This window comes from Diceros bicornis, chromosome 22 (genome assembly GCF_020826845.1).
Source record: "Diceros bicornis minor isolate mBicDic1 chromosome 22, mDicBic1.mat.cur, whole genome shotgun sequence".
Classification (NCBI taxonomy): Eukaryota; Metazoa; Chordata; class Mammalia; order Perissodactyla; family Rhinocerotidae; genus Diceros; species Diceros bicornis.
Window position 1 is genome coordinate 43,256,752 of NC_080761.1, and position 72,089 is coordinate 43,328,840.

The 72,089-nt window shown below is 39.2% G+C and overlaps 4 protein-coding genes and 2 pseudogenes across 4 annotated transcripts; all 6 read right to left on the bottom strand.

Annotated features, from left to right (window-relative positions):
* Nucleotides 1–863: 863 nt before the first annotated feature.
* LOC131420104 (interferon omega-2-like) lies at nucleotides 864–1,546 on the bottom strand (annotated as a pseudogene).
* A 12,217-nt stretch (nucleotides 1,547–13,763) lies between these two features.
* LOC131420110 (interferon alpha-4-like) lies at nucleotides 13,764–14,315 on the bottom strand. The gene has a single exon (XM_058565890.1). It carries the CDS (start codon nucleotides 14,313–14,315, stop codon nucleotides 13,764–13,766), a length of 552 nt encoding a protein of 183 aa, XP_058421873.1.
* An 8,685-nt stretch (nucleotides 14,316–23,000) lies between these two features.
* Nucleotides 23,001–23,670, bottom strand: LOC131420102 (interferon omega-2-like; annotated as a pseudogene).
* A 12,026-nt stretch (nucleotides 23,671–35,696) lies between these two features.
* On the bottom strand, nucleotides 35,697–36,086 carry LOC131420115 (interferon alpha-4-like). The gene has a single exon (XM_058565896.1). The coding sequence runs from the start codon at nucleotides 36,084–36,086 to the stop codon at nucleotides 35,697–35,699; it is 390 nt and encodes a 129-aa protein (XP_058421879.1).
* A 3,660-nt stretch (nucleotides 36,087–39,746) lies between these two features.
* Nucleotides 39,747–40,301, bottom strand: LOC131420109 (interferon beta-like). The gene has a single exon (XM_058565889.1). The coding sequence runs from the start codon at nucleotides 40,299–40,301 to the stop codon at nucleotides 39,747–39,749; it is 555 nt and encodes a 184-aa protein (XP_058421872.1).
* A 29,372-nt stretch (nucleotides 40,302–69,673) lies between these two features.
* Nucleotides 69,674–70,231, bottom strand: LOC131420106 (interferon alpha-2-like). The gene has a single exon (XM_058565886.1). It carries the CDS (start codon nucleotides 70,229–70,231, stop codon nucleotides 69,674–69,676), a length of 558 nt encoding a protein of 185 aa, XP_058421869.1.
* Nucleotides 70,232–72,089: the final 1,858 nt, after the last annotated feature.

Consider the following 72,089-nt stretch of genomic DNA (forward strand, 5'->3'; position numbering starts at 1 on the left):
TCAGGACACACACTCGCAAAATCCTTCTTACAGAAGTTCTCAAAATCCTCGAACTCCCATTTAACTTTTGCTCTCTCCCTGTAGCTTTCCACTCTTGATAGAAACCTAGAAGCTCGAAAGCCCAACAGAACCAGAGCACCTTGTGGATGGGCAGTAGGTGGAGGGCGTGAAGAGGCTGGATAAGGGAGTGAGGGGATTCGGAAAAGCAGGGCCGGGAGAGGGCGGGAGGAAGAGGACAGGTGCCAGGATCAGCCAACAAATACTGCTGTCTTTCCCGCTTCACTCTAGGAGGTGATTCCTTCGCTCAGATATTTACCTCCGCTGCTGTTTGCTGGCTGAACACAAATCACCTCTGACATAAGGATTGACAGTTTTCATGTTTTCCAGGACTCCTCTCAATTCCATGGAATTCCAGCTTTTGACAGACATTTTCTGACAAGTGCTAAAACTGTTCCCTAGGACCTACCTGAGATAGCTTTACATAGAAAAAATAAGGATTTACATTTTCAGAATTAAAAAAAACTCAAGAAGTTTTCTTTGATAAGAATTTAAATAATAAAACAAAATGCAAATTTAGTAAAATGGAAAGATGAACATGTTTTCTAAATTTTAGTGCAATCTAAAGTCAAATATATAAATATGATAAGATCCAAGAATATATAAATAAGTGCAAACAATAAATGTATAAAGCAGGGCAGTGATCTCATATGGAGTGATACCCCAGGACCTGAATATTTTTAACATATTCTTGCTTAATACAACTGACAAAATACTTACTAAATTAAATTCAATAAATTCTATGACTAAAGCAGAAATAACAGCCTTTGAAATGCCAAAGACATGTGCAAGGGTAACATGGCACATTAGTCAAGGAGAATCATTTCAAGGTGACCCCAGGTCTCCATCCTTCATTCTTAACCTTTCTTGCAAGTTTGTTGATGAAGAGAAGGATCTCATGATTTCCACTCTGACAATCTCCCAGGCACAGTCACTGTATTTCTTCTCTTTCAGGGAGAGATGGAGTCCCCAGAAGTACCTCTTTACCACCAGTGTGGGACCCTCAGTTCCCAGTGCAGATTCTTCCTCTCCCGTCTCCTACACCAAACAGGTGTCCAGGTCTTCCAGCTGCTGATGGAGTCCAGAGCAGAGGTTGTCCAGGAGGGTCGTGTTCCAGGCAGCAGAGGAGCGCTCTATGTGGAAGAGGGTGAAGATCTGCTGGAGCATCTCGTGGAGGACAGAGATGGCCTGGGCCTTCTGGAACTGGCTGCCATCCACCATCTCCTGGGAGAATCCAAAGTCTTTTCTGTGCTTCAGACAGAAGATGGAGGAGATTCTCCTCATTTGGCCCAGAAGCACAAAGTTCTTCTTGCTAACCAGGATATGGTTCCAAGGCAGTTCACAGCCCAGAGATCCACCAGGGCCATAGCTGAACACCACCAGCGCCGTCAGTAGAGAGAGCAGGAGGGCCATGGGGAAAACGAGGGTGCTGCTGGCCTGGCTGAGCTGGGCATCTGTGGACCTTGGACCTGAGGTTCCCTGATGACATTCTTTCTAAGCATGGCCATTAAATAGGGAACACCAAAATTTTCATTTTCTAAACATTTCTCTATACTTTTACTTCCTTTATTGTTTTCATTTATGTATTGTCCTTATGGTCTACAAAGATGTCATCAATCCAAACTATTAATTTTGTAATAGAAGTTTAATTTTCCCAGTAAACTTCAGATGTGCCAATCCGAATGGATACTTATCAATCAAATGACAAAGGTCTTTGTTCTAAAGACTGAAGTGTATATAGGTATGTAAACCCTCATACACACACTTTCTTTTTTATATATAAATATTGTTTTTCTATGTCTAGGAACACATTTTTAGCCCTCATCTTAGGCTCCATTTATACCCTCATTACTTTACAGAGATAAGTAAAGTAGAAGGGGAAGAATGAAGGCCAATATTGAATAACACTGAGGCAGGACGATGGCTTCTTTTGCCAGACACTCAAAGAAGAGTCCCTCCTGGGTCAATGGCCTGCCTTCAGCTTTGCAAGACCAGTCATCTGATTTTCTTTCATTTAATCCACATGTGATCAGCTCTGAGGAAAGAAGTAAAAAGTCACACCAACCAGCTCACAGAGACTGGCAACAAGAACCCCAGTTGCTAGAACACTAACCCTCTCTGGCAGGATAGTGGATAGCAGGCCTTGCCTGAGCACACTACCTAACTGATAAATCCACTCAGGCAATGAAGAGATTGCTTTGAGAAATGTAGAATTAAGAGAAAAGGAATTAGGATATTCCAAAAGATTCTGATCTTAATCTGGATAATAATAATTGTGATATTAAAAAATAACTGAATTTTATTGCATGCTTATTATGGACTAGCCACTATGCTAAGTTCTTTAAAATATTAACTCAACCTTCTTAATTTCCCTATTTGGATTACACTTAGTTATAGAACTGGAGAGAAATATAAATCTGGAGGGATGAACTCTTCCAAATGTACTGAAGACCCAAGGAAGACCTTAGGGAGAGTTGATATAATGACTTGTCTGGAAGAGCCCATTAGAGGCAGTGAAAGATAGAAATGGATATGGGATTTATGAAGCAAGGAGAGGCCGTGGCATGAAATCATTGAGTGAGGATGTTACCACACAAAATTGGATTCACTTGCCCGATGTGCATAAACAAGCCAATTGATTACAGCACCATCCTTTGGGAAAAGAGATCAGCCTCGTTCTGTGAGATCAAATTGCAGGGACAACAGGGGGCATGTGCCCTCAGATCTGTCAGCTCGATTCATGATTTTGGGGAAAATTTAAGAGGTTAGGGAGAACAGGCTGGCATGCAGAAATGCTGATGGGACAAGTTTTGATTGGTGGGCTTCAAACATTTATGGTATGGCTTTAAACATTTATGACAGGGTTCTAAACATTTATCATGAGGTTCTAAACTTCTGTGATAGGGTCCTAAACATTTATGATGATGTGGGGAAGGAATGCTAACACTGGATCTTCCTGAATGAGGGACCACTTGCTTCTGATAAGAGTCCAACTCTCAAGTTCTGGTCGTGTCCCAGTCCTTGGGTTCAATGGAAAGGAAGATCTTTGGTTCTATGGTCGTTTCAGGTCAAGATATCTCCTTTTGCACATGCTCTGGCTATGTGACTTTGCATATTTTCTGAAAGGTGATTCTTAATTACTCTGTTGATTGGGTGAGAGATGGGGTCAGTTGACCTGGTCCTGGAGGTCCTGTGGTTACAAATCCCCCCTTTTTGTTGTTCACTCCTTAATCTTGAAGGATATAAGGTGATGACATCTCTAGCTTCTTCTTGCTATAAGGGGCGTATATTTTTCCATCTCATTAAATCAGTCTCTTAGTAGGGCTGTGATGCAGGTGGGCTCCCAAAGTTAGGCCTCTATTGTGTAAGCAAATAACCAGGTATTTCATAAAAAACATTACTAGAGATACAAAAAGAAAAACAAGGTTAATGGTTGGACCAAATTATAGACCAGTCTCTGAGCCCAGGGGGCAGCCAGTCCAAGAATTTCTAGATGTCAGAGGTTTTTTTTTGCAGTTTTGAAGCACCTTTTGCAGTTTGAAATGTCTCTGATTATGTCACCAGGTGTTCAGGTATCTTTCTGAGTGGCTTACACAGCAACAGACATGAGTCTCTCTTATGTTTATATCAAATCGTCCAGCTTCAGTTTGCAGGGCTTCAGGAAAAAGGGAAGTTTCAGTTCTCAATGATTCCAAATGAAAATGATGGATAAATTGAAAACATTAGTTTGGATATCTGTGACCAGATATTTCAGGAGACTGGAAGAATTCAGGATCTGGTCCAGTTTATGGATAGAAAACAAAACCTCAGAGACAATTAACAGAACTAGAATCTAAGTGTACTATAATTTTTATTGAAACATAATTTTTCTCTCTAAAATCACCCTCATTTTTACCAAATATAGCCAAATTAAGATTCATTGTTTTGCAACATTAATTTCAATAAACTTGGCCCAATCATTTACATAAATACAGCAAGAATAGCAATTGATTATATAGGCTTTTTCAACTCTGCTTTGCTAGAACTTTCTACAAGTTATCTCAGATTAAACTTTAAAGACCTCTTCAGGCCAGGAAAGCCAGACCAATAGCTTGTTGTCAGACCCTGGTGCAATACCTATAGATTTGGGTGGATTTCTCTTTTCTCTTAAGGTTCCCCAAAATATCTTGATGTTCCTTATATGTACCAGGGAAGTGACATTCTTTACTCAGCTGGTAAGGTTGCTGAGAATTCTGTAAGCAAGGTACTAGGCCAATATTTCCAGGGGGCTTTATTCTATAAAGTCTACTTTTGTTCCTCAAAAACTGTCTTATCTAAGTCTGCATGTTTCTCTCAAATTTGACATTCCAGTCAAAGCTTTGGTAATAAAACCAATGTTTCCAATTGTGTCCTGTTATAAGGAGAACAGATTCTTATTGAACTTATGCAAGTAACTGTATTGCCATGAAAACAATACTCACTCACCAAGAGTTTCCAAATTTTGGAGGGATCAGGTGGGGATAAAAAAGATAAAGTGTTCAGTTCTGTTTACAAAGGTATAATTTACCAAATTGCTAGAAGTCATAGTTAGCTTAAGAAAAAGAGAAAAAGGTTTCCTTAAATCTGGAAAAAAACAAAACATCAAAAAATCAGCAATATCTCAAATGAAAACTCATAAAAATTATAATCATCCTCATCAGTTCATTCAGTCCTATGTAATTGATTCTTGATCTTAATCTTCTGTTAGCAGTTTCATGAAGTCATCAGTTTCTCCATTAGAGTTCTGTAATTTCTTACCCAGTTTAGTTTTATGATCTGAAAGTTTATCAGAAACTTGTATTCTAGAGTAAGTGTCAGAGTCCTTTCCAGGAATCTCTCTGAAGATGAATCATATTCACAAAAGCATCAGAGAAAAAGAGCAACCATCTGCAAATGATAATAGATTCAAAAGGGCAATTGACAAAGAAACTTGGCTATTTCTGTGACATACAACACTTCAAGATAATAACTAGAATTATGGCTGAAAACCAGGACAGATCAGAATTTTAGGAATGTTATATAATTTTTTAAAACACTTATATCAATAACTTTTACCCACATAGTATCATAGGTCCCTATGAAACAATGCTTAGTTATCTAGTTTACCATCGTGACAATTAAAGATTTTCAGGCCAATACAGAAAATTAAGTAGCTGTAAGAAAAACCTGAGTACCTGTGATTAAAGACCTGATAAAGAGAACACAGGAAATTTATTTTGATAAAACATAAAATCCCTACATTTCTAGTAGTCTACTCAAAGAAAAAAAACCTTTTCATAATCTGTTTATCAAGAGCAGACTAAAAGGTAAAGAAAATTATCTTTTTAAGAGAGAAAGCCAAATTCTAATTTTGCACCAGCTTACTTTTGATATTTAATCTTATTTACTTAATTAAATTCATTTCAGTCTTAACCAACTTGACCATGCACAACTCTTTCCTCGGGGTTCCTCCTCTGCAAACCTTCTATAACTTTCTTTTTTCTACTTTCAGAATTTGTCCCATGTCTTCTTTCTTCCCTCCTAGTACTTTAGGACAAATGTATCTTTCTTAACAAAACAAACAAAAGTGTTTCCATTCTTTATACCTTCTGTACTGAAAACATATATCTTACTTTTCTTGAATACAAAGATATTTTTCTTATTGAAAACTAAGAAGTAAGCAATCATAAACTGTCTTTTACATTAGCATTCTGTGGCTTGGCAAGTTTATAAACACTTTCCATAATTTCTAGAAACATGTTACTTCATTGTACAATCTTTTAATAAGACACAAGACATGTTTACTAATAGACCCAAACATATTTTAGTTTCTCTGTAATAAGAAGCCAAAGTAAGTAAACATATATTTAATAATTAACATCTAATATTTTATCTTATTTGGAAATGATCTAGATAGTTGATGAATTTTTATCATTTAATTTAACCTAGAAAAACTTGAAAGTTTCAAGTTACCAAAGAGATTTTGGAAGCTATTTTAAGTACTCAAGTCATAAACTATAATTATTGCTGAAAGTTTATCTATAAATTAGTATCTCACATCCAGACCATTTGTTTGTAGCAATCATTTTTAGATTACTCACAAAGCTTTATGTGACACTAAAGCAGTTAGTCATCATCTTAAGTTGTTTTAAGTGCATACGTTGTTACACATAATCATTGTTGAAAACTTTTATATTTTTTACATTTATTTAGTTTACCCATTTCCAATAATTATTTAGATTGCCTATAAAGACTTTGACACATCAGACAAAATCTATTATCATTCTAAGCTATTATTTTGCTGACAAATTTGTAACAGGGATAACATGAGCTTATTTGACTAGTAAACCCAGGCTGCATGTCTGCATCATATCCAATGCTGGTAACTCTGAGGACATGCCTATTTTAATCAAACCAACAATGTTAAATAAGTTTTAATTTATCAAAGATTAATTTATATCATGTTAACTTGAAAGACATTTGGGTTAGTTGCTGTTACACTTAGAAATAATTTATATAATCACTTACTTTAAGCCAATTGAATAGAGCTCTTTAGAAATTATACAGTCTAGAAGTAAGATATCATACACACACATTCATACATCTCCATATATACACACACATACACAGAGACTCCACAGCTATTGTTTTAAAATTACTACCATGAATACAAGGCTCCATGGTTGTGAATCCTAATTTTGTTTTAAGCCTTTTTACTAATATTTGTGGAGAAGATTCTCAAAATGCTCTGGCCGTTTTTCTTTCCTTTTTCCTCTTTTTTTCTTCAGTCCTAAGATTCAGTGATGGGCTAGATAGTCCCCGGAGGGTTTGCAAGCTCTTAGAGATAAGGGAAATGGGTGGAATCTGAATTGCCTCTAGAGTTGCATTTCCAGTCTTGCAAGGATTTTTTTTTAAGGACAGTTGCTCTTGATTTCTCAGAAATTGGGTTGTAACTCAAATGACATTATAGGTTGATCTACCTGTCCAACTACATCACAAAGGCACAGGGAAACTATTCAAGTTTTCTCCAAGATGGAGTTTCTGGGGCATATTTTTCTTGTCAGTTTCTAATGTGCCAATATCTATGAGAATTTTGAGAGGAACAGGGGAGGCTTTGGGATTGTAAAAGGACAAGTGAACTTTGAACTGCCTTCTAGAGCCATGCCTCTGGCTCTGCAGGGATTTGCAAGACAAAGGTGATTGTTCCCACTTCCCCAAAGAACTGGAAAGAAGTTGACCCATACTTTCAGCTACATTTTTTCAATTTAAAAGTTTTTCCAATTTAAGGACCCATGCTCTGACCATTGGTGAGTAGGATCTTGTTTGATTTTGTTTTGATTTTTGGCGAGGAAAATTGGCCCTGAGCTAACATCTGTTGCCAGTCTTCCTCTTTTTGCTTGAGGAATATTGCCAATCTTCCTCCATTTTGTATGTGGGATGCCTCCAAAGAATGGCATGATAAGTGCTATGTATTTCTGTGCCCAGGATTGGAAACTGCAAAACTTGGGTCACTGAAATAGAGCAAGCAGACTTAACCACTATGCCACCAGGCAGCCCTGGCAAGTAGGATCTTAATAGCAGCTCAAACCAATAAACATTTATGGCTTAACTGTGGATGCAGGAGTTGTCCCCAAAAGAGAATGCAAAAGAAGCAGCCCTTACAAGATCCAGAAAGTTCACTCCCCAAAATAATCCAAGAAAGCAAAGGCTTGCACTGCACAAGCAGTAGTGCTCCAACAAGCAATGAAAGTTGAGAAGACAAAGGCCCCTGATGGACTGGGACCCCTCATGGCAAACTTCCCTGAGAGCTGATACAGCCCAACAGAGACAGTACATCTCAGAACCTCAGTCTATTTGACTGGCTGCCAAGATGCACACTGGTACTTGCATCCTCCAGATGGTGGAGGCCAAAGAGGTCACAAAGCCACTTCTTAAGACACAGAACAAGACAAAAGAAAAAAAAACCTCATCTTATATGCACATTAACAGCTTTAACTATGCTTTGGGTTTCTTGGAGCCAGACTAATACCTAGGAGAGAGGTGCCGTGGGGTTGGGGATTTGTGTGTGCTTTACAGAGTACCATACTGCACAGACATTTTCTTAAGGTTGGTGGGGGACCTGTCATCATCTTCCCCATTCCGTGACCAACTTATCCTATCACAAGAGTCATCTTGAGGTTGCGAGTGCTCTAATGGCTCTTAACTGCTCAACCTGTGCCCACAAATTTTGTGGCCATTTTTGGTTTCCAAGATGCCCCTTAGCTAGTTTCCACTTTATATGCATACTCCATAAGTGGGCCATATAGCAAAGTTTACTGCAGGCCCACCCAGACAACAGGCTATGGAGATGCCTGTGTCTTGTCCTATAGTTTTTTCCTTTTTATGACAAATGACACAGAGACAGAGACAAGGAAAAATAGTGACCATCTCTGGGAGGAGAAGGATCAATAAACCAATCAGTACTCAGTAGCTCACACTACATACGCATAGCTGAAAGTCACCCAATTCGGGGAGAATGCAGCCTAAGGGGCTACAGGTGGGGATCAAATTAGCATTTCCCATTGTTTCAGAATTTAGGCACTGCTGGTCAAAAGTATATTTATGCTGCAGCTAGAACCAGATCACAAAAATTTTGGGTGTCCCTGAAACCAAGACCCTCACAATGAAGGCCTAGCCGAGGCTTCCTTCTAATGGCCAATGTAATTCCCCTGAGGCTGATGGCAGTTTTGTAGGACCCTTAGCCACAAAAAGGAGTGCATCCCACATTTCTGCCTGACTATCTCTGACCAAAATGGAGTGCAACCGCATTGTCGTCCAACCACAGTTTTGGGACGCCCCCCCCCAAACCTGACTATTATCAAGCCAAGCTTGCAGGACACAAAACAAATTTGGTAAGATTCTGCAGTTCTTTGTAAACATTTATAGCTTCTGGAACCTTTAGGTCAAAAGGTGGAACTCTTGACTCTTGACTCTAAAGATTTCTTTCTTTCTCGGTTCAAAAGCTCAAAAGAACCCCAAAGTAGCCACTGTAATTTTAAATTATCCTGGGTTATCTTGACAGCTGATTATGTTATCCCCATTTTAGGGGGCTTTTCCCAAGGTGGCCACAAAACAAGGTAATTTCTAGAGTTTGTTATGGTTACTGAGAAACTCAGTCCCCAAAAGAGCCAACTCAATTCAGACAAAATTAACACACAATACAATTCTACACATAACACAGACCAGAATACTAGCTAGTTTTCCAGAAGTAGCTCAGAACCAGTGCCAGGAGCTACCCAAAACCAGACTGCCAGAAGCAACTATGAACCAGAGCCAAGACTTCCCTAGATCTAGAAGCAACTTTTATCCTGCCTCTCATTACCTTGTGTGGTTCAGTCCTCAGGTTCAGGTCTCAGCCTGCTAAAATTCCTCAGAATACAAACAAACCTATATTTCCAAGAAATCAAACCAGAGAGGTGAGGTAAGGGACAGTCGCTTTCTTAAAGTTACTCACCCAGAGCTGAGAGACATCTTGATCCGGAAGCTGTTTCTTCTCCCAATGGAGAAAAAAAGTGCCTTGTGGCCTGGAGCTCTGCAGCACAGAAACAGGAATCCAATCAGTCAAGCCTCTAGACAAAATTGTCTAGGTAACCACTTAGGGTTGGTGAAAAGACCCTACCGCCCACTAGGGGTTCCAGAGCCTTGGGCAGGCAGTCACAGGACCTTGTCACTTCATGGTCACCAATTTGTTACCACACAAAATTGGGGTTCACTTGCCTGATGCACATAAACAAGACAATTAGTTACAGCATCAGCCTATGGGAAAAGAGATCAGCTTTATTCTCCAAGATTGACCTTCCGGGAGAACAGGGGATGTGTGCCCTCAGATCTGTCTCCCTGATTCAGGATTTGGGGTGAAATTTAAGAGATTAGGGAGAACAGGCTGGCATTTATGACAGGGTTCTAAACATTTAAGATGAAGTGGGGAAGGAATTTTAACACCAGATCTTCCTGAATGAGGGACACCTTGCTTCTTATAAGAGTCCTGCTTTCAAGTCCTTGGGTTCCATGGGAAAGAGTATCTTTGGTTCTGCGGTCATTTCAGGTCAAGATTTCTTCTTTTGCCCATGCCCTGGTTACATGACTGCATATTTTCCAGAAGGCAATTCTTAGTCACTCTGTTGATAAGAGATGCAGTCAGTTGAACTGGTCCTGGAGGGCCCTAGGTTACAAGGAGAGTGAGATGACAAAGGATCTTGAGTTCCACTTCAAATGCCAAAGGATTGTTGTCTATTGTATTGTAGGACAAAGAGGTATGGTATGAGGCTGTTAAGTTGACTTTAAATTCTAAAGAAAAACAGACAAAATCTCTATTCATTAGTTAGAAGGGAGTAGATATTTCCACCAATCGAAAAAAAAGTCTAAGATTTTATGAGTGATTTCTTCAAGGAAATATAGTAAAATAACTTTGTTAATCCATTAACTGAAGTTTTATCTCAAGTTTTCTTTAGTTTAAGCATAACAACTCAACACGCCTGATTGGGATACCCATTCCTTGCACAACCTGTGATTTCTCTACAGGAGGTAAACTGGAACAAGTACAGAGCTCACCTCACTTGTTTCCGTTTTTCAGGGATTACTGTCATGTCCTATGTTATCCTTTGTCTGAAAAGTATTTTTCCATGTATTTTCTTCTTTTTGTTGTTAAGATGAGAGTTAAAACCAGTCTATGTAATTACATTATAATCAGTAGTGGAAGTACTGAAAATTGTTTCTGAGGTATCCCCAAAATCTATTTCTCCAGCTGTAAAATTTAGGCCACTTATAGTGATTGCTGATGTATTTAGATTTACTTCTATCATATTACATGTTCATATTATATTTTCTGATTTATTAAACTTTCCCCTCTTTTATGTGCTTTACATCTCTTTTTTTTGCCTAGTTATTTAACAATACATAGTCTTCAATAGGCTTTTCAAAAAGACCAAAGAAAAATCAATATCTTTACTCACTTATGGAAAAATCCAACAATACTTTAATTATGATCACAGTATTCTAGTTCTACACTGTTTTATTTCCTAAAAATTAGAAAAATTATTTCCTAAAAATTATTATCGGTGTTTATGCAGTCAATGATTGTTTAGATGTAACCACGTATTTACAACAGCATTCTTCTTTAAGACTTCCTTAAATTTGGGCCTTCAGCTGTTTGTTCTTTCATATAAAGTAAGCTACTAACATCTATTATAACAAGGATCTTTTAATAATAAATTCTCTCGGTTTTTTTTCCAGTTAAAATGTCTTTATTTCAAAATCATTAAGAATAAACAAAAAGTACCTGACAGATTCCAGTCATATGGGCTCTGACTTTCCTCCTTCAGGACCTCACTGATTCCCCAGGAGACTTCTTCAGGCCAGCCTGCTCTTCTCACTCCCAAGGACAGCTCCGTCTCTCACCTCCAGCCCAGACTACACTTCCTGTTGTCTACTGATAGAGTCCAGTGAAGAATGTCTTCTCTTCTCTGTCTTTGCAACCAATGGTTGCGATGTGAGTGCTGAAGAGGCTTATTTATGACCAAGATGGACGAGTATCATGCACTTCCCAGAAAGAAGCAGAGAATGGTTACCAAGGAAAATAAGCAACTGAATATGTCCTGTCCTCCACTTCAGAAGGCAAACTTATCAAAGCTATTTTCTATATATGATCATTAACTTCTCTTACTCACCCATCCTCCTACTCCAGTATAGTTTCTGGGGATTAATTCTACCAAATCAACTCTCCCAGAGGTCACCAATGGTTTACTAGTTTCAGAGTCTTTATAATTTTGTATATTCGTTTTAATTTAGCATTGTTCTGGGCAAGGGTTGTCTAGCTGCTTCTGAGATACTTTCTATTTCATCTTGAGGTTAGTACCAAAATAGGGAAGTAAAAATGGAAACATAATGGGCCTCTACCACTATTTTCCATCATTTTCAATACATCATTTTTTCTTTCTCCACTCAACTTTCTTAAAAAGCTGTCCTTGCATTTGGATGCACTGAGACAAAAGGAAAACAAATGTCGGTCTGAATAGGATGAAAGAAATAAAGTGAATCCCCAGGTGAAAAAATGACAATGGGAGTTCTTCTCTTCTCTTGTCACCCTTCCACTCCTCCAGTGTGGTTTCTGCTCGTTAATTCTACCAAACCAGCTCTCACAAAGGTCAGTTCTGTTTCCCCATTTGCTGGATGGTTTCAATCAATAGAGCAGCTTAGTGACATTCAACATGGTACTAATCAAAATAATGATAAATTATCATTGTAAGTAATTAAATATGTCATGATTTAAAGTAAATAAAACAGACATATTAATATGCTTTGCCAATATAACAAATCCATGAAATCTATCCAGAGGCAAATATATTTCCAAAAGGGAAAATCATGCAGAGAAAAAATAATCCACACTCTATTCTAGGTCAGATCTTATTTCTCGCCTCCACTTCAGAAGGCAAATTTTTTAAACCTATTTTCTATATATTGTCATCAACTTTTGGTATTCACCCATCCTCGCACGCCAACATGATTTCTGGTGATTAATTCTACCTAATCAACTCTGCCTGAGATCAATGCCATCTGTTTCCCAAGTGTGGTGGGCAGTTTCCATCTACATTTTCATGGGTACGTTGAATCTTCTAAGCAGTTTCAGTCTTTAAACATGGTCTTCTCACCTTTCTCTCTCATCCTGTTAGCACATGGCTATTCTGCCTGTTTCCTTTGAGGCTCTTCCCTCACTTTTAACGTTGAAGGTCCTAGAAATCAATTTTAAGTCCTTTTCTCATTCTATACTCCTTGCCATGTGACCACTTCCCTCCCCACACTTTACAGTTCATGGAATTGCTTGTAAATTGCAAATGGAACTATCCACTGGACACTTGCACTTAGATGCCTACCAGGCAAATAAAGAGAATATCTACTGCTTTTGTTCTTATATCCTGACATGACTCAATTCAGCTTCTGCTGAGAGAATTCCATTTTTTCCCTTCTTCTCATTCTAGCATTAAATCTAACTGATATCAATTTCTACTATTAATTAGTATTAATTTTAAAAATAATAAATATTTAATTATCAATCAACTGATTATTGGTTTTAGGTTACTTTCCCTACAAAAATCAAACATACGAGAAAGCAGGAACTGTATTTATTATGTCCACCTCAGCATCCTGAGGGCAACATACAACCTGGCTTAGAGGAAGTCCATTTTTACTTCTAACTTGGACATAACAATGATGAGTAAATGAAATGTGCCATCCATTCTTTAATCAGGTTGCACACTCAAGTGTGGTATTTCTTTTTTAAGGAATAAGTAAATACAAGATAGTTTCTATAATAAAAATTTAATGAACAAAGAAAATAATAAATTGACTAAATATAAAGAATATATTTTGTTATATTAAACCACAATGTAAAGGTACACATAATATTATATGAACAAAAATAATTTAAATATTATAAATAATTAAATAAATTATTATTTAAATAGATCATCATGGTCATCTGTATGAGACTAGTGTCCATGGGGTTAAACACAATATTCATTAGTACTCTTCAAAACATTTTACAAACTTGAACGAATTCAGGTCATGATTACAGCAGAACTGAGAATCGTTGACATGGCAGAACACGTGGAAGTGTGATATTATTAGTCAGTGAGAATCATTTCCATGTTGAACCACGTGTCATTCCTCACTCCTTAATCTTGCAAGTTTGTTGATGAAGAGAAGGATCTGGTGATTTCTGCTCTGACAATCTCCCAGGCACAAGGGCTGTATTTCTTCTCTTGCAGATACAGAGTGATTCTCTGGAAGTATCTCCTCACAGCCAACGTGGAGTCCTCATTTATCAGGGGAGTCTCTTCCACCCCCACCTCCTGGGTCAGACAGGCTTCCAGGTCAGTCAGCTGCTGATCAAGTCCAGTGTAGAATTCGTCTAGAAGGGTCTCATCCCAGGCAGCAGACGAGCCCTCTGTGCTGAAGAGGTGGAAGATCTGCTGGATCATCTCATGGACCACAGAGACAGCTTGAGCCTTCTGGAGCTGATTTCCATCAAACGCCTCCTGGGGGAATCCAAAGTCATTTCTGTCCTTCAGGCAGGAGAAGGCAGAGATTCTCCTCATTTGTTCCAGGAGCCTCAAGACCCTTGTGTTGCCCAGGCTGTGGGTGTGAGGCAGGTCACAGCCCAGAGAGCAGATGGAGTGGCAGCTGAGCACCACCAGGGCCGTCAGGAAGGAAAAGGGTAGGGCCATTGGGGATCTTGCAGATGCTGCTGGCCTGGCTGAGGGGGGTGATCTGTGACCCTTGTCTCTGGGTTCTCTGTAGACCTTCCTTTGTGCATGTGTCTTAAATAGGGCACATGTGAGTTTCCATTTTCTGAATGTTTCCCTTACTTTCTACGTCTGTTTTTGCTTTCCTTTATGCACTTTCTACATGGGTTTAGAACAGTGTTTCTCAACCATATATTTTTTTTTGATTATTCCTTCCTGCCTCCAGAGTCTTTTTAGATGTTCTGCTAACTGAACCCCCCAAGAAAACTTAGTGACACAGATATACGGTTTATCTGTTTATGTGCTCTCTCTATATCTCTACTTTATAAATAGAAAATGAAAGTACAAACTTTACCCATTTTATTCAATGCAAGATTAAAGATGACCTAAAATTTGAAGCTAAAACTTAAATTTAAAAGCTGTTGACATTTAATGTAACTTTATAACTAAGTTTGCAGAGAGACTTTAATGTAATATATGTACTCATATAAATAGCAATGTATCAAATTACATATTCTAATTAACATTTATATAAATTCATAACCATAATATCAATATTATGATATACTTAGAAATCTTTCTGAACAGCTAAAAACAATTGAAAATTCAAATTATTTACTTAACATGTGTTTTTAGGTACTTAACTTTTGCTTCATATCAAAAAATAATTTTAACTTCATTAGCTGCTAGATACTCTGACAATATTTTTTCTTTTCTGCAACTGACAAAGTTATTGATGGTCGTGTAACTTTAGTAGAATTAACTGATAAAATATGAACTATTTCTCAAAGTCCACCTCATACAAAGAAGTGCTGAGTTTTAAATATTAGCAACATCCACAGAAAGCCCATGTCAGTTCAGAAGTAAGTGAAGGCCACCTCTCACAATATGATTTTGAGATCAAGCAAATGATGGAAGGAAAATTCTCTAGTGAGCCATCTATTCACCATAGGTTTTCTAATGCTGATCTTGCATACATTTTGTATATCTCCCATGAGCTCAATGTCAAGGTTTCTTATATGATACACAAGAAAATCCAATGAGAAAAATGAATACTAAGGAATAAGATTTTGTTGGACAGGGTTGAGCTTTGGAGGTGCTATAGTTTGTGTCCCCTCGAATTTATATCTTGAAATCCTAATGCCTGATGAGATGGTATTAGGAGGTGGGGCCTTTGGGAGGTGCTTAGCTCATAAAGGCCCAGCCCTGAATGGAATGAGTGGCATTACTGCCTGTCTTGACATGAGTACAGCCATGTTTGGCCGCTCCATTGACCTATAGCCACCAGCACACAAAGAGATACAAAGCTGCCTTCTGTGTGGTGGGAACTGGCCTTTTCCCGGGAACTGGCCTTTCTCCCACAGAGGGAGTCGCAAGTTGTAACAGTTCAAGGCTCTTGGAGTGTCGTAGCACAGGATGGACTGGCCATCTGTGCCGGGCTAAGACGATAACCAAAGAAAACAATGCACGTACACAACTACTGGGCTGGGACGTTAGCCAAGGGGCTCAGTGCACGTACGCCACTGATAACTGTTTTGTGCATGGGAACACTAGATGCTTGCTCTGTAAACTCTGTAACTGCTTATATAAATTGCTGGAAGCTAAGACCTGGTGAGAGTTCTACCTGTGGAAGGGACACCTTGCCCAGGACGTGTGATCCTTGCCCAGCCGCGTCGATTGACAGGGCTCTCCCGGCAGTGGGGCGTGGATGTTGTGAGTAACTGATTTGATGTGAAGTAATTGATTTGATATGAAGTAATTGATTTGATGTGTTCTCTTTTCGGTCAACCTGGTGTTTCTCTTTCCGGTTGATTTGTGTCATTTCTCTTCAGCCGATGTGGATGTTTTCCCTTTCCAGTCGGGCTGATGTTTTTTCCCTCTTAATATTTGACCTATTCGGATCTGTTTGCAGACTATCGCCTTTACTATCCTCTATATAATAAAATATATCTTCAGTCCATTTGTTTGGAGTGGAAAGTGTCTTTTACATCTCCAATCGAATCCCCGAACCTCTCATAACACTGCCCTTACGAAAAAAGGCTACAGAGAGATCCCTGGCTCCTTTCAGCTTGTGAGGACACAATGAGAAGTCTGCAACCCAGAAGTGGGCCATCACCCGAACATGCTGCAGCAATGATCTTGGACTTCCGGCCTCCAGAACTGTAAGCAATAAATTTCTGCTTTTCTAAGCTACCCAGTCTGTGGTATTTTGTTGTATAGGAGTCTGAACTAGACTAAGACAGTATGTATGAGACCATCATTGACAAATCAGCTCGTTAGTAACTAGACTCTGTCTTATTCACTGTGTTATCTTCAGCACCAGGCCCAGTGTAATCACTCAATAAATAATTTTTTCTAAAGCAATTTCTCAGATTTTCTCTTCCTACTGGAAGGTGTTCATGAATGACCAAGCTATTTTGCTACATTATGGCCGCATATGCTAGGATTATAAGAGAAAATGGCTAATATTTCTACTCTGCTCTTACTGAGTGTCAATATAGCCTACTGAGATCATTGCTAAAACTAGATTCTAGGTTCTTCAAGGGACTCTGGGAATTCAAAGGGCAAGATAGCACAATTTCAGCTTTTGCCTACCACAATATTAAACTCACAAGTATGACCTCATCTCTAATTTGCCCTTGGCTTTCTCATAATAGAAAACAACTAGCCTGGTGTCATACACAGAGCCACATATCTAAACTCACACTCTCCCTGATTCACACAGCTCACAGAAACCAGACAATTTAACACATTACTTTTGAGGTGGGCAGTCGCCTATGTCCCCCAAATTATCAATCCAGCTTTCCCGCCCTTGTCTAGTATGGACCAAATCCCCAGAACGTGTTTAAACTGTAAATAGATGTGACATAATTTTTCCATCACCCAGAAACCTAGGCTTCAAATCATTTGATAATCTTTAGATGACACTGTTAGAAATTCAGGTGTCTATATGAGGATAGAGATTCTAGAATGGATAAAATTTTTTTTAAATAACCAAAGAAATTTTATTATACATTATTTTTCATGATTCAATTAAGCTTTTATATCATTGAATAAGTAAATGATCTAAGTTCTAAAATGAGCATAGAGATTTGCATAGTAGATGAGTCTTCTTTCTAAAAAAGGTATGTTGCAAAATTTAATATGTTTTAGTAGTTTATCCAGTCAACACATTTTTATTGGATTTTGGGTTCAATATAATCATCAAACCCTGAGAATACAAGGCAATTTTGCCCAAACCATTATTCTCAGTCTATCAAACACTGGAAAATGAGAATTTTTTCTTTGTTCACTTGAGATTGTATTGGGAATTTTTTTATATTCTCTTTTTATGCCATATTTTACCCCTGGATTCCTTTTATTTTCATCTTCAGGTTAACCTCAATAGAGGGATGTGAATATGATCAAACAAATGAACTATAAATTGTTTGTATATATTGTTTACAGACCAGATATCTTTCTTTCTCATGTCACTTTTCCTAGAAAGTAAAAGTCTTCTGATTTTGCATCCCAATGTATGGGAACAAAAAGAAAATAAATGTATGTCTAAATATAATAAAAATATAAGAGGGAGCACAAGGGAAATTAGAAAATATCTTCAGACAAATGAAAGTGGAAACACAACATATCAAAACTTATGTGATGCAGTGAAAGTAGTGCTAAGAGGGAAAGTTACAACTGTAAAAGCTTATATTAAAAAAAGAAGAAATATCTGAAATCAACAACCTAACTTTACACATAAAGGGAATAGAAAAAGAACAAACTACACTCACAGTTAGCAGATGGAAGGAAATAATAAATACTAGAGGAGAAATAAAGGAAATAGAGAATAGAAAATCAATAGAAAAAATCAATGAAACTAAGAGTTGGTGTTTTGAAAAGATCAACAAAATTGAGAAGCCTTTAATTATACTAACTAAAAATAAGAGAGAAGACTCAAATGACAAACACCAAAAATGGAAGAGAAGACATTACAACTGATACTACAGAAATACAAAGGAGCAAAAGAGAGGCCTATGAACAATTATACACCAATAAATTGAAATATATAACCTACCAACACTGAATCATGAAGAAATAAAAATCTGAACAGATTCATACAGAGCAAGGAAATTGAATCAATAATTAAAAACCTCGCAACGAAGAAAAGCCCAGTACTAGGTGGTTTCACTGGAGAATTCTACCAAACATTTAACAAATTAACACCAATCAGTCTCAAACTCTTCCAAAAAAGTGAAGAGGAGAGAACACTTTCAAACTCATTTTATGAGGCAAGCATTACACTGATATCAAAAGCAGATAAAACTACTACAAAAAAAGAAAACTACAGATGAATATGCCTGATGAATATTTATGCAAAAATCCTCAGCAAAATATTAGCAAACCAAATTCAGCAACAGATTAAAAGAATTATACACCATGACTAAACAGGATTTATTCCTGCAATGCAAAGATTTTTTTTTTATTGATGATCATTCCTTTTTTCTTTTCCTTTGAGGAAGATTGGTCCTGAGCTAACATCTGTTGCCAATCTTCCTCCTTTTTTCCTTTTTTATCCTCAAAGCCCCAGTAGATAGTTGCATGTCATAGTTGTACATCCTTCTAGTTTCTCTATGTGGGACACTGTCTCAGCATGGCTTGATGAGCAGTGTGTAGGTCTGTGCCCAGGATCTGAACTGGAGAGCCCCAGGCTACTGAAGGGGAGCATGTGAACTTAACCGCTACCCCACAGGGCTGGCCCCTGCAAAAATGTTTTAGCATAGAAAAATCAATCAATGAACTACACCACATTGACAAAATGGAAGGAGAAAACCATGTAATCATCTCAATTGATGCAGAAAAAGCATTTGACAAGTTTCAACACTCTTTTATGACAAAAACACTCAATGAACTAGGAATAGAGGGAAATTACCTCAATATGATAAAGACCATATATGAAAAACCCACAGTTAACGTTATACTCAATGGTGACAAACTGAAATATTTTCCTCTAAGACTGGGAACAAGCTGAGGATGCCACTCTCACCACTTGTATTCAACATGGTACTTGAAGTCCTAGCCAGAGCAATTAGGCAAGAAAAAGAAATAAAAGCCATCCAAATTGGAAAAGAAGAAGAAATAAAAGCCATCCAAATTGGAAAAGAAGTAAATTTATCTCCATTCCCATATGACACAATCTTATATATAGAAAACCCTAAGTTTACACACACACACAAATTGTTAGTCCTAATAAATGACTTAAGCAAAGTTGCAGGAGACAAAATACACACAAAATCTGTTGTGTTTCTGTAACTAACAATTAGCAATCAAAAAATGAAATTAAGAAAATAATCCCATTTATAATAGCATCAAAAGAAAATAAATACTTAGGGATAAACTTAACAAAAGAGGTGAAAGACTTGTACACTGAAAACTATCAAACATTGCTGAAAGAAATTAAAGAACAGACAAATAAATGGAATGACACCCTGTGTTCCTGGATTGGAGTTAATATTGTTAAAATGTTCATACTACCCAAAGTGATGTACAGATTCAATGTAGCTTAAATTCATTTTTTTAGGTGGATCTTGACTGTAGTGACAATTACCTACCCATATCCTGTGATTCTTGGGGACTCTTCACAAACAGTGACAAGTCATCATTTGTTTCCTGGTATCTCCCTCTATTTCCGTGGGTCAGTGGGCTCCATTTCAGTTTGATTTCTGGTGATTCACAGAGGGCCGCCGGGGGGCCGGCAGAGGGCCTTTCCTGATGCCCTGTGTCAGACACTCAGACTTGGGGGATTTGGTCTCAGTTGGTCAGGCTGCTCAACCCTTTGGTCTCCTTGGTCCTAAGGGATCAACTTTGTGCCACTTTAATAGTGAGTAAGAAATCTCCCTTTCAGTGGCCCTGACTGCTGACGAGGGAGCTTGGCTGCCGCCTGGCAGGGGACGGACCTGTTTCTGAGGGAGCGAGCACAGAACCTGGCATGTTCTGCTCTTTCCCCCCTTTCCCCTTATGCTTTCTTTTCACACAGAAACTTCAGCAAGGCCATTTTTACACTGAACCCGTTTTCCAAGGCTCTTTCCTTATTTATTTAAAAAAAATCAACTTAAGCCATAGTTTACATTAGGGTTCACTTGTTGTGTCGTAATTTCCATGGGATTTGACAAATGCATAATGACATGTATGCACCATTGTAGTATCATACAGAATAGTTTTCTTGCCCTAAAAATCCCCTGTGCTCCACCTATTCATCTCCCTCCCCAAACTTTAGCCACCACTGATACTTTATTGACTTCATACTTTTGCCCTTTCCTAGATGGAATCATACAGTATGTAGCCTTTCAGATTAGCATCTTTCACTTGGTAGTATTCATTTAAGGTTCCTTTATGTCTGTGGATAGCTCATTTCTTTGTAGTACAGAATGATATTTGGTTGTCTGGATGTAGCACAGTTTATTTATTCATTCACCTATGAAGGACATCTTGGTTGTTTCCAAGTTTTGGCAATTATGAATAAAGCTGCTATAACCATCCCTGTTCAAGGTTTTGTGTGGTCATAAGTTTTCAACTCATTTGGGTAAATCTCAATGAGCACAACTGCTAGATTGTGTGGTAAGAGTATGCTGAGTTTTGTCAGAAACTGCCACACTGTCTCCCAAATTGGCTGTACCACTTTGCATTCCCACCAACAATGAATGAGAGTTCCTGTTGCTCCACATCCTCACCAGCATTTAGTGTCATCAGTGTTCTGGATTTTAGCCACTCTAATAGATGTGTGGTGGAATCTCATTGTTGTTTTAATTTGCATTTCCTTAATGATGTATGATGAGCAACTTTTCATATGCTTATTGCCATCTGTATATCATCTTTGGTGAAGTATCTGTTTGAATCTTTTGCTCATGTTTAATTGGGTTTTTGTTTTGTTATTGTTGAGTTTTAAGAGTTTTCTGTATATCTTGGATAACAGTCCTGTATGAGATCTGTCTTTTGCAAATATTTTCTCCTAGTCTGTGGCTTGTCCTCTCATTGTCACGACAGTGTCTTTCACAGAGCAGCAGAAGTTTTTAATTTTAATGAAGTCCAACTTATCACTTTTTACTTTCATGGATCGTGTCTTTGGTGCATCTAAAAAGTCATTGCCAAATCCAAGGTCAACTAGATTTCTGCTATCTTTTTTTGAAACAAGATTAATGATGAAGACAACTGGCTCTTGATTTCCACTCTGACAACCTCCTACTTACATTCACTGTGTTCCTTCTCTTTAAAATAAAGACTGGTTCCTTGAAGTACCTCTTCACAGCCAAGAGGAAGTACTAGCCTCAGGAATTTCTTTTATTTTTTTCTCCTGACTCACAGATCTCCAGGTCTCCAAGCTGCTGACCAAGTCCAGTGAGAAATTTCTCCAGGAGGGTCTCCTCCACTTCACAAACAAGCTTCCGAGGATAATTTTCTAAACATGGTGCCCCTAGTTCTCATACTTGTGTTTCTTTTTCAACCTACTCCCATCTGGTTTCTGTCCCATTATTTCTACTAACCAAGAACCTACTGAGGTCACCAGCAGCATCTGTTTTCAGGTCCACTGGGACAGTTCAGTCTGCACCTGCCCTGCAAGCACCACTCTATAATTTACACACACTTCTTCCCTTCAGTAGTCTCCCCCTTATTTGTCCCCAAGTGTGCTTCTAATGGCACTGGCCACTCGGCCTCAGTGCCCATTGCAGACTCTCCTTTGCCCTACCTTTAAATGTTGAAGGTCTGAGGACTATGTGTAGGTCCTCTTCTCATCATCCATTTTATTTATAAGTGACCACATCCATTCCTATGCCCTCTTGCCCAGATATGCAATGAGGAATCCCAAATTAATACTTGCACCCATGGCATTGGTTGTTCATTCTAGACCCACATGCCCAGCAGTCAACAAAACTTCTGCACTTAGATATCACCCAGGTACCGTAGAAAGTATATCTTTTTTCTCCCCCAAATTATTTATATCTAAAGCTTCTGATGTGAGAACATCATTTTCCCCTCTTTGAGTATTTTTAATATAATTGAAATTTTAAAATTTGTAATCTTTTTATGTCTGTTTCCCTGTAGGATTGAAAAATTCAACAGAAAAAGTATTGTGTTAGATTTATTCACCTGTGTTTCTTGAAGGCAATTCAATAATCTACCACTTTGATACTCAATTCATACATACGACATGAACTGAATGAATGTGTAGTTAGATATTACTATCTATTCTTTGATTTGGTTTAGAAAACCGGGGTTTAGATTTAGGTTTGAAGGATAAACAGACTCAAGAAGTTGTCTTTTATAAGAATTTAATAAATAAAACAAAATGCAAATTCAATAAAATGGAAAGGTCAACCTGTTTTCTAAATTTTAATACAATATAAAGGCAAATATCTTTTATATGAAAGTATAAATATAAATATTTTAAGATATAAAAATAAATATAAATAAATAAACAAATAATAAATAATAATATCAGGGCAGTCATCTCTTAGGCACTGATGCCCAGGGGATCTGAATATTTTTAACATATTCTGGCTTAATACAACTGACAAAATACTTACTAAATTAAATTCAATAAATTCTATGATTAAAGCAGAAATAACAGCCTTTGAAATGACCAAAGACATGTGCAAGGGTGACATGGCACAGTAGTCAAGGAGAATCATTTCAAGGTGACCCCAGGTCTCCATCCTTCATTCTTAAGCTTTCTTGCAAGTTTGTCAATGAAGAGAAGGATCTCATGATTTCCGTTCTGACAATCTCCCAGGCACAGTCACTGTATTTCTTCTCTTTCAGGTAGAGATGGATTCCCCGGAAGTACCTCTTCACGGCCAGTGTAGGGCCCACAGTTCCCAGGGCAGATCCTTCCTCTCCCGTCTCCTGCACCAAACAGGTGTCCAGGTCTTCCAGCTGCTGATGGAGTCCAGAGCAGAGGTTGTCCAGGAGGGTCGTGTTCCAGGCAGCAGAGGAGCGCTCTGTGTGGAAGAGGTTGAAGATCTGCTGGAGCATCTCGTGGAGGACAGAGATGGCCTGGGCCTTCTGGAACTGGCTGCCATCCCCATCCACCATCTCCTGGGGGAAGCTGAAGTCTTTTCTGTCCTTCAGACAGAAGACGGAGGAGGTTCTCCTCATTTGGCCCAGAAGCACAAAGTTCTTCCTGCTAACCGGGACATGGTTCTGAGGCAGTTCACAGCCCAGAGATCCCCCAGGGCCATAGCTGAACACTACCAGGACCATCAGTAGAGAGAGCATGGGGGCCATGGGGAAAACGAGGGTACTGCTGGCCTGGCTGAGCTGGGCTTCTGGTGAACCTTGGACTGAGGTTCTCTGATGACATTCTTTCTAAACATGGCCATTAAATAGGGAACACACAAATTTTCATTTTCTAAACATTTCTCTGCACTTTTACTTCCTTTTTGGTTTTCATTTATCTGTTCTCCACATGGTCTAAGAAGATGTCATCAATCCAAACTCTTAATTTTGCAGTAGAAGTTTAATTTTCCCCATAAACTTCAGATTTGCCAATCCAAAGGGATACTCATCAATCAAATGAGTGAGGTCTTTGTCCTAAAGTCAGAAGTGATGTAGGTATGTCAATACTCACATACACAAACATTCTTTTTCATATATAAATATTGTTCTTCTCTGTCTAGGACACATTTGTAGCCCTGCTCTTAGGCTCCATTTTACCCTCCTTACTTTACATATGAGGTCAGGATCCCTCAATCCTAATGGTCTCTGTATTTGTTGAGGGATTTACCAGACCACCTTTGACAATTAAACTCTTTAGAACCAAGGACTGGGTTTCATTTACTGTTTGATTCACAGGAAAGGCTGATGATTATGAGTGAATGAGCTTCTCCAATGCTTCTCTTCCTTCTAGAACTCATTGATGCAGGTCCATGTGGTTATGCTTCACTGGGTCCACCAAGGTCAGAACTAACATAGACCTTGTCCTTTCTTTCTACCATTTTCTTACTGGAGGCCTATAGTGCTCCTCAGGCTGTGCCAGCAGGAGTCTTGGTTCTTTTCAGGAGCATATGGCTGTGGAGATTCTAATTCCAAGATAATTTATTTTCCCAGCACCACCTCACTCACAAGGAGGATAGCACATCTCGTACCACCCTCTCCTCTACAGTGACAGAGTCCTCCTCCTGAAGTCTCCTGGACTCATGCCCTAAGGGCAGGCTCACCATTTCCTGAGGACTTCAACATTTCTTTACTGTGGAAGGGCTTGTTTCTTTGTTGACAAAATAATTAATCCTTCAGGACCCTCTCCCTTTCTCCTAGAGTGTCTGTGTAGGACCCTAGTTCTCAGTGGTGACCTCTGCTCTCCTGATCTGAGTCCCCAGGTATCAAAAGTGTCACCAGCCCTCAGGTGCTGATAGCACACTTTGTTTTGTCTAAGGAGGTGGAGGAATTACCCAGGTGTAATCATCTCCCCTTTAGAAAGCAATAATTTTTATTTTGCCGAGTACAGATTTCACTATTCAACTCTTTTACTTAAACTATTGAACACTTGTTATGCTGGAAGTTTCTGAGCTGGGCACATGGGATTCAATGATAACATTGTCTCTCATTAGAAGCTTATGTTACAGAAACTAATGACCTTTGGTTGTTCATCAGTCAGTGGATTCCATTGGGCTTCTTTGTTCCTCTGTCTCTGTCTCCCTCTAAGAACGCAGGGCAGTGAGGGTTAGACTACTACATCAGGGAGAAATAGTTTTCCTTTCTTTACTCGTTCATGATTTTTTCATTTAAAATTTTTGTAGCTTCTTTTCACTTTGTGGCTCAGTGGTGGAGATTTGCCTTGCGGCTCCTGCATTACATTCTAATTCATGATGAGGTGAGAACAAGAAAGGAAGTAAAAGAAAGGCAAAGATGCTGCAATCTCTATCATTTTCAAGACTTCAGATGTTTTGTTTTTTATTTCAAGTGTCCTACAAAGTAAAGTTCGACAGTGGTTTTGCCGACAAAAAGAAAATAAATGTAAGTCTGAATGTCAGGAAAGTAGAATAGGGAAGTGATTTTCCACTGACAAAATGACGTATTCTAAGTTAGCAAAATTCAGTGCAGCTAAATTGGGGACCAGGGTATGGCAGAGGGGAAGAATGAAGGCCAATAATAAATAACACAAAGGCAGGGCAATGGCTGCTTCTGCCAGACACTCAAAGACCAACTCCTGGGTCAATGGCCTACCTTCAGCTTTGTAAGATCAGTCATATGACTTTTCTTTCATTTAATCCACGTATGATCAGCTCTGAGGAGAGAAGGAAGAATTCACACCAACCAACTCACAGAGACTGGCAACCAGAACCCCAGTTGCTGGAACACTCACCCTCTCTGGCAGGATAGTGGATAGCAGCCCTTGCCTGAGCACTCTACCAGTTGATAAATCCACTCAGGCAATGAAAAGATTGCCTTGGGAAATCTAGAGTTAAAAGAAAGGGAATTAGAATATTCCAAACGATTCTGATCTTAATCTAGATAATAGTAATCATGATATTTATCGTCCCTGTCCTTGGGTTTTGTGGAAAGGAGGATGTTTGGTTCACCAGTAGTTTCAGGTCTAGATTTCTTCTTTTGCCCATGCCTTGGTTACATAACTTTGCATGTTTTCTGAAAGGCAACTCTTAGTCACTCTGTGGATGAGAGATGGGGTCAGTTGAACTGGTCTTGCAGGGCCCGAGGTTACAAAGAGAATGAGATGACAAAGGATCCTGAGTTCCACTTCAAATGGCAAGGAATTGTTGTCTATTGTTTTGTAGGATAAAAGGGTGTGGTATGAGTCCATTAAACTGACTTTAAAATCTAAAGAAAAACAGACAACATCCCTATTAATTAGTTAGAAGGGAGTAGATTTTTCTGTAAATTGAAAAAGTAGTCATATATTGTATCAGTGATTTCTTCAATGAAATATAGTAAAATAACTTTATTAACCCATTAACTGCAGACTCCTGGAAGCCTATTTATTTTTAACTCCTGAGTTTTCTTGTGAGTTTAAGAATAAACAAAAAGCACCTTACAGATTCCAGCCATATGGGCTCTGACTTTCCTCCTTCAGGAACTCACTGATTCCCTGGAGCCCTCTTCAGGCAGCCCGCTCTTCTCACTCCCAAGGACAACTCCGTTTCTCACCTCCAGGCCAGACTGCACTTACTGCTGTCTACTGATAGAGTCCAGCAAAGAATCTCTTCTCCTCTGTCTTTGCAACCAGTGGTTGCGATGTGAGTGCTGAAGAGGCTCATGTATGACCAAGATGGATGAGTATTATGCACGTCCCAGACAGAAGCAGGGAATGCTTTCAAAGGGCTACTTACCAAGGAGAGTCTGGCTTAAGCTCCAGACTCAGCCACACTGCTTAGTATTGTTGTCTTTATTTATTTTTCTAGCCTCATCCTATTAAAAATTCATAAAATAAAACTGTAGGATTGAAGTAAACATATTATTAAAATCAGCATTAATTGTAAAAATGATATTTTTAGCAGTAATATAACAATGTTCTTTGGTTATTTTTTGACCCTAACCTCAGGAAGATTTCCAAACTCTAAGTGTACCTATGCACTGCGGTATGTACCAACTGGAAAGAAAAGAATGCGGACTGATCCATCAATGTCCTCTTTCCAATTGCCTAAATTAAATAAACAAATTTTCACAAAGGTCTTTGTTGCTTTTAGAAATTGTGATCTTCCAACGTGCACGTTGCTAATACATGTCCTGCTGGGGAGGCTCTACCTGCTTGTGGCTACATGTATTCAAATCCCTGCGTGTGTCCCTCCTATTCAGGCATTGTTTTATGTTGTTTGTTTTTAAAGGAGGCTGCATCATGACCCTAACTTAGGAGATTCCTTGGATTGCATTGGCCTCAGGAATAATTTTTCCTGCAAGCAATGACTTGCTGTGTCCAATGGAGGGAAGAGAAGTTTGCAGCTGGCACCAGAGTAACCCTCCTCCCTTCTGATACTCTGCAGGCTGCTGTGCTGTCAGTGTCACCCATGCTGAGGACACTGCTATTGGCCAAGTCTCCATGGGAGAACAATGTGCTCTCAGCATCCACTTCAGTCTTCTCATCCTCTGAATCAGAATGTTCTGGAGAAACACTTGACTCAGTGCTGCCCATTGTATCCTTCCATCTCCTGAGGACCTGCCGCTGTTCCAGTGAAGGCTTTCATCTCTGTTCTCCTTCCAAGTTCTCAGGCTGCTACTGACTCAACTCCATGTTTCCTGTGCTTTGGCGTTTTGAGCAAATGAGAGTCCTGAGCCAGGTGCTGCCTCCTCCTAGTGGAATCAGAACGTGGAGGCGCCTACATAGAGGCACAGATGAGCTCCTGGAGTCTTGACCAGCTCATCGGGTGTAGACAAGTGGGCACAGCTCCCTCTGGTCTTTACTGTGTTCCCGTGGGAGGCTGGACAGTCTTGACCTGCAGCGCGCAGCTCTGCGTGGGCAGAGAGGGGGGAGGCAGGGCCCGGTTCATACTCATTCCCTGAGCTTACGAGACCCAGCGGTCCCCAGCTGGCGCTGCACTGTGACCTCCTGTCACCGCGCCAAGGGATCCAGGGCGGGGACCATGGATGCCTGTGCCCCTTCTCCAGTCGCGCTGGCCAGGGACGTACCTGTGCTGGGCGGGCGGGTGATTAGTGCCCTTTGCTGGCAGCTCTGGGACCCCAACCCCTTCACACCTCCTTCGCCTCAGTTCTCCAATACTTTGGAATATATAACAAATTAATAACTTCTGGATATGATCAGGATATGGCTACAAAGATTTTTCTGGGTAAGGTGGGAATATGGAGCCAAATCATACCATTTTTGCCCACAGAATATAAAAGACATGAAGGAGACTTAAATGCATAAAGTGAGAGAAGCCAATCCGAAAAGGCTGCCTGCTGTTTGATTCCACCTTGCTGATGTTCTGGAAATGGCAGATCTGTGGCGGCAGTAAAAAGATCAGTGGTTGTCAGGGGTTGGGGGGATGAATAGGAGGAGCACAGAGGGTTTTAGGGTAGAGACACTGTAATGGTGGATGTATCACTATACATTCCTCCAAACCCATCGAAGATACAGCACCAAGAGTGAACCTAACTATAAACTGTGGCCTCTGGGTGATAATGATGTGTGAATGTTGGTTCATCACTTGTAACAAATGTTGCATCTGATGAGAGATGCTGATAATGGGGAGGCTGCATGTGGAGGGGCAGGGAGTGTGTGGAGATTCTCTATACCTTCTGCTTTCACTTTTGCTGTGAACCAAAAACTCCTCTAAAAAACAAAGGACATTTTTAAAAAATATACAAAAGCTCAGGAAACGAGCTTATTCCAGTATTAGGTTCGATTCTTTCTAAGAAAGAGCCTTTTTTTTTTATTGTGGAGAAAATGCTCCAAGGGGACAGATCTGCCTAGAATAGAAGCTGGGTCTCCAGACTTGGTCCCTATCTTTGTCCATCTTGGCCAGTAGGGGGCACTCTTCCGTTATAAATGTTTTAATAGCCCCAGAGCAAAAAGGATCCAGCTTTCTATTTCCTTTTTGCTACAGCTAGTGTTACAGCATTGCAAGGTTTCCAAAAATATTCACAGGGAGAAAAAAAAAGGCCTCTCATATGAGAGTTTCTGAAAAACCTGAAACTTCCACTCATCTTTTGCTTTCAGTTTGTGGCTTTGTACTCTTAAGGGGAAATTGACACCAGAAACCGTAATGGAAAGGAAAGCAGCTGTGTGAATGGGAAGAACAGCTTAATGAAAAGTGAATGAGGAGAGACGCTGAGGGTTTCTACAGTGGAAGGAATGAAACCGTTCTGATATGAGAGTGAAAGAACGGGATCCAGGAAAGCAGAGAGGAAAGGGGAATGTGCCAGGAATCAGAATCAGCAAATGAATACTATATAAATGTATGTAATACTATATATCTTTATAGATATATAGTATATATAGCACATTTTATGGTATATGTATTTTACAGATATATGTACATATTTATATATGTATATATTATATTATTGTGTATGTAATTACATACAATTAATGAGCCACTTTTTTCTCAATTCTGTTTTTTAGACTATCAGCGTTTTGCAGTCAGTTATAGAGAGAGAGGTAGGATAGTTCACCATACTCCTATAGATCTATATGAAAAAATAAGAAAACAGCTATCATCTGTTAAGTCCTCACTCAGTGGAAGATACTCTGCTAAGTGCTTTGAAATGTTCTAGTTTGTTTAATACTCACACTAACTCTAGGAATATTTCCACCTTACTTTATATTTGAGAAAACTGAAGGTCAGGGAAGTTGAGTGAATTCCCCAGGATCACATATGTGTCCTGACCGAATCTAGATTCCATGCAGAATCTCCATGGAATCTAGATTCCATGCAGTTACATCATCAGTAACTACTTAAGTTTCATCCTGTGAAACCTCAAACTCTCTGTTTTCTTCTTCAGTGCTTTCTGGAGATCCTTCCTCCTGGTTTTCTCCTAACCGCACTGACTACTCCGTCTCTGTCCACTTTGCAGGCTCTCCTCTTTCTCAGCCTTAAAAGTTGAAAGCTTTTACAAGCTTTAGGTCATCTCATTCCACACTCTAGTCATAAGTAATGACATCCATTACCATACCATACCATGATTTCCAAATATGAAACAATTACAAATTCATATCTCCAGGATGTACGTTGTTGGAGATTCCACATTGACATATGCATCTACCAATGGGACGTCTGTCTTGAGATGTTTCTTGAGGACTTTATAGAGAACATCTGCTTTTTCCCCGTTCAAGACATCCCTCATTCAAGCTTCTGGTGACAGAATCCCTTGTCCTCTACCTCTCATTGTAACATGAAACATAATTGAAATTCATTAAGCTTGATTACTGCTTTTGTATCTTTCTCTTCCAAGTTGAAAGCTCCAAGAGAATAAGTTCTGCATTTGCTTTTTCACCTCTGTATTCTCAGAACTACCACATAATCTGACAGAAATATGCAGTTATAAACTATAACTGAGTGGAAAAAACAAATGAGGGAGTTGAATTCATCATTTATTTTTTAATATGGGTTGGAAATTTAGGCTATTTCTCTTTTTAAGAATAAACAAATCCAAGATGTCTCCTGGGGAAGAGTTTTATAAATTAAACAAGAAAGTAATGTAATAAAAGATACAGGTGAACATTTTTTGTGATATTAGAGTATATTATTAGGTGAACATGGTATTAAATGAATAAAACTAGTTTAAGTACCATACATAGTCTGATGTACATAAAGTAGATGAATGAATAAATTAATACATTGGAGCCTTCAGCATATTGTTCACAGTTATTTTAAATTCCTGGTCTGATAATTCCAAAATCTCTGCAATATCCGAGTCTAGTTCTGATGCATGCTCTGTCTCTTCAAACTGAGTGTTTCACCTTTTAGTATGCTTTGTAAGTTTCTGTTGAAAGCTGGACATGATGTACTGGGTAAAAGGAACTGGGGTAAATTGCCCTTTTGGATGAGGTGCTACATTTCTCCAGCTAGGAGTTGGGCTGTGTTCATTGTTTGCTGTAGCTGTAGGTGTCAGAGGCTAAAATTTCCTCTTGAGGACTTGCTTTTTTCTCTCCTGTTGTCTTTGGGTTTCCCTAGAGACTTCTTAAATAAAGTCTGAGACTTTCAATTCTTTCCATTGAAATCTCTGGTTATTGTACTGGAACCCTATTGATTTGATGTTGGTATGGGGGAGGGGAAGTGTTCTAGAATCCTATAATTATGTCTCAGTCTTTCAGGGACCCTGTGCCCCTGGGCTGTGACCTTCACAAGTGCTCCTCGGCTTTTTACCACCCTATTAGGTGAGAAAGGAAATGGAGAGGGGTTTGGAGTTAGGTATTTCCCCGCCCTCAGGTGGGTTAGGCTCTGGTAAAACGGTTTCGCTTGAGGGCAGGATTTTGTTAAGGAGAACAGAACTCTCAGAGTATTTCAAAATGATTACTTTTTGCCTCCCTCTGCTGGAAAAAACAGATTTTTCTCTGATCTTCACGTGAGAACCTACTAGTGTTCCTGAAGGTAAAACTCACAGAAGAGTGGGGTTCCAATGACTCTGGACCCCTGGAATTTTTAACACTGAAACTCATCCACACAGAGCCTCCAGCAATTCTTCAATTACAGTTAAGTGTTCCCACCAATACTAGAGCCAGCTGCGGGCTTCTGCTCCAGGTAAGCTGTGATTCTCTGCATCCTCCTTTCTCTCCAGTTATCAAGGCAGTGGCTTGCCCTGGGATTTCAATTCTTGATGGATCTAAAAAAGAGTTGTTTCAAGTCATTCTGCGTTTCGTTGTTGTTGTGAAGTCAGGAATGGTGACTTCCAAGCTGGTTACATGTTGAATGAGAAACCAGAAGTTTCCCCAATATATGAACATATAAACAGCATCAGTATAGCTCTCCCTCAAGGAGTGAAGCCCCAAGAGATACTCATTTTCACAAAAACATTTTAACAACAACGTCGAACAATTTAACTCAATGCATTCTATGACTAAAGCAGAAATAAGAGTCTTTAAAATGATGGAACACATGGGCGTGTGACTTAGGTAAAGAGAATCATTTCAATAACTGTATTTGTTAAAGATAATTATTTCCAGGTCCCTTTCCTTACTTCATCTTTCTTCCAAGTTTGTTGATGAAGAGAAGGATCTCATGATTTCCACTCTGACAATCTCCCAGGCACAGTCACCCTATTTCTTCTCTTTCAGATAGAGATGCATCTCCCAGAAGTACCTCTTCATAGCCTGTGTAGGGCCCTCAGTTCCCAGGGCAGATTCTTCCCCTCCCATTGCCTGCACCAAACAGGTTTCCAGGTCTTCCAGCTTCCAATGGAGTCAGTGCCGAGTTTGTCCAGGAAGGTTGTGTTCCAGGCAGCAGAGGAACGCTCTGTGTGGAAGATGGTGAAGATCTGCTGGAGCATCTCGTGGAGGACAGAGATGGCCTGGGCCTTCTGCAACTGGCTGCATCCACCATCTACCAGAGGAGATGTCCTTCAGACAGGATAATAAGGATATCCTCCTCGTTCGTCTCAGAAGCATCAAGTCTTCCTCTGAATAAGTCCATGTCTCTGAGGCAGGTCACAGCCCAGAGATCAGATGGTGATGCAGCTAATCACCAGGAGGGCCATCAGAAGGGTGAGCATTTGGGACCTTGGTGATGCCGGTAGCCTGGATGAGGTGTGTGTCTGTCTGAGCATTGACCCCTACTTTCTTTGAAGACCTTGCTATGCCTGTCTCTTGAGTAGAGAACACAGTACTTTTTATTTTCTGGATATTCCTGTATACATTTTATCTCTTTTTCCTTTCCTTTATGTATACTCTAAATAAATTAGAAGACATCAACCTTTTAAATTATTCTTTCATTTTCTCAATTTATGTTTAACTTGCCCCAAGAAACTTCAATGGACAATGAAGTTTTGCCCCAGATGATTCAATATAGATGAATCAAATCTTTCAAAAAGAAAGTCTTTTTGTTAATTTTGAAGTTATGTAAATAGTGTTATTCTTGCTAAGAACAAAATTTCACATGTGTTCCTGGGCCCTGTTTTTGCTGTCTTTATTTTGCATGTCAGCCACGCTGCCTCATCCTTCTGGATTTTTCTTCTTGAAAATGGATTTATTAGACCTGTTTGACAAGGAACCTCCTTAGGAGAAAGGTCTATAACTTGCTCACTATTTTGTCATCATCACTGAGTTCATAATAATTACCCAAGATATAATTATTAACAAGGAATATTCTCAGATTTTCCATCAGACTTGACATCAGAAGCTTATATTGGTCTCCCATAAGAAGATTATATTGAAATAATTAGTAGCCATCCCTAGATTATTCAGTCATTACATTTCTACAGAGCTTCTTGGTTCATCACTCTCCTTCTCACAGTGAAGATGGAGGACAGTGAGGGCAGCGTATGATGCTACAGAAAACTCGCCATCTTTGCTTCACTAATTTCGGAGTCTCTCTAATGTTATATGTTTGTTTTAATTTAGTACTTTTCAGGGCAAAGTTTGTCTTGCTGCTTCTGAATTACTTTCTATTTCATCTTGAGGTCAGTACCAAAATAGGGAAGTAAAAATGGAAATATAAAGGGCCATTTTTTTCTTTCTCCACTCAACTTTCTTAGAAAGCTATCCCTGCATTTCGATGCACTGAGGCAAAAGGAAAACAAATGTTGGTCTGAATAGGATGTAAGAAGTAAAGTGAATCCCCAGGTGAAATAAATGACAATGAGAGTTCTTCTCTTATCACCCTTCTACTACTCCGATGTGGTTCTGCTCATTAATTCCACCAAACCAGGTCTCACGGAGGTCAGTTCCATCTGTTTCCCCATGTGGTGGATGGTTTCAGTCCACAGAGCAGCTTAGTGACCTTCAACATGGTACTAATCAAAATAATGATAAGTTATCATTGTAATAATTAAATTTGTCATGATTTAAAGTAAATAAGACATTAAACATATTAATATGATTTGTCAATATATGAAATCTCTCCAGAGGCAAAAACATTTCAAAAAAGGCACAACAATGCAGAGAAAAAATCATCTACACTCTTTTCTTGGTCCCATCCTATTTCTCTCCTCCGCTTCAGAAGGCAAACCTCTCAAAATCATTTTCTATATGTTGTCACTAACTTCTCCTGTTCACCCTTCCTCCTATTCCAGTATGGTTTTTGGTAACTTATTCCACCAAACCAGCTCTCCCTGAGGTCACCAGTGCCATCTACCTTCCCAGTGTGGGGGGCAGTTTCCATCCACATTTTTCATGAACACATTGGGTCTTCTAAGCAGTTTCAGTCCTTAAACACAGTCTTCTCGCTGCTCTCTCATCCTGTTAACATATGGCCATTCCACATGTTTCCCTTGTGGCTCTTTCCTCCCTTTGAATGTTGAAGGTCCAAGAAGTCAATTTTAAGTCCTTTTCTCATTCTATACTCTCTTCCCATCTGACCACTTCCCTTCCCATGCTCTACAATTCATGGAATTGCTTGTAAATTGCAAACTCAAATATGCAGTGGAAATTTGCACATAGATGTCTTCCAGCCAAATACAGAGACTATCTACTGCTTATGTTCTTATATCCTGACATGACTCGATCCAGCTTCTGCTGAGAATTCCATTTTTTCCCCTTCTTCTCATTATAGCATTAAATCTGATATTAATTTCTAATATTAATTATATTATTAATAATTAAATAATTATTATTATATTAATAATATAAATTGGTACTGTTTTAAAAATAATTGATATTTAATGATCAATCAACTGATTATTGTTTTTAGGTTACTTTCCCTACAAAATCAAACATACAAGAAAGCAGGAATTGTAAATGGATAAAGAAGCTGTGGTATATATACACAATGGAATACTACTCAGCCATAAGAAACGATGAAATCCAGCCATTTGTGACAACATGGATGGATATTGAGGGTATTATGCAAAGTGAAATAAGTCAGAGGGAGAAGGTCAAATACCGTATGATTTCCTTCATTAAATAGTAGATAACAACAACAATAAACAAACACATAGAGACAGAAATTGGATTGGTGGTTACCAGAGGGGAAGTGGGGAGGGAGGAGGGCGAAACGGATAATTCGGCACATGTGTGTGGTGATGGGTTGTAATTAGTATTTGGGTGGTGAACATGATGTAATCTATGCAGAAATAGAAGTGTAATGATGTACACCTGAAATTTATACAATGTTATAAACCAATGTAACTGCAATAAACAAAAAATTAAAAAAAAAAACAAACAGGAATTGTATTTGTTATGTCCACCTCAACATCCTGAGGGCAACATACAACCTGGCTTAGAGGAAGTCCATTTTTACTTCTTACTTGAATATAACAATGATGGGTAAAGGAATTGTGCCATCCATTCTTTAACTAGGTTGCACATTCAAGTGTGGTGTTTCTTTTTTAAAGAAAAAGCAAATATAAGACATTTTCCAAGTAAAAATTTAATGAACAAAGAAAATAATAAATTGACTAAATAAAAAGAACACATTTTGTTATATTAAAGCACATGTAAAGCTTCACACAATATTGTATGAACAAAATTTAAATCTTATAAATAATTAAATAAATAAATATTTAAATAGATAAATAAATAGATAAGCATGGTCATCTGTATGAGACTAGTGTCCTCAGGGTTAAACACAATATTCATTAGTACTCTTGAAAACATTTGACAAATTTGATTGAATTCAGGTCATGATTGCAGCAGAGATGAGAGTCTTTGACATGATGGAACAAGTGGAAGTGTGATATTATTAGTCAGTGAGAATCATTTCCCTGTTGAACCAGATGTCATTCCTTACTCCTTAACCTTTCTTGCAAGTTTGTTGATGAAGAGAAGGATCTGGTGATTTCTGCTCAGACAATCTCCCAGGCACAAGGGCCGTATTTCTTCTCTTGCAGATACAGAGTGTTTCTTTGGAAGTGTCTCCTCACAGCCAGCATGGAGTCCTCGTTCATCAGGGGAGTCTCTTCCACCCCCACCTCCTGGGTCAGACAGGCTTCCAGGTCAGTCAGCTGCTGATCAAGTCCAGTGTAGAATTTGTCCAGGAGGGTCTCATCCCAGGCAGCAGACGAGCCCTCTGTGCTGAAGAGGTGGAAGATCTGCTGGATCATCTCGTGGACCACAGAGATGGCTTGAGCCTTCTGGAACTGGTTGCCATCAAATACCTCTTGGGGGAATCCAAAGTCATTTCTGTCCTTCAGGCAGGAGAAGGCGGGGATTCTCCTCATTTGTTCCAGGAGCATCAAGACCCTCGTGTTGCCCAGGCTGTGGGTGTGAGGCAGGTCACAGCCCAGAGAGCAGATGGAGTGGCAGCTGAGCACCACCAGGGCTGTCAGGAAGGAAAAGGGTAGGGCCGTTGGGGATCTTGCAGATGATGCTGGCCTGGCTGAGGTGGATGACCTGTGACCCTTGTCTCTGGGTTCTCTGTAGACCTTCCTTTGTGCCTGTGTCTTAAATAGGGCACACATGAGTGTCTATTTTCTGAATGTTTCCCTTACTTTCTACTGTTTTTCTTTCCTTTATGCATTTTTCTTCATGGGTTTAGAGCAGTGTTTCTCAACCATTTTTTTTTCTTCATCGCGTCCTGCCTGCAGAGTCTTTTTATGTTTTTTCCTAACTGAACCCCTCAAGAAAACTTAGTAACACAGAAACACTGCATATCTGTTTATGTATTCTCTCTACATCTCTACTTTATACATAGAAAAAGAGAGTGCATACTTTACTCTTTCTATTCAGTACAAGAGTAAGAATAAACTAAAATTTTAAGATAAAAGTCAAATTTGAAAGCTATTGACATTTAATTTATCTTCATAAATAAGTTTGCAGAGGGACTTTTAATGCGATATATTAATTTATCTAAATAGTAATGTATCAAATTACATATTCATATTAAAATTTTACATGAATACATCATTATAATACCAATAATGATATATATAAAAATCTTTCAGAACTGCTAAAAACAATTGAAAATTCAAATTATTTTCTTAACATGTATTTTTACATACATAATTTTTACTTTCGCTTCATGTCAGAAAATGAATTTTAACTTCACTAGCTGCTAGATACTCTGACAATATCTTTTCTTTTCTGCTATCAACATAATTGTTAATGGTTGTTTCACTTTATAGATTAAATAGTAAAATATAAACTATTTGCATTTAATTCTCAACCCCACCTCACGCTCAGAAGCACTGAGGCTCAAACATAAGCAACATCCACAGAAAGCCAATGGCAGCTCATAAATAAGTGAAGGCCACCTCTCACAGTATGACTTTGAGATCAAGCAAATGACGGATGGAAAGTCCTCCCATGAGCCACCCATTCATCATAGGTTTTACAACACTGATCTTGCACACATTTTGTGTATCTTCCATGAACTCAATGTCAATGCTTGTTATATGATACACAAGAAAACCCAACGAAAAAAATGAACTGAAGCATAAGATTTCTTTGGATAATGTTGAGCTTTGGAGCACCAGAAATTACGGTAATATCTAAGATTTGTTCACACCCCTAGAACTAATTTTTGCACTGTTGGTAGCGATATCATCCTCAATGAGAACAGGCAATTTAGAAACATCATCAATTTCTTTGTGTTTTTGCATTAAATTTCAAATCTCAAATTTCCCAAAGAACTTTCAGAGGTTCCAATTCAATTCTATTCTTTTCAAACAAAAGGAAAACATCTTTGTCCTTAATTCAAAACTGCGTAAATATAGATTATTGTCACATGAAGAATTCGCTTTCAGCTCTGATCCTGAACCTTGCTTTCCTCCTTTTTTTTTTTGCATAGGATTAAGTTCCCTCAGGCCTTCTAGCTTCCTACTCTTTAAATGGTAGGTGCTATAGTCTGAATGTCCGTGTCCCCCCCAAATTCATGACTTGAAATCCTAATGTGTGATGTGATGGTAATAGGAGGTTGGGCCTTTGGCTGGTGTTTAGGTCATGACAGCCCAGCCCTCATGAATGGAATTACTGCCCTAAGAAAAAAGACTCCAGAGAGATCCCTGCTCCTTCCAGCTTGTGAGGGAGCAGGGAAGAGTCTGCAAGCCAGAACTGGGCCCTCACACGAACACGCTGGAGCCGTGATCTTGGACTTCCAGCCTCCACTAGTGTGATCGTAAGTTTGTGTTTTTTTAAGCTACCCAGTCTGTGGTGTTTTGTTACAGCAGCCCAAACTGGACTAAGAAAGTAGGTATGAGACCATCTTCGGCAAATCAGCTCTTTAGTAACTGGACTTTGTCTTATTCACTGTGTTATCCTCAGCACCAGGCCCAGTATAATCACTCAAGAAATAATTTTTACTAGAGCAGTTTCTTAGATTTCCTCTTCCTACTGGAAGGTGTTCATGAATGTCCAAGCTATTTTGCCTAATCACGGCCACAGTGACTAGGATTATAGTAGACATGGCTAATATTTCCACTCTACTCTTACTGGTGTCAATAATGCCTACTGAGTCCATTGCTAAAACCACTAGGATTCTATTTCCTTTAAGGTGCCTGTGGCTCTGGGAATTCAATCTGCAAGAGCAGCACGATTTTCAGCCTCTGCCTAGCGCTGTATTAAACTCACAAGTATGACCTCATCTCTGATTTGCCCTCTGCTTTTTCATAATAGAAAACAACTAGCCTGGTGTCATACATAGAGCCACACATCTAAACTCACACACTCCCTGATTCACACAGCTCACAGCAACCAGACAATTTACCACATTACTTTTGAGGTGGGCAGTCATCTATGTCCCCCAAATTATCAATCCTGCAGCTATCCTGCCCTTGTCCAGTATGGACAAAATCCCCAGAATGCATGTGAACTGTAAATAGTTGTGACATAATTTTCCATCCCTTGAAAACCTAGACTTCAAATGATCTGATAATCTTTAGATGACACTGGTAAAAAGTCAGCCTGTCTATATGAGGATAGAGATTATCAAATGGATCGATTTTTTTACATAGCCAAGTAAATTTTATTATTCATTATTTTTCATGATTCAATTAAACTGTTTATATCACTGACAAGTAAATGATCTAAATTATAAAATGAGCATAGGGATTTGCATAGTAGACAAATTTTCTTCTCCCTCTGGTGTCTGTGCCCTGGAAAGAGACAGAAATGCCAGCTCCCCCAAGACACCCATACATCTTGGTTGTCCCATGAAGAGTACTATAAAGGGACTGCTACTTAACAGTGTCACAGAAGTGCCTGGGACTTCTCACCCTTAGGCTTAGGGGGCACATAAACATTTTAAAATCCTGTAGGGTCTGGGGGTACGAGGGGGAGGCAGAGCATCCTGCAGATAATAGGGATGAGCTTAGGCAAACACAAGAGCTGAAATATTCCTCTGGTTACCCTGACAGCCAGTCAAATTCTAACTTTAGGGCCAGAGAGTGTGGGGCACAGAGTAGAAGCAGCAGGCACCTGTCGTTCTAGTTCCAGAGCCTCCTGCCTGTCTCTTCCATTTTACAGTGGCTCAGGCCGCATTTATTCTCCTATAAGGTTCAGGTCCTCTTATCATCTCTTACCTTGTATTTTGCACGTGGCTTCCTTGGATTTTAAATGCCTTGAAGGCAGGGGCCAGAAACTATACTAGTTTGCAGGCACATTTTACAAAGAACGTCTGATAGATACTCTGCGATTTTTAACATGGGTGGTTATATGTCAAGTTGAAATTAAAACGGGCCATGTTTACTGTTGTTTCATAATTTATTTTCCAAGGTAAAGGTTTAAATAAATAAATAAATAACTTAATTCATAAGTTAGTAAAAAATTTTCGAGTCTTTAACTGTCCTTTCGAACGCAGTGCATTAGCTGTCAGTCACTGAAAGCGCCTCTGCTGGTGGAAGAACGCCTGAAATCACCGTCAGCATTGTCCGTTCTCAGAGGCACAGGCCGGGAGACCTTCAGCTTTGGAGGTAATCTAGGAGTCCGGTAAGGAAGGAAAAGTTCCTGAGGATTTCCGCTTGGACTGTTGTCCAGGCACAGCGGCTGTACTTCTTGGCCTTCAGGTACTGCACGATCCGTGCGTAATATTTCCTCACGTGCGGAACGGGCGTGTTTTCCCAGGTGAAGTTTTCCTTCTCCGTTATTTCAGCCACGTTTGTCTCCAGACGGTCCATCTGCAGGTGGACTTCTGCATGGAGCCTCTCGACGACGGTCTCATTCCAGCCAGTGCTAGCGAAATTTCTTCTGAAAACACTTAAGGTCTGCCGGAGCATCTCATAGATGACCAACACGGCGTCCTCCTTCTGCAACTGCTGTGGTTGCTCAATCTCCTCGGGGACCTCGAAGTTCATTCTGTCCTCGCGGCAATAGGTCCCATTCAACTGCCGCAGGAGATTCTGACATGCCGAATTGCTGCTGCTTAGTTGGGACCGAAGCAAGTTGTAGTTCCTGGAAAGAGCCACGGTGCAGAAACACAGCAGGAGAGCCATCTGGAGGATACACCTGTTGGTCATGATGAAAACAGGAACGGCGTTGCCTTCTACCACCTCGATGCTGGAGTAGAGGCTTCAAGAGCTTGAGGACGAGTGTCCTTCCTCCATGAGTGTGGGCTGTTTATACGGGATGGTCCTCCACTCTTTCTAGTTCAGAGGAATTTCCCACTTTCAATTCTCCCTTTCTGTTTTCCTATGCCATTGAAATCATTAGTAGTCTTTAAAACTCTTTTTCTTTAAGCTCCTATTTTATTTTATATAAGCTAGGGAAAAAGATATACAAACTCTGAGGATTTCTAATGTTTTGTCAGGTTTCCATGAATTGTTCAATACCAAAGGAAAAAAATAAGCCAAATCATTTAGGACTCTACTATTACAGGGTTCTTTCATTTGGCAAAGTATTTTTTATTTTTCTGTTTTAGTATTATGAGATTTTTTGGGGGTGGGGGGGTCTTTGTATGAGAATTTTCTTTTTCATAAGAATTAGATTTAATTCCCGATTACGCTATCACAAAACAGTAAATATATACAATTTATGATGTTAAAAAAGACAAGTACCTTTTTGTATCTAAAATAGAATAATGTTCAACTAAATTAATCTGAAGTTTTTTGCATTGCCTTTAACCATATCAAGCAAGAATGACATAGCTTTATCAGTCTTATTTGTTGCTTTATCTGGCAATTGCAACTATCTCGAAGATAATTGATAACTAGGGATTAAGCAATATCTGTAAGCAGACAAAATGAGAGTTACACAGGCCATGCACAAAAGCTCGTGGATGCCTTTATAGCAGGCCTTGTGACCATTATTGAGGGCCAATGTATTCTTATTTTGTACATATTTCTAACAAATCTAAATGTCTCATTTTCCATTCCTGTGCAAATAGATACCACATATTACAAGGAGATCTAGAAGGAAAATGGGAGTAAAAGAGATCAAGCAATCAGGGGATGTTACTGTTAAGACAAATGGTCCTATCTCAATAGTTCTGAAGCCATTTTTTTTAGAGTGTAGTAACCGATTTTCATAAGAGAGGAATCAGTAAGAAGTAAAATTATGATTTTTATATCCTGTTTATATAGGCGAGGAGACAAGTCATACATTTTTAAAGATTTCAATACAAAAATAAGTTATAATAATTATATTTCAAATAGTTATTTTTAGTTTTCAGAAAACACGTTATCTTTCAACGTGAATTTAGTGAATCCCCACTGTGTGCAAAGAACTATAGCATGAGCTGCTGCAGATTGTAATCCCTGCTCTCATGGATCATACAGTTACTTTGGAGAGAAGAGCATTAATCAAAGAAATACAGAAAAGTAAAATGCAACGGTGACAAGTGGTACAGAGGAGAGGTTCGTGGTTCTGTGGGTTCCATATGTAGCATAGGGAACATAATGTAGCAGGAGAGGTCAGAGAAGACTGGCCTCAGGGAGTGACACTGGAGCTGGAATCAGAAGGAAGGTGAGATGGGACTGCATGTGCAAAGACCCTGTGGTGGGAGGATGTGTGGTAAGGGCAGAGGACAGGACCAAAGGCCATTGCAACCTTGAAGTCAGAGAGTGGTCTGAGATGGGGCCAGAGGGCAAGTGGCAGCCAGATAGCTCAGGGATTCTGAGGCCATGTTAAGAAGGTTTGCTTTATCCTAAGAGCCATAGATGTCATGAAAGGCTTTTAGACTGGAGTGGAATAACTTGAATAGGTTTTGGAAAAAAAATACTCTCTCTACAGTAAGCAATAAGTAATGGAGGGAGGGCAGATGGCCGCAGGCAGCACAGTTAGGGGACTTACCAATATGTTAGACCAGGAGGATAGTGGTGGAGAAGAATAAACTTATTTATGTCAAGTCTCTCATTTCCTGACAACACCAGATTCAAATGCTTGAGGAAATTCTGCATCATTTTACAGATAGCTGCATCAGTTCTCTTGGTTCTATAGGTTATGATAATTTCAATATATGCTTCATGTTGAGGGACATTACTTCTATTGTACCAAATCGAAGCAGAGTCTGGGAGTGTCTGGGTAAATGTGGATTTATGAAACTGGAGCAACCCTGAACTCCAGGTTTCCCCTCGTCAATAGATTTCCTGTCTTCTGATCTTTACAATATGCTCAACCTATCTCCCAAATGTCCCTCCATTCCTCGTCCTTCTTCTTCACTGGCTGTATGTAATCAGCTCTCCCCAGAAGGGCCTATCTATTGGTGACCTCTGAGGTGTTCCTAACAAACTACTCGTGCTTGAACTGCGCTGATACAATGCCTCCTACACGGGGTGGAGAGGAAGCAATTTATCTTTCCTTCTAGACTGGGGGAGGGGGAGAGAGAGCAGCGTCGTTAACTGAAATGAGTGAAGAGTATTGAGAGTTGAGAAGACGCAGCAAACAATCCACGAATACGGGGACGAGATTCTGGGAAGGCGGCAGTGGTGGCAGTGTAGTTTTGAATTTCCCTGAGTCCCTACACCAAAAGAGACACTGCAAGTAGAAGAAACCAAAACCCCATGTAACGTAAAAACTGGGTGACAGAACCACAAAATGCAAACAGATGGGGACAAACCACCCATTGCCACAAGACCTGCCTGGTAGTATCGTCCGTGTGGGAGAAAGCAGAGGAAAGCAACGGACCTGAGAACCCCAGCACAGCCGAGAGGTGTTTACTGGACAGCCATCCAGGCTAGTTGGAGAACAGCAGCTGAAGCTGGAAGGGATTTTGCCCAGAGCAATAGCTGGTGAGCGTGAGGGGCCACAGTAAGTTCTGAAAGGCACTGAAATAGTCTAGGATATGAGCAATTTTCACACCCACCAGGCACCGCTCCCTTTTGGGAAAGGGGAGGAACTGCTAGAAGGAGACTCAAGTTTGAGCAGGATAGAAACAACAGAGACAAGAAAAGAAGGCCAGACCAGTGTGAGGTGGACAACTCAGAATGCAAGCTACCACAGTTTTGAACAATTCACCAAAGCAACAGAAGAGGGAGCTCCGTGAAGTTAAAAGAACCACTGACCACTTCTAGAAGTCAGGCGAATAAGCTCCTATAAAATCAAACATCAGCATAGTATTAGGGTTAAGTCTTATACAAAGTTATTATTAGAAAAAGGCAAGTAAGGAGCAGAATAATATCTCTACAGATAATGAAAATATACCAGGAATGCATTCAACAGAATACAGACTAAAATTTTAACATAGTGTTACAAAGGAATTTAAAAATATTAAGAAATGATATAAAACAACATAAATCAGAATTAGACCAATTCAGAAATGAAGTAATACATGTAAGAAATAATAATGAAAGAAAAGACTCCACATTTTGGGGAATCCAAGTTATAGTCCCAAGAAATGAGAAATTTTGGGGAAATCTGGCAGTGGAGAAAAGCTTCAATCTGGGAAAAATTATTAGTAACTAGAATCCAACAGCACAAAAAAATAGTATATATTGACCAAGACAGGTTATTTTCAGGAAACTGAGGACGGTTAAACATTATATCGCCCACATCACATTATGTGGAGCAGATTATTTGATAAAATGACCCAAATCGTGAAGCAAATTTGCGTATTTTAAAAATAATTTTGGAGTAAGGAAGACCTTTCTCAACAAGGTATAAAATCCTAGAACTATAACAGAAAACGTTGATAAATCTGACTATAAACAAGTTATACGTTTCTGTGTGGCCAAAACACAAAGTCAAAGAGGAAGAGCTGTATCAACACCAGTCACCACACACAAGAAAGGAATTATTTCCTTCATGTAGAAACAGCCCCTAAAATTAATAGAAAACTTTAAAATAGCCAGACACCAGGAAAAGAAATTTAAGGGCCAGTAAAGATATGAAAATCTGCTCAATGTTACTAAGAAATGAAACTCAAACTAACAACAAGGTAACCACTTTTCACTAAAAGATTTGCAAAGGGCGTGGAGAAATGGTATTCTAATATACACTCAATGGAAATATAAATTTCTGCAAGCTTTTTAGAGAGTGGGGAAGACTGTTTTTTCAAAAATGGCTGGAACAATATCCCCCATCCCATGTGATAATCTGCAGTGTGGCTCTGACTCTCTACCCATCAACAGCTGGGGTCTGCGTCCCTCCTCTTGAATCGGGGCAGAATTCTGCAGTAGAAGCCATGTTGTGTAATTTCTGAGGCTGGGTCGAGAAAGATAATGCAGCTCCTACCCTGTTAGCTGGAAATCTTGCCCTTGAAGCTGTCTGCCACCATGTAGTGGTCCAATTGCCCTGCACCTGCCACGCTGTGGGAGAGCCCAAACTAGCTCACAGGGAAAGACCGTGCAGAAATTGGCAATATGTTTCAAAATTTAAGATTTCAAACAATGGAATTGTCCCTTTAATTTGCAGTACCACTGCTAGGAATTTATCTATGGGTATTCATGCTGAAGTATGTGTATATGTGTGTGTATATACATCATAAATTTATATTATATGAACATTTATGAGTGTTCATTGTAGTACTGTCATAGTAAAAAAGACAAATTAAATATCCATCAGTAGGGAATCAGTTAAGTAATAGTATAGTATAGACAAAATGAAATACTATATAGCCATTAAAAAGGAAGATCAGCTGATATGGACCTATATCCCAGACATATTTAATGAAAAGAGCAAGACACATAACAATGGATATGGTATTATCATTTGTTTCATTAGTTAATAGAAAAATATACACATGTATGTTGATAAATGCATATAATTATTTTCTCTGGGCACATTTGCTCATCTATTATTAGTAGTTACCCTAGGAAAGAATGCTGACAGGAGTGAGGACGCAGTAAGGAGGAAAATTCTTTCCCTTTTCCCTTTGTACCTTTAGAACTGTTTGTGCCTGAGTTTTTTCCCCATGAAAAAAAGACATCTGGGAGATAGGATTATTAGACATTTTCATAATTTAGTGCACTTTATTTGTTTGAAAGAATTTAATGTGTTACTAAATTTTTAACTTTTCTTTTGCTTTATTCACATTTATGATTTTTTGTATAATGAATATATATTATTAGAAAATAAAAAGCACCCAGTTATATTCAAAAGGAGGACATAAAATTGTACATACAAGGCAGCTATGTAAAAGTATGTAGAGAAAAAAATAATAACAGGAAATATACCAACATTTTAATAGTGATTATGTTTGACTTGCAAAACTAAGGGTGTTTTTTTTCTTTTTTCTTTGTGTGGTTTTCCAATTTTCCACAAGTGAATGTATTCTTTCTATAGATTAATCTAAACTAAAAAAAGAACGAATAAGGGCCAGCCTTTCTGGTTATTCTGCTTCTTCCGTGGGTTTTATTCCCTCTGGCCTCTTGACCTTTGCATGCCAGCTCTGAACAGACCCTGAGCCATCTCATGGGTTCTGCACAAGGAGTTTGGACAAAGCAAAGGCATCTCTCAGCTGTTCCACTTTCAGATGCCCAGTAAAGTCAGTCACTGAGTAATTCCTCGGGGTGTTTCTCTTTGAAAAGGATCCTTGGATTAGCCTGAATGATCCACGGCTCACAGCACAAAGGCCAATGCAAGGAGTCACAGAGGTCAGTCAGAATAGAGATGGTCCACTGCACTCAGGGGATGGAGGTCGTCCCAGGAGTCTGGTCACGGGGGCCTGGCCCTCCGGGGTGACTTGCACACTCGTGTAGAGCTGACCTCCCCAGGTGTGACAGAGGGACTCCTCACCTTCCCACATCCAGTGATCTCTGACCCTCCATGCTGAGAGTGTTCATAATCTAATGGAATAAAAATAATAGCAGTGGCAGTAGTAACAGTAGTGTTAGTTACCATATGTTGAGCACTTACTATGTGCCAATCTCTGAATAATCCTCACAGTACACATTTAAGATGGGTTATTATCATCTTCATCTTATAGAGGACGAGACTGAGGTTCAGAGAGGCTAAGTAATGTGCCCAAGATACACACAGCTAATAAAATGGGTGGATGGCATTCAAACCTGTGCTTTTTCCTGTATATCACAGTTAGAACATGAAGTAGACCAAGCCAGTACCTTCAGATAGGTACGTGGTGCCAACCATGGTGGCTATGGTGACTCTCAAGGGAAAAAGAAGTTACAGCTGATCGGAGGATAAAGAGGCACTCAACACACTTAGTGCAGGCAGTGTGCCTAAAGACGTGGTGTGAGCTCCACAGGCAGAGGGGACTGTAGTGAAGGTGACATGGTGGGGGGCATTCTAGATCAGCACTGCCCAATACAAACATAATGCAAGCCACATAAGCAATTTAAAATTTTCTAGTAGCCACATTAAAAGAGTAAAAAGAAACAAGTGAAGTTAATTTTAATAGTATATTTTAAGATAACAGATCCAAATATTATCATTTCAACATGTAATCAATATAAAAGTATTGACATAATTCTTCTTTTTCATACCGTCTTCAAAATGTGATGCATATTTCTACATTCGTACTGCAGTTCTTTGGACTAGTCAAGTGCTGAACGGGCCGCATGTGGTTAACGGCTACCATAACGGCCAGCACAGCTCCAGACGGAGGGACCAGCACGAACAGAGCCAGGAGCATGGACACGTTTGCCAGGAGCAGATAGAAGGAATTTCAAATTGTGGACAGGCTGAGTGTTAGGAGTGAAGGGGACTGAGAGTGGAAAAATCAGTTTGAGGTGTCCTGTGGAGGCTCTTGAAGGCCACGGGGTAGCGTTTGCACTTAATTCAGGGGGTCCGTGGGCAGAGCGCGGCCTGCAGTTCTGCCCTGGGCAGAACAGGCGGGGATGTTGGAGGGGAAGTGGAGCGGGCAGAGGGGAGAGACGTCCTGCCCAGACGCTCCCCTGGCTGCAGAGGTGAAAATAGAGGCCCCGGCTAGGAAATCGGAAGAAAGGGGATGGATGCAGAGTAATAAAAAGGGGATTCTTCTTTCTGGTTTCTTCCCTTTGTCCTCTTCCCAGTTCTTGCTCTTGTCTTCATGAGGTGCTTCCTAACACGTCTCTTCCAGTCACCTCAAGAAGTTTCTCCTCTACGCCTTCTCCTGAGGGTCTGCTGATAATCACTGCAGAAGCCCACGTATGAATGGGTTAAAAACTCTTCCTTTGTAAGACATCGTCCCTTATTTTGTTTCATTTCCCCTAATTTATTAGAGTTTTATCACAAAACCAGGAAAATTCACATAACCCTGTCTCTCCCAAGGAAATCTGTTTTCTTCGCCCGGCCTGATGTACACCTGCATTGCAAGGATTAATGCTCCGGCCCTTTGCTGGCACCTTTTTCTTTGTTATTTGAAGCTCTTTTTCACTTCACCCCTCTGTGGAGATTGTTTTTGCCCGCGTCCTCTGCCACCAACTTTCTGTGGTACAGAGAGCTACTTCCGATTCCTGTACCAGTTTCTTCTGGTTCATGAGGTTTTTCAGAGGCGGAGGGACATTCAGAAAGTAAAACCAGGATGACGTTTGTAGCCAATTGAAATCACCATTTGAACTTGGAGCTGCTTTGCCATAAACCTCCCAGAGTAGAAGAGGTTCCTCCTCTTCTTGTTCAGTACAGTTCTCTCTGCAAGACAATTATGTATCTAGAATCAAAATTACACTTGTTCTCTCCTCCTCATCTCTTCAATTATTTCTTCAAGGAGAAGGGCCCTACAAAAATGATAAATTAGACAAGATGAAGATTATCGAGATGTTCATGAGCAGTGGCAAAACAGAAATTAAGCCAAAAAAAGTCTGTCAGAGAGAGCTTGGAAGGGGCAGCAAAGTCTATATGAAGAGAATGTTTTGATACTCTCTTAATTTGATAAAAGGAAGAATTCCCTATTCCTCCTTTTGAAAAAAAGTGTATATAATAAACATAGAAAACCATGCACAAATCTTAAGTATACAGCTTAACAAATTATTATAAAATAAAAACTTATGCCTGCTTTTGTAACCACAAACAAAGTGAAGATGTAAACACTACCAACAGAACAAACCTGCCAATCATTATTCCCTCCGTCCCCATCACTACTCTCCTCCCCCAGCATCACGACTGCCTTTTAACACCCTATGTTCTGCCTGTTTTTGAACTTTGTATAAATGCCTTCTTTCCCTCAATAATATGTCCTTGAGATTCATCTATGTTGTATGCAGCTTGCAAGAATGTGTCATATCCATTTAGAAATGCCACACTGTTTTATCTTTTTCACACCTGATGAACATTTGGGATTTTTTTCCTCCTGATTTTTTGTCATTATCATTAATTCTGCTATGAAAACCCATGTGTGTATCTTCTGGTGCACATTTGTACATATTCCTGTTGGGTATATGCCTAGGAGGAAGTAACTGGGTCATAGAATATGTGTATGTCCAGATTTAGTAGATAACATGAAACATATTTCCGAAATGTTTGTACCAATTTCCACTCTCACTGTCAGTGTATGGGATTTACCATTGCGTGACACTCTTGTCAACACTTGGTATTGAGGTCCTTTTTTTTTTTTTTTTTGATGTTTTAATAGTTTATAAAGTGAAATTTTGGGTTTTATATTTTTGTTTGTCCATCACCATATATATGTCTCCCTTCATCCCTTCTGCCCACCCCCTACCCCCATTGCCCCTGCTAAACCGCAATACAGTTTTCTCTGTCCATGTGTTGGTTTATATTCCTCATATGAGTGAGATCATCCAGTGTTTGTGTTTCTCTTTCTGGCTTACTTCAGTTAACATAAAACCCTCCAGGCCCATCCATGTTGTTGCAAATGGGACTATTTTGTCTTTTTTTATGGCTGAGTAGTATTCCATTGTACATATATATACCACATCTTCTTGATCCAATTATCAGTGGAGGGACACTTAGGTTGATTCTGCTTCTTGGCTATAGTGAATAATGCTGCAATGAACATAGGGGTGCATAAGCCTCTTTGGATTGTTGATTTCAGTTTCCTTGGATAGATTCCCTGTAGTGTGATAGCTGGATCATAGGGCATCTCTATTTTTAATTCTTTGAGGATCTCCATACTGTTGTCCATAGAGGCTGCACTAGTTTGCATTCCCACCAGCTGTGTATGAGGGTTCCTGTTTTTCCACATCCTCTCCAATGTTTGTTGTTTTTTGTCTTGGTGATCATAGCCATTCTAACAGGCGTGAGGTGATATCTTAGTGTTGTTTTGATTTGCATTTCCCTGATGATTAGTGATGTTGAACATCTTTTCATGTGCCTATTGGCCATCTGTATATCTTCTTTGGAGAAGTGTCTGTTCATTTCCTCTGCCCATTTTTTGATCGGGTTGTTTGTTTTTTTTTGTTCAGTTGTGTGTGTTCTTTACATATTATGGAGATCAACCCCTTGTCAGATATATGTTTTGCAAATATTCTCTCCCACCTGGTGGGTTGTCTGTTCGTCTTGATTCTGGTTTCGTTTGTCTTATAGAAGCTCTTTAATCTGATAAAGTCCCACTTGCTTATTTTTTCTTTAGTTTCCCTAGTCTGGGTAGGCATGTCATCCGAAAAGATTCCTTTATGACCAATGTTAAATAGTGTGTTGCCTATATTTTCTTCTATGAGTTTTATAGTTTCAGGTCTCACCTTCAGGTCTTTGATGAATTTTGAGTTAATTTTTGTGAATAGTGATAGCAGATGGTCCACTTTCATTCTTTTGTGTATGGCTGTTCAGTTTTCACAACACCATTTATTGAAGAGACTTTCCTTTCTCCATTGTACGTTTTTAGCTCCTTTGTCAAAAATTAGCTGTCCATATATGTGTGGTTTTATTTCTGGGCTTTCAATTCTGTTCCATCGATCTGTGTGTCTGTTTTTGTACCAATACCATGCTGTGTTGATTACTATTGCTTTGTAGTATGTTTTGAAGTCAGGGGTTGTGATGCCTCCAGCTTTGTTCTTTTTTCTTAGGATTGCTTTAGCTATTTGGGGTCTTTTGTTGCCCCATATGAATTTTAGTATTCCTTTTTCTATTTCCGTGAAGAACGTCATTGGGATTGCATTGAATCTGTAGATTGCTTTAGGTAATATAGACCTTTTACCTATGTTTATTTTTCCAATCCATGTGCATGGGATGTCTTTCTGTTTCTTTATGTCATCATCAATTTCTTTCAATAATGTCTTGTAGTTTTCATTGTGTAGGTCTTTCACCTCCTTGGTAAGATTTCTTCCTAGATATTTTATTCTTTTTGATGCAATTGTAAATGGTATTATCTTTTTGAGCTCTCTTTCTGTTAGTTCGTTATTAGCATACAGGAATGTAACTGATTTTTGTAGATTGATTTTGTACCCTGCAACTTTGCTGTAGTTGTTGATTATTTCTAATAGTTTTCCAACAGATTCTTTAGGGTTTTCTATATATAATATCATGTCATCTGCAAATAGTGAGAGTTTCACTTCTGCATTGCCTATTTGGATTCCTTTTATTCCTTTTTCTTGCCTAATTGCTCTGGCCAAAACCTCCAGTACTATGTTGAATAGGAGTGGTGAGAGTGGGCAGCCCTGCCTCGTTCCTGTTTTCAGAGGAATGGCTTTCAGTCTTTCCCCGTTGAGTATGATGTTGGCTGTGGGTTTGTGATAAAAAGCCTTTATTATGTTGAAGTACTTTCCCTCTATACCCATTTTGTTGAGAGTTTTTATCATAAATGGATGTTGTATCTTGTCACATGCCTTCTCTGCGTCTATTGAGATGACCGTGTGGTTTTTATTCTTTGTTTTGTTGATGTAGTGTATCACGTTGATTGATTTGCGGATGTTGAACCATCTCTGCATCCCGGGTATAAATCCCACTTGATCATGGTGTATGACCCTTTTGATGTATTGCTGTATTTGGTTTGCCAATATTTTGTTGAGGATTTTTGCATCGACATTCATCAGCAATATTGGCCTGTAATTTTCCTTCTTTGTATTGTCTTTGTCTGGCTTTGGTATCAGGGTGATGTTGGCCTCATAGAATGATTTAGGAAGTGTTCCACCTCCCTCTATTTTTTGGAATAGTTTGAGAAGGATGGGTGTTAAATCTTCTTTGAATGTTTGGTAAAATTCACTGGAGAAGCCATCTGGTCCTGGACTTTTATTTTTTGGGAGGTTTTTGATTACTGTTTCAATCTCTTTACTTGTGATTGGTCTATTCAGATTCTCCATTTCTTCTTGGTTCAGTTTTGGGAGGTTGTATGAGTCTAAGAATTTATCCATTTCTTCTAGATTTTCCAATTTTTTGGCATATAATTTCTCATAGTATTCTCTTATAATCCTTTGTATTTCCGTGGTATCTGTTGTAATTTCTCTTATTTCATTTCTAATTTTATTTACTTGAGCCTCTTCTCTTTTTTTCTCGGTAAGTCTGCCTAAGGGTTTGTCAATTTTGTTTATCTTCTCAAAGAACGAAGTTTTTGTTTCATTAATCCTTTCTACTGTTTTTTGGTCTCAATTTCATTTATTTCTGCTCTGATTTTTATTATTTCTCTCCTTCTGCTGACTTTGGGCTTTGTTTGTTCCTCTTTTTCTAGTTCTGTTAGGTGTAATTTAAGGTTGCTTATTTGGGCTTTTTCTTGTTTGTTAAGGTGGGCTTGTATCACTATGAGTTTCCCTCTCAGGACCACTTTTGCTGCATCCCATATGGTTTGGTATGGCATATTTTCATTTTCATTTGTTTCCAGATAGTTTTTGATTTCTCCCTTAATTTCATCAATGATCCATTGGGTGTTTAGTAGCATGTTGTTTAATATCCACATTTTTGTCACTTTCCTAGTTTTTTTTTTTTATCATGGTTGATTTCCAGTTTCATAGCATTATGATCTGAAAAGATGCTTGTTATGAATTCAATTTTCTTAAATTTATTGAGGCTTGCTTTGTTTCCCAACATATGGTCTATCCTTGAGAATGTTCCATGCGTGCTTGAGAAGGATGTGTAGTCAGCTGTTTTTGGATGGAGTGCTCTGTATATGTCTACTAGGTCCATCTCGTCCAGTTTTTCATTTAAGTCCACTATTTCTTTATTGACTTTTTGTCTGGATGATCTATCCATTGATGTAAGTGGGGTATTAAGATCCCCTACTATTATTGTGTTGTTGTTAATGTCTCCTTTTAGGTTTGTTAATAGTTGCTTTATGTACATTGGTGCTCCTATGTTGGGTGCATATATATTTATAAGTGATATGTCTTCTTGGTGGAGTGTCCCTTTTATCATTATATGTTTCCTTTCTTTGTCTCTCTTAACCTGTTTTATCTTGAAGTCTACTTTGTCTGATATGAGTGTGGCAACACCTGCTTTCTTTTGTTTGCCATTAGCTTGGAGTATTGTCTTCCATCCTTTCACTCTGAGCCTGTGCTTGTCTTTAGAACTGAGATTTGTTTCCTGGAGGCAGCATATTGTCTGGTCTTGCTTTTTAATCCATCCTGCCACTCTGTATCTTTTGATTGGAGAGTTCAATCCATTTACATTTAGGGTAATTATTGATATATGTGGGCTTAATATTGCTGTTTTGTCACTTATTTTCCAATTCTTTTGCATTTCCTTTGTTTCTTGTCCCATTTGTTTTGGACTGCAATTCAGTTTGGTTGTTCTGTCTTATGACTCTTCTAGTTTTCTCTTTGTTTATCACATGTGATTTTGTTTTGATTATTTGTTTGGTGCTCAGCTTGAGGTTTGTATAAAAAATCTTGTGTATGAGATAGTCCATTATCTGATGGCCTCTTATTTCCTTATACTAAGTCAATTCAATCACTTTCCTCTTCCCCTTCTAAGTTGTTCTTGTTATACCTTATTCTATCTTGTGTTGTGGGTGTGTGTTTACAATGATGAGTTTGTATTTATTTTTGGTGAATTCCTTCCTTTGATCTTTGATTTTGGTATTTAAGTGGTTGCTAACCTATGCCGGTAAAGATTTACTATTTTTCTGATTTTGTCTACCTATTTTTCTCCTGGCTCCAAGCTTTGTATTCCCTTTCTTTTCTTTTATTCAGGCCTGAGGGCCTTCTTGAGTATTTCTTGTAGTGGGGGTCTCATGGTCATGAACTCCCTTAGCTTTTGTTTATCTGGGAAAGTTACTATTTCTCCATCATATTTGAAGAATATTTTTGCTGGATAGAATATTCTTGGCTGAAAGTTTTTGTCTTTCAGTATTTTGAATATATCATTCCAGTCTCTCCTAGCCTGTAAAGTTTCTGTTGAGAATTCTGCTGAGAGCCTGATGGGAGTTCCTTTGTACATTATTTTTTGTTCTTATCTAGCTGCCCTTAATATTGTTTCTTTGTCATTGACTTTGGCCAGCCTTACCACTAGATGTAGTGGAGTGGGCCTTTGCCTGTTGACATATTTAGGTGATCTGTTGGCTTCGCTTACTGGTATTTCCTGCTCCTTCCCCAGATTTGGGAAGTTCTCAGCTATTATTTCCTTGAATAGACTCTCTGTTCTCTTTCCCTCTCTTTTCCCTCAAGAATACATATAATTATTATGTTACATTTCCTAATAGAGTCAGATATTTCTCGGAGACTTTCTTCATTTCTTTTTAGTCTTAGTTCTCTCTCCTCTTCCATCTGGAGCATATCTGTATTCCTATCCTCTATAATGCTAATTTTTTCCTCCATATTGTCAGCTCTGTTCTTTAAAGATTCCAGATTCTCCTTTATCTCCTCCATTGTGTTCTTCATCTCCATCAGTACTGATTGGTTTTTCTTTGTGATTTCAATCTCTTTTGTGAAGAAACTCCTAATCTCATTGAATTGTTTGTCTGTGTTGTCTCGTATTTCGTTGAGTTTTTTTATGATAGCTATTTTGAAATCTCTGTCATTTAGGTTACGGATTTCTGTGTCTTCAGGGTTGGTTTCTGGGTGCTTGTCATTTTCCTTCCAGTCTGGTGATTTCATGTACCTTTACATTGTGGTTCCTGTATTGGCTTTGTTTTTCCTGGAAATATCTGGTTGCAATTTCCACCTGCCGCCACTGTGTAATCTGAGCCCCCTGCACTCTGCCCTGGCTGGTTGCTTCTATCCGCCAGCTGCTTGGTCTGGTCTGATCGGCTGAGCTGCTGTGTCCGGCTTGCAGAGGGTGGGGCTCTCTCTTTTGCCTGCTGGGTCCCTGGCGTGGGGGGCTTCTTGCTTGCCCCTCGTTATCCACTCTCCTGGGGTGCTTAGATGTTGATGGTACCCTTGTAGCAGTTCTGAGTCCTCCGTGTGGGAGTTTCCCACTGGCTGAGAGAGCCTGAAGAGCTATGGTTTCCCCGCAGAGGGCCGCCCCTCCTCCCTCTTTGGGAGCCACGTGGACCAGGATCGCTGATCTGATGGGGAGAGAGAGGAGTTCTCCTTACCTCTCTTCACTTCCTTTGGGGGCCCAGCATGTTCCACTCTCAGATGTGCGGCACTCTGGATCTTTCTGATCTTGCTTTTCACTGTCTAGGAGTCTGTTGTTGGTCTGTGACTGTTCCTTTTGTTGTATCTTATCGGGGGAAGAGTTTACGGGAAAGCTCACTCCACCATGATGCTGACGTCACTCCAGCACTCCTGGTCTTTTTAATTGTAGCCATTCTAGTGGTGTGTAGTGATATTTCATTCTAGTTTTAACTTGTATTCAGTTATTATTAATAAGGTTCAGCACATTTTCATATGTTTATTGGCCATTTGGATATTTTCCTTGTGTGGGGCCTGTTCAAATCTCTTGCTGACTGCCTCAGATATTTTTTTCATTATCTATAGATGATGTAATTGTGTATATGCAAAATACAAAAAAGCTATAGATAAATTGTTAGATTTTAAAAATAGAGCCAGCTCTGTGGCTTGGTGGTTAAGCAGGTGCGCTCCGCTACTGGCGGCCCGGATTCGGATCCCGGGCGCTCACCGACGCACCACTTCTCCGGCCATGCTGAGTGTCTGTCCCACATACAGCAACTAGAAGGATATGCAACTATGACATACAGCTGTCTGCTGGGGCTTTGGGGGACCAAAAAAAAGGAGGATGATTGGCAATAGATGTTAGCTTAGAACCGGTCTTCCTCAGCAAAAAGAGGAGGATTAGCATGGATGTTGGCTCAGGGCTGATCTTCCTCACAAAAAAAAAAATAAATAAAAAAATAAATAAATAGATTTGTCAAGGTCACTGAACAGAAGGTCTATATTAGAAATCAATTGCCTCTTTTTATACTAGTAACAAAAAATTGGAAAATGACATTTAAAAAATGATACCATTGACAATAACATAAAAAGTCTACTACTGAGAAATTGTCACAGCCAAGAAGAGCCTAAGAAAACATGACAGTTAAATGTACTGTGGCCTTCTTAATGTGATCCCAGAACAGTAAAAGAACACCAGGTAAAGACTAAGGAAACAGGAATAAAGTATGGACTTTATTTTTTTTTAAAGTAGCCTTGACAGGTCAAGGTCAACTTCATCTTTTCCTTGGCCTCTAAGTACAAGCCTATAATTAAATTTTTGATTCAAATAAGGTCGCCAGAAACCAGTGATAAATATTACATACTTTTTTCCCTTAAATCGAGACTGATTATTTTCACCTTGATCACCAATGAGGATCAAGCAGCTTCTCCCACTTGTTCTTTTTGTCAGTGAGCAAGGGACATTTAAGCATGTGGTGGGCTGGCCGCATCATTAACAAGGGCGATCAGACTCTGCAATACGAGGCTGCCTAGGCCAGCCTTCCCCTGAGACACACACATTCATGTATCGAATAAATATTTAGCAAAAATTTATTAATCACTTCATAAAGAAAAATGGTGAATATTGTCATTTTATTGGGCTGTTTTAAAAATCTTTTAATAAAGTTTTACTGTTGCTGTGACTGTATGTCTCCCACATCCTTTCTGAGGTTTATTCAAAACATATTTTATACATTATTACTGTTATTACGATTATGAATGAAATGATTTTTTCATTACATTTTCTAATTTTGAAGGGGGTAACTTTCATTCCACACACATATATATGAAAGTTACTAATTTTGATTTTGTATCTGGGGAACTTTGTAAACACTATGTCTAAAAGTTTTTGTTGATTTTTCAGATTTTTAGGTAAACAAATACGTGGAATGCAAGTAAAAAAATTAAAGGACTAAAAATACCAAGTGTAATGACAATATGGAGCAAGAAGGACTCTCATCCACTCCTGTTGGGTGTGTAAATTTGTCCAACCACCATGGAAAACATTAAGGCTTTATGTAGCAAAGCTGAAAACATGCATAGCCTATGACTCAGTAACTACATTCTTAGGAATTACCCTGGAAAAAAATCATATAGCTATGCCTCAGGATATATGTACAAGAATATTCATTGCAGCACTAGTTATATTATTCCCAAACTAGAAACATCCCAATATCCCTTAAAAGTTGTATGGATAAATATATTGTAGTCCATGCGTATAATAGGATCATAAATAAGAACAAAAATGAAGAACTACAACTATATGCACAAACAGGGGTAAATCTCACAAACATAATGGGGAATAAAACAAATTGAGCTCAAATGAATACGTATTCCATTTATATAAAGTTTAAAAATAGTAAAAAATAGACTGTATGATTTAGGGTAAAATTATAAAGGAAAGTGAGGAAGTGATTAGCATAAAATTCAGGATAGCAGTTATCTCTGGTGGGGAGGGATGGAGTTGTGTCCAAGAAGGGGCACATTGGATGGTAATGGTGATGAGGCTTCCAGAATGTTGCAAAATTTGGTTTTTTATTGGTTGATGGTTACATGACTATTTGCCTTAGTTATTCATTAAAATTTGTACTTATCTTTTGTGCATTTTTGTGTATGATTGTTATATTTCACAATAAAAGAAGGTTACTAAATAAGAATCAAAGCTGTACATGTATACTTACTCTTATCTAAATCTTTTAGCTGATAACCCTCAACAGTATCAACCACAAGAGTATAATGTTTTCCCATACTTCTTGGTTTTCTAAATTATAATTAAAATAAGGTGAATTGGAAAATAGAAGATGAACAGAAATTCAAACTCACTGTGGGCAGTAAGTATCCTTTCAACCTTGTGTAATGATGATATATATGAGTGGTTCTCAAAGTATGGTCTGAGGGTCCCTGGGCTTTGGAAACACTTTCAGAGGACTTCAAGGTCCTCCATGTTCTAACTACATGTCTGTGTGAGACGGGCTTTCCTTCAAAAACTTGAAACAAAACAACATATCACAACAGACTGAATGCAGAGCAGATATGACAACCCAGTTGTCTTCTGTTAAGCCAGACATTCAAGAGATTTGTAAAACTTTAAAACATTTTCATTTGGGCTGGCCCTGTGACCTAGCGGTTTTAAGCGCGCGCACTCTGCTGCTGGCGGCCCAGGTTCGGGTCCCGGGCGCGCACGGACGCACTGCTTCTCCGGCCATGCTGGGGCCACGTCCCACATACAGCAACTGGAGGGATGTGCAGCTATGACATACAACTATCTGCTGGGGCTTTGGGGGAAAAATAAATAAATAAAATTAAAAAAAAATAAAAAACAAACAAACATTTTCATTAAATTTTTTTTGTTTTGGAAAATGTAGTTATTTTTCATAAAAATAGGTTTTTGGGGGCTGGCCCAGTGGCATAGGGGTTAGGTTTGTGCGCTCCACTTCGGTGGCCCGGGGCTTGCGGGCTTGGATCCTGGGCGCGGACCTACACACCACTCATCTAGTCACGCTGTGGCGGCATCCCATATACAAGGTGGAGGAAGCTGGGCACCGATGTTAGCTCAGGGCCAATCTTCCTCAGCAAAAAAGACGAGGATTGGCAATAGATGTTAGCTCAGAGCTAATCTTCCTCACATACACACAAACATAGGTTTTGTGTTAAGATATTTTTTTTTATTTTTATTACTTTTAGAAAAATAAATATTTAAAACATTCTCAGCTTTAATTTCCAACGTGTAAATATCAATAAATATAACTTCCATAAAGACAATCTCTTTGGGGTCTTAATAATTTTTAAGAATAGCCTTCGGTCCTGAGACTAAAGCATTTGAAAACTGCTGATGTTGCAAATATTTGCAAGTACCTATCTGGGTGGCTAATTGAGGACGAGTATTATGGGTTTATAATAACATTAATCTCTTTCTTTATTGGTTGTTCTATTCAAATCACAGAATAACAAATGTGATATTTTTCCCAAACTTTGGTAGTGACTGTGGAGTGAGATTATACTGGAGTAAAGCCCACTGGACAAGGATGAGGATGGGAGGTAATGAAGACACAGGAAAGGAGAAGGAACTTGGTTCAAAAACAATACTCTCCACAATAATAAAATGAGTGGTAATCTCATCAAAATCCTTATTTCACTGGAGAAGTTTTGCTTGGCAACCTAGAGAATTCCTATGAAACTTTGGAACCCAATGGAAAAGGCTGTATTCAGTGGGAGGGAATAGTCTGTCTTCCCCAATCCTCCACCTGCTGTCTCACCCTCATCCTCACTCAGCCCCCGAGGCTGATTCTGCCCAGGCTGGGGTTTTCCAACAACCACAGGCCAGCAGTTGGTGATGCAGCGAATCTACCTTCAGGCCTCCGACCTGGTGTGAAGAGGCAGAATACGAGACTGAGGCCTATGTGCCCTTGGTTTCAGACTCTTCTCTCTTCTTTTTCCCTTTTCCACATCCTGGATGTCTTGTCACAGGCCTTTGACGAGACTCATTCCTCAGTTTCCTCCTGGTCACCTCAGGATCCAGCTGGGAGGAGGCCATTGTGCTGAGCGTCCTGCCTCACTCTTGCTAACTGCATCCCTCCTCCAATATGGACACACAACCAGAGGGTCCTACACTCTGCGCCCCCTGCCACACTTGGAATGCTCCCATCAACATGTTGGTGGCTCAGGGACACACAGGGTCTGCCCACCCAATGTCTCCCCCCATGTGCTGCCAGGCCTCCCCGTGCTGCTGGAGACTCCAGATAGGCCGTCTCAGACACAGATGCCAGGCCCCACCAAGCCTGGATTTACTTTCCCTTCAGATCCCAGGCTGTTCTCTGAGCTGCACTTATTTAATTCTCACAACCACTCTTAGGGTGGATTGAGCCAGGCCAAGGGTTGAGAAGAGAATTAAACCGGCAACACGTGTACAGCAGCTGCTGAATAAGTATCAGCTCCCGCCCCTCTGCTAACACGTGGGCGTGTCTTATAGTCTGAGTTCCCTGTGAGTTTCCTTCCTCTGAAGCAGTTTCTGGATCATCTCCAAAGTGAAACAACCAAAAGCAAAACCTCCTACATAGTTAAAACGTACAACTACATTTTGTTTTACTGCATCATCAGGGATTGCGTAATGAGCCGGGGGATGCGGAAATAACAGTGAGCTCGAGGCAGCAAGTGAAAAGGAAACTAAATGCGAGTTGTCAGATTGGATCTGAAGGCTGGGATTCCCCTCTGGCCTGGTGGCTTGGCTGAGGCAACCACATCGAATCTTCGAGTCTTCACACAGCAGAGGATTCCTCTGGCTGGCTGCCAAGATGCCTGTGTTACTCTGGTGGAAACTTTTATCTCCTGAACGTGAGGCGGAAACAGGAAACCGGTGTGGGAAGGTGTGTCCTTGTAGACAGCTGGGGTGTGTGCCGAGTAGAAATGGCTCTGTCTAGAACTCCAGGATACTTGCTGTGACTCACTTGGCCCCGTCACCCCAGGGAATGGCTATTTCTCCTCTCCCTTGTGCCGTGGTTGAGCTGGCACAGAAGAGACTCCTGGACAGCTCTCTTGGAACCCCTCATCTTCCTGCCCACAGACCTAGAACATCAGGGAATAATCTTCTAACCAGATTCAAATAGAAGAGCTGACATGGAAGGAGCACTTACTCAGAGCCAGGTACCACTCTCAGCATATTATATAAATTGAAGCAATTAATCCTTGCCACAGTTTTATGCAGTGATACTAAGATTATCTTAATTTTACAGATAAGGAAACTGGACACGGTGAGGTCTCTTTCCCTTTCCCGTGTTAAGAAATTTAACAACTGTATTCTGGGCTCCAAGTTTTAGCAGGAACATTCAAGGCCTGGTGTAACTTTCCCATCTCTCATTGCTAGACCCGCTGTAAGGAGGGAAACTGGCTCTTGTTCCTAGCTCTTATTTCTTATTCATTTCTTATTTTTAGAAAATGTCCAATTTTGCTAACTTTTTTATTTATCTCTTACTTCCAAATGGCCTGCAGATCTCTGCACCTGCTCCCATTGTCCAATTCTTTAATGTCTTTCCATATCCCTCTATCAGTTCTAAAGTACCAATGATTGATGATGTCTCTCCATTTTACCATCCACCCCCCACCCCCATGCCTATGGCTCTTTGCACATACAGCACTTTCATTAGAACATTTTCCATTCTGTTCTGTAATTGATGGTTAATTTTTTCTGTCTCTTCCAGAAGATTAGACTTTTTGAGTCTGAACTTTGTATCCTCAGTCATTATCACAGTGTCTAGCCCATGGTCAGAACTTAAGTATTGTTTATTGAATAAATACTATGCTAGGAATATGTGCTTGGATGAGCTTCTGACTGTCAAATTGCAAGGGGTTGTCTCAGCACTATTTGCTGCGAGTTCGTTTCATAAATTCTCTTGACAAGAATTCAAGCACCTGCCACATCCATGAGCACATTGCTAGCAATGTGAACAAAGGAAGAAAAAAAAAATTCAAAATCGAATACAGTTTTGATAAGTTTTATAATACAAGTTTTGATAAAACTTAAATATTGTTTTAGACAAGTTTAGCCCTGATGCACGACAGTCTGCTTGCTCCTTCTGAGTCTCTTTTCTGCATAGTGTTGCATCCAAAAGAAATAGCAATCCATCATCAAAAGTCTTTAAAGAGCAGTATAGGTCTTCACTGACATGTCTTGAAGAGACGGCAAAGTGGGAAATTATATCATAGAACTATTCAGTAAAACATATTTAGCTCCTATTTTAACAGGGCATGGAAAGAGATGGAAAGCTATTCAACTCATTTTACCAGGCTCTTATAAACCTGGATAACAAAATCAGAAGAGAAAATCGTGGGACGTTTTTATTTATAAACATGAAGATAAAAATACCACGTTAACTCCAACCCAAAAGTGAATTAAAAATAGACAACTAAGGGCTGGACTGGTGGCATAGTGGTTAAGTTCACACACTCCGCCTCCACTGCCTGGGGTTCGCAGTTTCGGATCCTGAGCTAGACCTACGCTTGGCTTATCAAGCCATGCTGTGTCAGATGTCCCACATATAAAGTAGAGGAAGATGGGCACAGATGTTAGCCCAGGGCCAATCTTCCTCAGCGAAAAGAGGAGGATTGGCAACAGATGTTAGCTCAGGGTTAATCTTCCTCACCAAAACAAAAAATAAATAACTAGGGGCCAGCCTGGTGGCGTAGCAGTTAAGTTCACGTGCTCTGCTTTGGTGGCCCGGGGTTCACAGGTTCACAACCCGGGTGTGGACTGACACATCGCTTGTCAAGCTATGCTGTGGCAGAGTTCCATATAAAATAGAGGAAGATGGGCACAGATGTTAGCCTAGGGCCAATCTTCCTCTGCAAAAAGAGGAGGATTGGCAATGGATGTTCCCTCAAGGCTATTCTTCCTCACAAAAACAAAAATAAAAATAAATGACTGGAATTTATCCAGGATATTAATGATAATTCAAGACGAGAAAATCTGTTCATGTAATTTACTACGTAATAAGGAGAAAAAACAAAAACTAATCTCTATATGTTCCCCAAAACTCTGGCTTAATTAAAAAGCCATGTCTTAGCCTACTGAGGCTTCAAGAAAGAGCTTAAATCTGATCAATGTCATTATAGCTATTAGGAGTGTGTTCTAACAGACAACTCAGTTAATGGAGGCTAAAAGAATGAAGGCAGGTGCGTATCCCAGTTTGGAAGTCTGTAGGGTGATGTTGCAGGGTTAGATCAGCAGGTCAAAGCTGCGACTGTGCTGGACTTGCATCTCTGTGACTCTCTTGGTGTCTTACTGACGGGCACAGGACAGCTCCACCAGCCCCAAGCATGACATCCCTACAAGGGCATCCCCAGCAGGAAGAGAGGTATAAGAGCTAACATTCTTCCTAGAAGTTCCCAGCAGACTTCCCCCAAATCTCATTGTCTAGAATTGTGTCACGTGACCATATCTAGCTCGCATTTGTCTCTCCCTCTTTACTTTTGATTATAGACTTAGACCTAAAGCAGCAAGGAGAACCTGTAAGAATACGACACAGGGATTATGCTGTTTTTCAAATGGCTAGATAATTGCCCCAACACCCACTTTTCCCACTGGTTTGAAACGCCACTTTTATTCTATGCAAAGGTCCACTGAATTAAATTGTGTTACCCTGTGTTACCCTTGACCTCTATTCTGCTTTTTTGATTGATTTGTCTATTCTTATCATAATACCACTTGGTTTCAATTTCTATAACCTTAGAGGATCATTTGATATTTGAAAAGTCAAGTTCATCTGGTTTTCTCTTCCTTTCTCAGATTTTCTTGTAAATTATTTCATCTTGACACATTTTACAGTCAGCTTGTAGGTGTCATCTAAAAATCTTGTTGAGTATGGATTAGGAATGCATTGAATTTACACAGTGACACACAATGCAGCAATTAAAACGAATGCAGTAGATTTTTACGTACTAATAGAGAAAAGTCTCTAAGATCTGTTACTAGATAAAAAAACCAAATTACAGACTGATATATATGGAGTAATAATATTCATGTAACATACACTCAATATTTCTGTATGGATAGATTTACTAAATACATGGGAAGATGTCTAGAAGGATACACATTAGATTATCAGTAATGTGGGATTGAGGTGGATCCTCCAAGAGGTCAAGGGTGGGCTTTTTACTTGAATGAATTGTTTGAAAATTTAACAATGATAATATATTCATGTGTACTTTGTAAATATAAATAAACTTAAGAAATTCTCTTTAGTTCTTTCAAGTCACACTTATCATGGCAGCTGCGTGTCCCCACATCGCACTTATCTGTCTCTGCAAATGCCGGCCTGCCTTGCTTTTCTTGCCTCCCTCTGGACAGTTGATGGAGACATTTTTCTTCTATGAGTAGCTTCAGTTGTACATCTTCATCCTTAACCCCGATGAACCCAACACTGATGGCCAAGTGACACAGGCAGGTCATCCCCATTATGGGGGTAAGGGAGGGGCGGAGAATATTTATAGTTGAATGATTTTCACCCTGTTATGTAGATCTTAAAAATGAAATATTTAACAGTATAATACAATGCCTAATGAGTTCTATATAAAAGAAGCTACAATAAGGTAAAGCAAGGAGAGAGTGATGAGAGCTACCAATCTGAGAAGTTTTCACGAGGCCCTTGGTCAGATATTGTTCTTGTATTTATCTGAGATGGAACAACTTCCTTAGTACCTGTCTTCATTTTTCCCACTACTGAAGAGGACTCAGTCTACCACTAACTCATTACTGACATTACCCTCTTCATCATCACCAAGGACCGATTGACGAATTTAATAGACTTCTCTCAGTTTTAATAAGAATAATTATAATCAATTTTAGGGGCCAAGTATTGTTCTGTATTGCATACCTTATCTGATTTAATCAAATCAATGCTCCTGCAAGGAGGGTATTATTATTCCCATTTTATAGAGAAGGAAACAGGCTGCTCAAAGAGGTTAAGTATATTTCCCAAGGTCATACAGTTGATCAGCGGGAAGCCAGAATTTAAACATTGGTTCAGACTCTGTACAAATTTCATGCCCTGACCCACAATGATGTGACTCTTGGGTTCTATGCAAGACTTGAAAAAAGTTTTTTTTTAATTTTAATTGTGACAAAATGTACATGCATAAAATTTCCCATCTTAGCCATTTTTTAGGTGTATAATTCAATAGTGTTTAGTATATTCACATTGTTGTACAACCAATCTCCAAAACTGTTTTCGTCTTGCAAAACTGAAACTCTATACCCATTAAACAACAACTCCTCATTCTCCTCTCCCCCAAGCCCATGGCAACCACCATTCCACTTTCTGTATCTGTGAATTTGACTACTCTAGGTACCTCATATAAGTGAAATCAAACAGTATTTGTCTTTTTGTAACTGGCTTATTTCATTTAGCATAATGTCCTCAAGGTTTTCCATGCTGTAGCATGTGTCAGATTTCCTTCCTTTTTAAAGCTAAATGATATTCCATTGTATGGATATACCTCATTTTATTTAGCCATTCATCAGTCAATGGATGCTTGACCCTGAGTTCACTTTTTTGGGTGTAACCCAGAAGTGGAATTACTGGATCATCTGGTAATTCTGTTTTTAATTTTTTGAGGAACCTGCATACTTTTTTCCATTGTGGCTGCAGCATTTTACATTTTCACCACCAGAGCACAAGTGTTCCAGTTTCTCCATGTCCTTGCCAAACCTTTCTTTTTTTTAATAGCAGCCACTGTAAGGAATGTGAGGTGATATCTCACTGTGGTTTTGATTTGCATTTCCCTAATGATGAGTGATGTTGAGTATCTTTTCATGTCCTTGTTAGCCATTTGTATACCTTCATTAGAGAAATGTCTGTTCAAGTCCTCTGCCGATTTTTTAATTAGTTTGTGTTTTTTTCTTCTTCTTCTTCTTATCTATGAAAGACTTTTAACCCCCTTTCGTGACCTCAAAATCTTGTCCTTTGGCTTTTGAGACATTGTAGGTTCCCAGTCAGCTTCTCTGTATTTTTTTTTTTTTTTCCGTGAGGAAGCTTGGCCATGAGCTAACATCTGTTGTCAATCTTCCTCTTTTAGCTGAGGAAGATTGGCCCTGAGCTGACATCTGTGCCCATCTTCCTCTATTTTGTATACAGGATACCTCCACAGCATGGCTTGATGAATGGTGCCTAGGTCCATGCCCAGGATCCAAACCTGCGAACCCCGGGCCGCCAAAGCGGAGCACGTGAACTTAACCAGTACAACACGGGGCAGGCCCCTGGATTCTCTGTGTTTTTGACCACTTCTTTCTCCCCAGCTCCTGAAATGTAGAGGCATTAACCAAAGATCGAGAGGCATCTGAATTTCTTCGTATAATTACTACAACAAACTCAGAAGTGAATAATAATTTATTGAGTAACTACTATGTGCACAGTTAATAACAACAACAGCAGTAACAAATATCTCACATCTGAGTGATTCCTTTGTGCCAGGCATTTTGTATCCATTACTCATTACCTCATAAGGCTGTGAGGTTAAGTATTATTGTTAACCCCATAATACAGCTGTGAAAATTGAGCCACAGAAAGTTCAGGCAACTTGCCCAAGGACCTGCAGTCGACCATGGAAGAGGCTGAGAAGGGTTCCTGTTTGCAAGAAACCTATGTCCAAAGGAGAAGACAAGACTAGCATGCTAGAGAAAATTAGAAATGATGGGGTATTCATAAAAACACTAATTACTATGTGAACACAACTACTATATATACAGATTTAATTTTTCACTTCTATTAACAATCTTCAAGACCTCCGTGCACTGTCCTGCAAACAGGATGAGACATTATGAAAGGGGAATTCATGATAATTAATCAAAAGGACCAATTACTTAGTAATCATTTAAATGTTCCTCTGCTTAAAGGTCTGGACTAGGTGACTTGGGTTAAAAGGATCTGGTATTTGCTTGCCCTTAAGGAACTTAAAATCTTTTGGGAAGACATGTACATGGGAAATCATTAGAGTAATAAAAGTTCATCTAGATCGAATAACCATTTTAAGGTGTACAGTTCCGTGGTATTTAGTACTTGCACAGAGTTGTGCAACCATCACCCCTATCTAGTTCCAGAACTTTTCTATTACCCCAAATGGAAACTTCATACACATTAAGCAGTTATCACTCTGCATTCCCTCATCGCCCTCAGCCCCTGGCAACCACAGTCTGCCTCCTGTCTCTATGAATTTACCTATTTTGGATGTTTCATGTAAATGGAATCATACAATTAGTGACCTTTTGTGTCTGGCTTCTATCACGTTGCATATTGTTTTCAAGGTCCATTCCCATTGCAGTGTGCCCCAGTACTTCATTCCTTTTTATGGCTGAATAATATTCCATTATATGGATATACCACCATTTGTTTATCCATTCGTCCATTAATGGGCATTAGGATTGTTTCCACTTTTAGGCTATTGTGAATAGTGCTGCTGAGAACATTTAAATACAAGTATTTGTTTGAATATTTGTTTTCAATTTTTTTGTGGTATATAACCTAGAAGTGAACATTTTCATACCACAAAAATTTATATACCACAAAAAATTACCATATGATCCATACCATTCTGGATCATATGGTAATTTTATGCTCAACTTTCTAAAGAACCACCAGACTGTTTTCCACAGAAGCTGAAACATTTACATTCTCACCAACAATGTAGGAGGGTTCCAATTTCTCTATATCCTCACCAGCACTTGGAGTTATTTTCCATTTATTTGGTTACAACCATCTTAGTGTGTGTGAAGTTGTATCTCCTTGTAGTTTTGATTTGCATTTCCCTAATGATTAATGATGTTGAGCATCTTTTCATGGCTTTGTTGGTCATTTCTGTATCTTCAGGGGCTCATCTCCTGATCTTCAGGGGCCCATCTTGAATGTCTATTCAAGTCTTTTGTGCATTTTTTAAGTAACTTGTTTGCCTTTTTATTGTTGAGTTATAAGAGTTCTTTATATATCTGCATACTAGGACTTTATTAGATATATGATTTGCAAGTATTTTCTCCCATTTTGTAGATTGCCTATTCTCTTTCTTGATAGTGTCCTTTGATGCACAAAAGCTTTTAAATTTGTTGAAGTCCAATTTATCTATTTTTTTTCTTTTGTTGCTTATGCTTATAGTGTATTATCTAAGAATCCATTGGCAAAACCAAGGACATGGAGATTTATCCCTATGTTTTCTTCTAAGAGTTTTGTAGACTTAGCTTTTACATTTCGACCTTTGCTCCATTTTGGATTTTTTTCTATATGGTGTGAGGTTGGGATCCAGCTTCATTCTTTTGCAATGTGAATATCCAATTGTTCCAGCACCATTTGTTGGAGAGCCCATTCTTTCCCCATTGAACGGTCTTGGTACCCTTGTCAAAAATCAATTGACCATAGATGTATAGGTTTATTTTAGGATTCTCAATTCTATTCCATTCGTCTATTTGTCTACCTTTATGCCAATATCACACTGTTTGGATAACTGTAGTTTGTAGTATGTTTTGAAATTAGGAATGTGAACCTTCCAACTTTGCTCTTATTTTTTAAGATTGTTTTGGCTATTGGAATCCCTTGCAATTCCGTATGAATTTTAGGATTTGCTTTTCCATTTCTGTAAAACAGGCCGTAGGGATTTAGTTAGGGATTGCACTGAATCTATAGATTACTTTGGGCAGTGCTGCCATCTAAACAATCTTAAATCTTCAAATTCATAAATATAGGATGTGCTTTCATTTATTTAGGTCTTTGTTATAGACTGAATTATGTCACCCCAAAATTTATATGTTGAGGTTCTAATCCCTAAAGTGACTGTATTTGGAGATAGGGCCTTTGAGGAAGTAATTAAGGTTAAATAGGATGGGGCCTGAATCTGATAGATCTGGTGTCCTTAGAAGAAGAGGAGAGACATCAGAGGTCTCTCTCTCTCTGTGTTCACAGCGGGGAACCTATGTGAAGACACAGCAAGAAGGTGGCTCTCTACCTGCCAGGAAGAAAAGCCTCACCAGAAACCACCTTAATCCCACCTTGCCCTTGAAGTTCTAGCTCACAGAACTGTGAGAAAATAATGTCTGTTGTTTAAACCTCCCGGTCTGTGATATCTCGTTATAGCTGCTTGAGCTGGCTAATACAGTATTCTTTAATTTATTTTAGCAATGTTTTCTAGTTTTCAGTTATAATCTTGTACCTCCTTAGTTAAACTTATTCCTAAGAATTTGATTCTTTTTGATGTTACTGTAAAAGGAATATTTTTTCTTAATTTCCTTTTTGGATTGTTCATTGCTAGTTTATAGAAATACAAACTAGTTTTTGCATGTTGATCTTGTATCTTGCAACTTTGCTGAATTCATTTATTAGCTCTAATAGTTTTTTGTGTGTGGATTCTTTAGAATTTTCTAAAATAAGATCATGTCATCTGTGAATAGAGAGTTTTATTTCTTCCTTGCCAATTTGGATGTCACGTGTCCTTCGCTTTTATAGGGTGGTCACCATCAGTCACCTGTGTTAGCAGTTACTGACCCCTGTCCTTGGATTCTTTGATATTTCCTTGCAGTCTGGTGATTGGTCGTTTGCTTCCTGGTATCTTCTCCCATATAATCAGGATTTGACGAAAAATTCTGCCATACACTAATGAGAATTCATTTTCAGATTGAATATTAGTGATTCTGAGTCTGAGAGGTGCTAGTGTGTCCATTCTCTTTATTTTTCAGAGATATACCACTTGCTAATCTCACTTTTCTTCTCCTTAGGCCAGCTGTCTAGAAGACTATAAACAACTTGAGTACAGGGTATAATCTTATTCAACTTTGTACTCTAGCACCTAGTGTCCCACCTAATGTATAGTACAATGTAGGAGTTCAAACAATATTTGTTAAGTGAATAAGAATAGTGATGATAAAAAAATATTACAACTAATTGGCATAGGGGATATTTGACAGTCAAATAAAATAATGTACATGGAACTATCTTGGAAAATAAAAGGGCATTTCAATGTGAATTATGATTAAAATAATTTTGACTATAGGGATACTTTCTTCAATTCTTGGTTGAAATATTTAGAATACAAGAATAAGAAATGAGAAATCAGGACTAGTCAAGTGTCGAAAACTTACTCACCCTCCCTTCCTCTGCCTTCTCCAGGACTCTCCAGTGTCCACATGTCTAGATTGACTTCTCTTGGTTTAGGTGGTTCCCTCACCCTGAAGCATCTCCAGTTGTTGGAGGCCCCGAGCGGGTAATGGTGTCCATGCCCTGGGCTTTTGTCCTCAGATCTCCCTTCCACCTCTCAGCTATGTCTTAGGGAATCATATTCAATCCCTCCTCAAGATGTCCACTGTGCTATGACTGTTGCTGGGCTCCACCTATTCCCTCTTCACTCAGGAACCTTGCTTAGGTTACTTAGTGGGATCAGGCTTAGGGTGAAGTTTCTATTCAAAAAGTGTGTGCAACCAAAATTGGTTTTTAAAAATAGCTTTTATTTCCCATAACTTAAAAATGAACAGCAGTTGTGGACAAAGTATAATACTAAACAAGTGTTCTATGAACAATAAATATTTAAATACAATGAATAGCATAAATAGTTCAAATAATTTAAATAAATAAAAGTTACAAAAATTTTTTCAGCTAAAGCAAATGGATTGTGCATTTCTCTGTTCTAAATAACTTCTTGTAACTTACAACACTTAATATAATTTCATAATAATCCCATACATTTGCTGTTACTTATTTTTCATCTGGCATAAAAATAGGGATGAAGATTGCACTTTGAGTCTTAGAAAACAGCCATTTAGTTGATCAGATGAAGTGTTTTCCGATTCAATGTCTTCTTTATTTCCCGAGTTTCCCTGTGAGCTTGTTCATGAAGAGGAAGCACCTTCTGATTTCCACCCTGACCACCTCCCAGGCGCAGGCGCTGTGCTCTTTCTCTTTCAGATACAGACTGATTCTGTGAAAGTACCTCTTCACAGCCAGCCTGGAGTTCTCACTTCCCAGGGGTGACTGTTGCACCTTCGTCTCCTTCCCCAAGCATGTCTCCAGGTCATCCAGCTGCTGATAAAGTCCAACGAGGAATTGGTCCAGGAGGGTCTCATCCCAAGCCGCAGGAGAGCCGCTGGTGCTGAAGAGGCGGAAGATCTGCTGGAGCGTCTCGTGCACGACAGCTGCGGCTTGCGTCTTCTCAAGCTGGTGCCCGTCCACAAGCATCTGCGGAAATCTGAAGTCAGCCCTGTCCTTCAGACACGACCGAATGGAGATTCTCTCCATTTGACTCAAAAGTGTGAAGGCTTCCTGATTGCCATGGCTCAGAGGCAGGTCACAGCCCAGAGGGCAGGCAGGGCTGGAGCACAGCATCACCAGGGCCAGCAGCACAGAGACTGGGAGGGCCATTGGGAAGCTGGAGGATTCTGCAAGAACACCTGAAGGGGAAGTCGCAGCAAGTTCTGAGGACTGTGGGCAACGAGTACCTTTTAAATAGTGAGTATAGAAACTTTCATTTTCTGGGTTTTTCCATTTTTTTTCCTTTCCTTTCCCTTTCTACTTTTTTTTTACGAAGTCAATTAAAAATATGCACATATTGACACGAGTGCCTAGACGGGGGAATCCAAGCTACCCGTGCCAAGGCAATATCTACACACTATTATAACATAGTTTCCACACCTCCTAGATTGTTCTTGGGAAGAAAAGCCTAGATTAAGTCAGAGAAGGAAGAAACATTCATACCTTAAATGGTGGCTTTTCCAGGTCAGCAGGAAATATAAAAGCACTTAGAAGATTTTTCGTATTTTTTGATTTTTCTGATTTTTTCCTTATTTACACTTTTCCTCCTTCTTTAAAAAATTTCAACTGTATATGTATCATAAAGGTATCCCCTGAGTTGGTCTTAAACTCACTGAAGACATTGTTTCGCAGATAAGATTTGTTAAAAATAAATTATGGTGCACTTATGGTCTGCCAGGCATTTTGCTAGGTGCTGGTTTGCGTGTGTGTGAATCACTCGGATCTCTACCAAGTACAACTGTCCCCAATAAAAACTCTGCTTCGGTCATTGTGCAGTAATGCAGATAATCTCATCTCTTTAGATATTCCATTGACAAGTGCTATCCTACCACTTGCTAAGGGATAATTGAACTGCAATGGTATTCAAAGCTTATGATCACGTGTTTTCATTGAATCTGTAATATACAGATTATTTTTAATAATATTAATGGCAGCAATCTTTAATTATACAGGCTCTCAGCAAAATGTTTTACAAACATTATTTCACTTAATCTTCACAGCTTCCCTATGAGATAATTACTATAATTATTTACATTTTGCAAATGAGGAAACCGAAAACTCAGAGAGGTTACTTAACTTGCTGAAAGCCTTTATTTATTCCATAAGTGGTATTTAGCGCTATACTGTTCTGCCTCCACGTTACTCCTCATTAACCTGAAGCACTCTCCTTTAGCTACACTCTGTATGCCTATAATTACGTAATCCATCTAATTATTTGTTTAACATTTGGCTACCCTAACAGCTCCCTGAGGACAGTAATGCCATATCCCAAGTGGCCAGCAAGGTGTCTGTCACAGAGGAGGCACACAGAGGGCTCTCTGTCCCATAGCAAGTACAAAAATGACTACATGTTCCAATGAGGGAGTAGACCTAAAATTTGGGGGGACTGTGTCAGAAAATGATAGTCTTCTACAAACAAAGACAGTAAGAATAAATTTTACATGGATTCTTTAACCTCCTGGATAATTTCTGAAAATATCTCAGACGAGAATAGGAAGTTTCAGAGAAACAGTAGAGCTCAACAAAACAAGTCATGTGAAAGGCAGGACTGGGAACTTAGCAAGTGAAAAGGGGCTATAGCCCCTTCAAGTGTACTGTAATGTGTCTGGAATCAGCAAATGGTGCTTTTGGGTGATGAAGACAAATGGAAATTGGAGAGTGAGAACTTGCTAAGTGTTTATCTAAGACAAGAAGAACGTTGTTGGAGGAGACAGCCCAATCTAGTGGCTAGGACGTGGACTCTGGAGCTAGGCCTGGGGCCATGTCACAGCTGTAGCCAGCACTGGCTATGTGACTTTGGGCACCTCAGTTTTCTCCTCTGTTACATGGAAAAGACAATCATATCTATTTCATTGGGTTGTTGTGAAGATGGATGACATAACGTACCTACAATGATGCCTGGACAAAACAAGCACTCAACATCTGTTAGCTGTTCCCACAATGGAGAAAACTAACCGTCCAACTATGG

What these genes read in the sequence shown, in the direction of transcription:
- LOC131420110 (XM_058565890.1), bottom strand. Translation starts at nt 14,315, where the DNA reads ATGGCCCTACCCTTTTCCTTCCTGACGGCCCTGGTGGTGCTCAGCTGC.
- LOC131420115 (XM_058565896.1), bottom strand. Translation starts at nt 36,086, where the DNA reads ATGCTCCTGGAACAAATGAGGAGAATCCCCGCCTTCTCCTGCCTGAAG.
- LOC131420109 (XM_058565889.1), bottom strand. Translation starts at nt 40,301, where the DNA reads ATGACCAACAGGTGTATCCTCCAGATGGCTCTCCTGCTGTGTTTCTGC.
- LOC131420106 (XM_058565886.1), bottom strand. Translation starts at nt 70,231, where the DNA reads ATGGCCCTCCCAGTCTCTGTGCTGCTGGCCCTGGTGATGCTGTGCTCC.